Source organism: Pristiophorus japonicus, chromosome 9 (genome assembly GCF_044704955.1).
Source record: "Pristiophorus japonicus isolate sPriJap1 chromosome 9, sPriJap1.hap1, whole genome shotgun sequence".
NCBI lineage: Eukaryota > Metazoa > Chordata > Chondrichthyes > Pristiophoridae > Pristiophorus > Pristiophorus japonicus.
In genome coordinates, this window is record NC_091985.1 from 96773282 (window position 1) to 96845370 (window position 72089).

Consider the following 72089-nt stretch of genomic DNA (forward strand, 5'->3'; position numbering starts at 1 on the left):
AGTTGTGGTTCAGTTGTTTGCCTTGGTGTCTGTTTTTCTTTGGGTGTGGTTGCTGGTATCTCGCCTGGGCTGTCTGTTTCGATTGGTGTGATTGTTGTTGACTCGCCTGGGCTATCTGTTGGGATTGCCCTTTCCTCAGGTTGTTCCCTCTGTCTGTCCACCAGCTGTGGTGCGAGTTCCACATTGTAGTCTGCTTCTGGTTCCGCAGTGTTGTTGGTAAATCTGCTTTTGACTTGGTCTACATGCCTCCGGCAGGTTTTGCCATTGTCCATTTGTACTACCAGTAGCCTGTTTCCTTCCTTGCCCGTTACTTTCCCTGCAAGCCATTTGGGACCCCTGCCATAGTTTAGTACAAACACTTTGTCCCCTATCTCATTACATCTCCCCCTCGAATTTCTGGTCATGGTACTCAGTCAGCTTACGGCGCTTTGCCTCAACGATTTCGTACATGTCTGGGAGGATTAATGAGAGCCTTGTTTTTAAAGTCCTTTTTATCAACAGTTTCGTGGGGGGGATCCCAGTCAATGAGTGCGGACGAGATCTGTGTGCCAGCAGCAGTCGCGACAGGTGACCCTGCAGCGTGGGACCTTGGATTTTAAGCATGCCTTGTTTAATGATTTGCACTGCGCTCTCTGCCTGGCCGTTGGAGGCCGGCTTGAACGGTGCCGTCTTGACGTGATTTATGCCGTGGTCAATTATAAAGTCTTGGAATTCTGCGCTGGTGAAGCACGGACCATTGTCACTGACCAATATGTCAGGGATTCCGTGTGTTGCAAGCATGGTTGCGATGTTCTCCACAATGGTGGAGGTTGTGCTCGAGTTTAAAATGGTGCAGTCGATCCACTTTGAAAATGCATCTACAACTACGAGGATCATTTTACCCATGAATGGGCCCGCATAGTCTACGTGCACCCGCGACCACAGTTTGGTAGGCCAGGGCCAGGGGCCCAGTGGAGCCTCCCTGGGGGCATTGCTGAGTTGGGCACAAATGGTGCATCTTCGGATGCAGAGCTCCAAGTCCGCGTCAATACCAGACCACCAGACGTGGGATCTGGCTATGGCCTTCATGAGAATGATCCCCGGGTGCTCGCGGTGGAGCTCCCGGACAAATGCCTCTCTGCCTCGCAGAGGCATGACTACTCGGCTGCCCCACATCAGGCAGTCTGCTTGTAGTGATAGCTCATGCATGCGCCTGTGAAAGGGTTTTCATTCCTCAGGGCAGGCATCGCGAGCCTCTGCCCAGTCACCGGTTAGGACACATCTTTTTACTAAGGATTACATGGGGTCGCTGGCCGTCCAGGCTCTGATTTGGCGAGCCGTCATGGGCGAACCTGTGGACTCAAAGGCATTGATTGCCATGACTATTGTCCTGTTGGTTAGACCCTTCCGTGGTCGCCAGGGGTAGCCTGCTGAGCCCGTCGGCACAGTTGTCTGTGCCTGGTCTGTGCCTTATGGTATAGTCGTAGGACACCAGCATGAGTGCCCACCGTTGAATTCGTGCCGAGGCGTTGCCGTTTATTGCCTTGCTCTCGGATAGGAGGGACGTGAGGGGCTTGTGGTCGGTTTCTAACGCGAACTTGGCCCCGAAAAGGTATTGGTGCATCTTTTTGACACCGTACACGCACGCGAGCGCCTCCTTCTCTACCATTCCATACCCGCGCTCCGCCCGCGAAAATGACCTGGAGGCATAAGCTATGGGTTGTAATTTGCCCGCACTATTGACATGTTGCAAAACGCACCTGACCCCATACGCTGACGCATCGCATGTGAGAACTAGCTTTTTACCTGGATCAAAGAAAGTCAAAACACTGTTCGAACACAGAAGGTTGCGTGCCTTAGTGAAGGCGCGTTCCTGGGCGTCCCCCCAAAACCAATCGCACCCCTTCCTGCGTAGCACATGGAGAGGCTCCAGCAGCGTGCTTAAGTTCTGCATAAAGTTCCCAAAGTAATTAAGCAGCCCGAGAGAGGTGCGCAGTTCAGAGACATTCCGGGGCCTCGATGCCAGGCGAATTGCTTCTGTTTTGGACTCTGTTGGGCGGATTCCATCAGCGGCAATCCTTCTGCCCAAAAATTCAACCTGGGGTGCGAGAAACAGGCACTTGGATTTCTTGACTCGTAGGCCTACCCGACCCAACTGCTTTAGTACTTCCTCCAAATTACAGAGATGGGAGTCGGCGTCCCTGCCCGTGATAAGTATGTCATCTTGAAATACAACCGTCTCCGGGATGGACTTGAGCAGACTCTCCATGTTGCGCTGGAATATGGCAGCTGCTGACCTGATGCCGAATGGGCATCGATTATACATGAAAAGGCCTCGATGTGTGTTGATGGTGGTGAGTAGCTTGGATTCCTCGGTCAATTCTTGCGTCATATACGCAGATGTGAGGTCTAATTTTGAGAAAAGTTTACCTCCAGCCAATGTGGCAAATAAGTCCTCTGCTCTGGGCAGCGGGTACTGGTCCTGTAGGCAGACTCTGTTTATGGTAGATTTGTAGTCCCCACAGATTCGTAAGGATCCAGCAGGCTTCATGACTGGGACGATGGGACTTGCCCAGTCGCTAAATTCCACAGGTGATATAATGCCTTCCCGCAGAAGCCTGTCTAGTTCGTGTTCAGTTTTTTCCCTCATCACATAGGGTATAGCTCTGGCCTTGTGATGGACCAGTCTAGCATCCTGTGTGATGTAGATTTTGACTTTGGCCCCTTTGAAAGTGCCCACACCTGGCTGAAATAGATGTTCAAATCGCTTTATAACTGTTGAGCAGGAGGTCCGTTCCTCTAATGACATGGCATGGACAGCATCCCATTTCCAGTTTAGTTTTGCCAGCTAGCTTCTCCCCAGCAGTGCTGGGGGGTCTCCGGGGACAATCCACAGGGGGAAGTCGGTTCACTGTCCCTTTGTGTGTGACAGGGACCATGGCGCTGCCGAGGACTGGTACGATTTTTTTGGTATAGGTCCTTAGTTTGGTGTCGACCCTTGTGAGTTTTGGTCTGTCTCTTTTATGCGGCCACAGTTGTTCAAATTGTTGAGCGCCCATGAGAGATTGACTCGCTCCCGTATCCAGCTCCATGTTGACAGTTATCCCGTTGAGTAGGACCCTAATCATTATAGGAGGCATCCTGTTGTAGGAGCAGCGGCCATTGATCGTGTTGACCCGCTGTACATCGGTGTCCCGGGTACTGTCCCCACCATCTTCTGGTCCGCTTTCCGACCCATCCGATTCGTATACCAGCCGAGCTGCCATTTTTTTGCACATGCGGGCCAAATGCCCTGTATATTCACAATTTCTGCAAACAGCCTGCTGAAATTGACATCCCCTTGACGAGTGCCCACCCCCACACCTCCAGCGCAGACCTGTTCCATTGTTCAAAGTGTTCCCAAAGAATGAGCTGCGTCTGCCTGATCTCTCTTAAGCTTCTCTCAGTTTGTAGCTTATTGCTCGCATTGTGGGTTGATGAGGTGTGAACGGCCATTCCTGTGGCCCTTGATGGCTTCTGCCTGCTGTCGAGAGCCTGTTCTCCCGGTTTTGGCTGTGTGGGGGTAGCAGCTTGTTTAGTGCTGTGAACGTCTTGTTCCGATATTTCATTAGTTGCTGTACCTGCATTGTAAATCAACCTCGTTTCTTCTTCCCCTACCAAGAATGTCTGTGCAACCAGTGCTGATGCCTCTAGGGTCAAGTACTTGGTCTATATGAGCTTTCAGAATATGCCTGCGTGGCCTATTCCTTCAATGAAAAAGTCTCTCAGCATTTATCTCCTCATTTCGTCGGAGAACTCACATAAGCTAGCCAACCTCCGAAGTTCCGCCACAAAGTCGGGTATGCTCTGGCCCACACAGTGTCTGTAGTTGTAGAACCTGTGTCTGGCCATGTGTAGGCTGCTCGCTGGCTTCAGGTGGTCTCTTACCAGTGTGCTCAATTCTTCAAACGACTTGCTTGCTGGTTTCTCGGGTGCCAACAGATCCTTCATTAAAGCGTATGTTTTCGAGCCACAGCTAGTCAAGAGATGGGCTCTTCTCTTGTCTGCCTTATCGTCGCCTAACCAGTCTTTGGTTACAAAGCTTTGCTGGAGCCTTTCTATAAAGTCCTCCCAATTGTCTCCCGCATTGTACTTTTCATCTGATCTGTTGTTCGCCATTCTGTGGATTCTGTAATCCCGTAACTCGTCGCCACTGTAAAGTCCTGTCCCCTCAGTACAGATTCACACGAGGCATGTAGTGAAGTCAAAGTCACTCTGGACCTGCACCTTTATTTCACAGCTCTGGAATGCTGCACTTGCCTGAGACCTGTCCTTATATATCTGTCTCTTGAAAGTGCACCCCTGGTGGTAAGGTATGCTGGTGGTTACAGGTCATATCTTATTACAGTCATGTGTAGCATGTTAGGATACAGTTATATATAATAATGTAAGATACATGACAGCAAGCTCAGAACATGGCTTGCCGGAGGGCAACCCTGGGTCCTAGTTGTGATTTGGGTGATTAAGATGTAGCCCTCAGAGGCACAGCTTACAATAGGAGACATATGGTCATATGACAACGATAGACAAGAAAACATCCATTGGTCCATATAACCTGTCCCACACAGCTGCAGTGCCTTATACATCACAATACATACAGGGCTAGACTTTCCACATCACATTGCCCCTCTATGGCCCATCTATCGCCCAAAATGGACCTCTATCGCCCATTTTGAGCAAAAGGTAGAAATTAGGCCCAAAATATCGCTGGAAAAATAGGCCCCCAAGTTTCCTCTTTGATCGCTGAGATGATCGCCCACACAAGGCCCATCCCAAGTTTCAGCACTTAGCATGCACTTCGCTGGGCCGATGCAAGGCCCAAAAGAGTTCTCAAAAATAGTTGCTTTTTCAGGGCAATGGGCACTACGGACGTCATTTCTAGCCTCTGAGGAAGGGTGGAGAATTGTTCTGAGTTATTTAGAGAGTAACATTGAAGCCAATTGTACTCAGAAATTTAGTACAGGGAATGTAAATAGATATTATCACATTATCTATGCTAAATAGATCTCATGATATATCGGAATTATTTAATGAACAATTTTTACACACTGAAGTTATGTAATGATATTCCATGGTGAAACAGAATAAACAAACAAATCTGCATGAAGAACTGGATATTGTAAAACTTATGTAAATAATAGAGAAAGTACAAAAGTTGTAGAAAGTTTTTTTTATTCACAAAAATAATTTTTTTTTAAAAACTAATGAACAACACTCTCCCTCCAACCCCCCACCCCCCGCACCAATCCACCCTTCCCTCAAAATCCCCAAAACGTTAGAAGAAGAAGAAATTGAACATTTTAAGGAACAAGTGGCCATTTAAGTAATGATAACAAGTGACCATTTCAGTGATAATAACGTGACCATTTCTGTCATGACAAGTGACCATTTCAGTTATGCTAATAAGTGACCATTTCAGTCATGACAACAAGTGACCATTTCAGTCATGCTAATAAGTGACCATTTCAGTCATGACAACAAGTGACCATTTCAGTCATGCTAACAAGTGACCATTTCAGTGATGATAACAAGTGACCATTTCAGTCATGCTAACAAGTGACCATTTCAGAAAGAATGGAAAGTGAACAGTTAAGTCATGCTAACAAGTGAACAAGTGAACATTTAACTATTGAATACAATTGGCCAATTTAGTAACAATAACAGTAACAATAACAATAACTAGAGTATAATAAATTGATAACAGCAAGTGAACATGTTAAAACAAGTGAACTATAGAGAAGGACTTCCCCCTCCCTACCTGCGGCCACGTTTCCCTCCAGATCCTGTCCCACCCCGTGTTCACACCCCACCCGTCCGTTTTGGTCTACGCAGACTGACACCAAGACGTCGTGCAGAGTGGGATGTCAAGACTTCCTGCCATGGTGGAGGTGACGGAGAGGAAGGGGAAGCCTGAGGAACTTCTTCTGAGTCCGGAGGAACTGTGCCCTCCGTACTCGCTTGCGTGCTAGGGGTCTCGCTGCGAGCAGACACGACAACTTGGGGTGCAGCGCCGTGTCCATCCAGCAACGCATGCCGTAGGGCATTGGTTGCCGCTGTCTGCTGCCAAATAGCCTCCAAGGTCTCCCTTGCAGTCAGTGACTGCTCAGAAAACCAGTTGGAGAAGTTCTGGCAGAACTCGCTCCAGGATGCTGGAAACTGGCTCCAGTTCGCAGAGAACTGGCTCCAGTTTGCAGAGAATCCCTCGAACCCCTGGATAAGGTCGTGACCAATCGCAACCGTCTCCCTGCGCAGGGAAATCAAGCTCTCTGTCTGGCCCTCCAAGGCAGGCGATTGCTCGCCACTCTGACCGGACCTCCGTGGGGTCAGCGTTTGCAATATGACGTGCCTTGGTGTCGCCACCTGCACACCGCTTGGTCCCGGTGCTTCTTCCATCTCAACGAGATGACCGCAGGTTGTTCCCACCCCAAAAAAAAAATCTCTTCTTCTTCCATCTCCGTCTCCACCTCCTCCTGCTGAAGCACAGCAGCAGGAGTCTGCAGTGGCTCCTCTTCTTCTGCAGCCGCCTGCAATGTTGGAGACGGTTCAGTGGTAGTGGACTGCACTGACTCGATGACCACTTGACCTTTAATTTGATAAACAATGATTAACTATTCAAATCATTGCATTACAATTTTTCTCGAACTCAAAACATTGCAATGCTTTCCATTACCCCATATGCACAGGTGATCACAAAGTTTAACATGACCTAACATGACCTCATTCGAACATATATAGTACATCACCATTATATATCAGATTATATTATAATTGCATAACATTACATTGTAATTGCATAACATCAAATTACATTTTAATTGCATAACATTGCATGCGTAACTACGATATTTTCAGTATTTACTAATGATTCACACATTGAACAATGCACATTTCACATTACTCACGTGTCTCAAGGGTGGGTTCGGCTTTCTGGCCCCACCAAGGCCACTGCGAGCTCCTCGTAAGCACTTAAACTGTGCATCATGGCAGAGCCCCCGCCCGTCCTGCGTTGCTCCCGATTATTGATCGAGATCTTCTTCTGTAAATGATACGATAACATTGCATGGCATAAGCAAATGGACCAGGCAATTTAAGACATTGAAGACATTTAAGACTGACAGATTTAAATGTTCTATTACAAATTAGCATTACGTTGCATATTTCACACTACAACATTTAACTTTATGCTGGGTTGCATAAATTTATTCATCATTTAGTTATGTTTAAATGTAACCTAATAACATTGCAGATTCTAGTTATTATTTAGATCATTAAATAATACATAAATCTAAATTTCAACTTACTCTCGCAGCTGCCAGTAGGCTGTTCCAACGCTTGCTGCACTGGTCCGGTGTCCGGGCTTCATTAGATGCCGACGTGACCACGTCGGCAATCTCTGCCCAAGTCCTCCGATATGCACGGGGTGGAGGTTTCCCATGCCCACCCCTTGTCAGATCCTCCCACCTGGTGCTGACAACATTCACCAGGGCCTCATTGGCCTCCTCCCTGAAAGGCTTGGCCCTACTCCTTTCAAATGATGCCTCCATTATCGATTAATATGAGATTATTCAGAACACAAAATGCTTTCTCCTCTCTCTCTCCCCGACCCACACAGAGCTTCTGAGCATGTGTGATGACCCCTGACCTCCGAAAACGTGGGAAGGAGCATCAACCTAAAAAAAAATCAACCTGCACATGCGCAATAATGTGTTGCTAGGGAAGCTTTTTTTTTCATTCACTTCCATTTTTTTTGGGCGATCGTGAGATCGCCGAGAAATCACATCGCCCATTTAACATTGCTGGGGTAAGACCGAGTGGAAAATCGCAAAAAAAAAATGGGCCTTGAGCCAGCGATCAGCATAGAAACATAGAACATAGAAGCATAGAAAAATAGGTGCAAGAGTAGGCCATTCGGCCCTTCAAGCCTGCACCGCCATTCAATAAGATCATGGCTGATCATTCACCTCAGTACCCCTTTCCTGCTTTCTCTCCACACCCCTTGGTCCCCTTAACCGTAAGAGCCATATCGAGCTCCCTCTTGAATATATCCAGTGAACTGGCATCAACAACTCTCTGCGGCAGGGAATTCCACAGGTTAACTCTCTGAGTGAAGAAGTTTCTCCTCATCTCAGTCCTAAATGGCCTAGCCCTTATCCTAAGACTATGTCCCCTGGTTCTGGACTTCCCCAACATCGGGAACATTCTTCCTGCATCTAACCTGTCCAGTCCCGTCAGAATCTTATATGTTTCTATGAGATCAACTCTCACCCTTCTAAACTCCAGTGAATAAAGGCCTAGTTAATCCAGTCTCTCCTCATATGACAGCCCAGCCATCCCTGGAATCAGTCTGGTGAACCTTCGCTGCACTCCCTCAATAGCAAGAAACATCCTTCCTCAGAATAGGAGACCAAAACTGAACACAATATTCCAGGTGAGGCCTCATTAAGGCCCTATACAACTGCAGTAAGACCTCCCGGCTTCTATATTCAAATCCCCTAGCTATAAAGGCCAACATACCATTTGCCTTCTTTACCGCCTGCTGTACCTGCGTGCCCACTTTCAGTGACTGATGAACCATGACACCCAGGCCTCGTTGCTCCTCCCCTTTTCCTAGTCTGCCGCCATTCAGATAATACTCTGCCTTTATGTTTTTGCCCCCAAAATGGATAACCTCACATTTATCCACATTATATTGCATCTGCCATGCATTTGCCCACTCACCTAACCTGTCCAATTCACCCTGCAACCTCTTAGCGTCCTTCTTACAGCTCACACCGCCACCCAGTTTAGTGTCATCTGCAAACTTGGAGATATTACACTCTATTCCTTCATCCAAATCGTTAATGTATATTGTAAAGAGCTGGGGTCCCAGCACTGAGCCCTGCGGCACTCCACAAGTCACTGCCTGCCATTCTGAAAAGGACCCGTTTATCCCGACTCTCTGCTTCCTGTCTGCCAACCAGTTCCCTATCCACGTCAGTATATTACCCCCAATACCATGTGCTTTGATTTTGCACAACAATCTCTTGTGCGAGACCTTGTCAAAAGCCTTCTGAAAGTCCAAATACACCACATCCACTGGTTCTCCCTTGTCCACTCTGCTAGTTACATACTCAAAAATTCCAGAAGATTCATCAAGCATGATTTCCCTTTCATAAATCCATGCTGACTTGGTCCGATCCTGTCACCGCTTTCCAAATGCGCTGCTATTTCATCCTTCATGATTGATTCCAACATTTTCCCCTCTACTGATGTCAAGCTAACCAGTATATAATTACCCGCTTTCTCTCTCCCTCCTTTTTTAAAAAGTGGTGCTACATTAGCTACCCCCTAGCCCATGGGAACTGATCCAGAGTCGATAGACTGTTGGAAAATGATCACCAATGCATCCACTATTTCTAGGGCTACTTCCTTAAGTACTCTGGGATGCAGACTAACAGGCCCCGGGGATTTATCGGACTTTAATCCCATCAATTTCCCTAACACAATTTCCTGACTAATAAGGATTGCCTTCAGTTCCTCCTTCTCACTAGACTCTCGGTCCCCTAATACTTTCGGAAGGTTATTTGTGTCTTCTTTTGTGAAGACAGAACCGAAGTATTGGTTCAATTGGTCTGCCATTTCTTTGTTCCCCATTATAATTTCACCTGAATCCGACTGCAAGGAACCTATGTTTGTCTTTACTAATCTTTTTCGCTTCATATTTGTGGAAGCTTTTGCAGTCAGTTTTTATATTCCCTGCAAGCTTCCTCTCGTACTCTATTTTCCCCCTCTTAATTAAACCCTTAGTCCTCCTCTGTTGAATTCTAAATTTCTCCCAGTCCTCAGGTTTGTTGCTTTTTCTAGCCAATGCCTCTTCCTTGGCTTTAACACTATCCTTAATTTCCTTTGTTAGCCATGGTTGAGCCACCTTCCCAGTTTTATTTTTACTCCAGACAGGGATGTACATTTGCTGAAGTTCATCCATGGGATCTTTAAATGTTTGCCATTACTTATCCACCGTCAACCCTTTGAGTATCGTTTGCCAGTCTATTCTAGCCAATTCACACCTCATACCATCGAAGTTACCTTTCCTTAAGTTCAGGACTCTAGTTTCCGAATTAACTTTCACTATCCATCTTAATAAGGAATTCTACCATATTATGGTCACTTTTCCCCAAGGGGCCTCGCACAAGATTGCTAATTAGTCCCTTCTCATTACACATTACCCTGTCTAGGATGGCCAGCTCCCTGGTTGGTTCCTTGACATATTGGTCCATCCCCAATACACTCCAGGAAATCCTCCTCCACCGCATAGGTTAGCCCAATCAATATGTAGATTAAAGTCGCCCATGATTACTGTTGTACCTTTATTGCACACATCCCTTATTTCTTGTTTGATGCTGTCCCCCACCTCACTACTACTATTTGGTGGTCTGTACACAACATCCACTAGCGTTTTCTGTCCTTTGGAATTCCGCAGCTCCACCCATACCGATTCCACATCATCCAGGCTAATGTTCTTCCTTACAATTGTATTGATTTCATCTTTAACCAGCAACGCCACCCCGCCTCCTTTTTCTTTCTATCTATCCTTCCTAAATGCTGACTACCCTTGGATGTTGAGTTCCCAGCCTTGGTCCCCCTTGAGCCATGTCTCCGTGATGCCAATCACATCGTATCCGTTAACTGCTATCTGCGCAGTTAATTCATCCACCTTATTCCGAATACTCCTCGCATTGAGGCACAGAGCCTTCAGGCTTGTTTTTTTAACACACTTTGCCCCTTTAGAATTTTGCTGTAATGTGGCCCTTTTTCTTTTTTGCCTTCGGTTTCTCTGCCCTCCACTTTTACTATTCTCCTTTCTATATTTTGCTTCTGTCTCCCTGCATAGATTCCCATCCCCCTGCCATATTAGTTTAACTCCTCCCCAACAGCACTAGCAAACACTCCCCCTAGGACATTGGTTCTGGTCCTGCCCAGGTGCAGACCATCCGGTTTGTACTGGTCCCATCTCCCCCAGAACTGGTTCCAATGTCCCAGGAATTTGAATCCCTCCCTTCTGCACCACTCCTCAAGCCACGTATACATCTGAGTTATCGTGCGATTCCTACTCTGACTAGCACGTGGCACTGGTAGCAATCCTGAGATTACTACTTTTGAGGTTCTACTTTTTAATTTAGCTCCTAGCTCCCTAAATTCGCCTCGTAGGACCTCATCTCGTTTTTTTTACCTATGTCATTGGTACCTATATGCACCACGACAACTGGCTGTTCACCCTCCCTTTTCAGAATGTCCTGCACCCGCTCCGAGACATCCTTGATCCTTGCACCATACCATCCTGGAGTCTCGGTTGCAGCCGCAGAAACGCCTATCTATTCCCCTTACAATTGAATCCCTTATCACTATCGCTCTCCCACTCTTTTTCCTGCCCTCCTGTGCAGCAGAGCAAGTCACGGTGCCATGAGCTTGGCTGCTGCTGCTCCCCCCTGATGAGTCATTCCCCTCAACAGTACTCAAAGCGGTGTGTCTGTTTTGCAGGGAGATGACCGCAAAGGATCCCTGCACTACCTTCCTTGCACTGCTATTCCTGTTGGTCTTCCATTCCCTATCTGGCTGTATACCCTTTACCTGCGGCAAGACCAACTCACTAAACGTGCTATTCATGTTATTCTCAGCATCGTGCATGCTCCAGAGTGAATCCACCCACAGCACGGGTGATAGGTCCCGCATCGCTGGAACAAGGCCCATTTTTTTCGGCCTGAGCCTAAAAGTGGAACGTCTAGCCCAGCGTCTCCACCCCACCTGAAAGCCATGTAATCTCCCGGGAGAGGCAAGAAAATAGATGAAACCCAGACCAATTAGCGGGGGAAACATCAGGAAGATTCCTTCCTGACTCCTTTAAGTGATCAAAATTAGACCAGGGGACTAGTCTGGCCCTGATTAATGTTATACAGTGCCTACTTTTTATTCGTGGTGATCTCCGCCCCAGCCAGTAACGTTCTTGCTTGAAGGAATGTAGCGAATCAGTGGTCACCTCACGAGCTCCACAGACTCCGTGATATGCACCAGCAGTTGTTGGGGGTATTGGACTGCCTGCCTAGATGATTCCACAACATATCTGAAAATATGGAGGATTTCCATTCCAACATGTGGTATTCTGGCCAATGATACTGGCAGACTGTAGTCCATTAGCAGTCCGGGATCACCTGGACACTGCAGCCAGTACCTCTTCTGGAGTCTGTGTCATCACTTCTGGGAATTTTGATCAAAGCTCAGACTGATGCCATTCAGTCATGGGCTTCTCAGTATCCGCCGGCTTGAAAAAACTCGTGGAACACATTGATATGGGATTCCAAAGCGTCTCCGATTTCGTCGGGTCTGCTTTCCCTCATCACTATAAATCCTTCAGGCTCATTGAAGTAGCAGCACATCTGCTCTGAAGCCACTCACTCAACATGATGCAAGAAATTCAGCTGGGCCAGACTGCTCTGGCACCAGCCGAGATGTTGAACTTCAGGGACCTGTGCTGCTGGAGGTAGCTGACTACGACCATCTCGCAGACCCTCATCTGAGCATTAGCAGACTACCACCATCCTGGCTGAAGCCATTGGGGAAGCACTTCGTAGAAGCAATAGGCTAGGTAAGGAAACACTTAAGAAGAGGACTATGCGGTCACAGTGGGCTCAAATTATTCTGTATTGTAGATCAAAGGTCTCCTAAAAGCTCAGGACTTGTACAATATATTATTGTTCTTTCTCCCTCTACTCAATTACCGATGAACATTTATGCAATGCAACACCATAAAATACAATGGGTTAAACTTTCATCTTTAGCACTCACAGCACAGCTTTGCATGCTGGGAATGTATATAGGGAATTGGTGAATGTGCCTGATTTATGGGTCCATGAATTTTCATCCAGTCATTTTAATGATAGACAATCATAGGCCTTTGAATCAGGCACATCTGAAATCCCGATATGTGCTACCACTACGTACCATTAGCACAAAGATGAAAATGTGTCCCAATTTTTTTTTTCACAAGCTATATTTGCTTGACATTAAGTTGTGAATGATTCAGAATTACAGGCAACACTCGATTATTCGTACACGGATCCAATGGGGAATCCGCTGCATTGGCGTTTTTAAAAACTGTCCCACATGTGAATATCTCGATCGCCTCAAGTGTCAATCACACATAAATTGACTCAGGCGTGCACTCCTTTCTCACTTTGCAACTGCCACAGGCATTAAATAGCTCACACACGTGAAAATCTCGATCACTTCAACTAGCAAGCACACATAAATTGAAGCAGGTGAATCCATTGTCATGTATTTTATTACGTTCATGCTATGATACCACAAACTAAGTCTTTGTGGAGGGTTCTATCACTGTCAAATTTCAGCTCTGAGACGTGCACTTGCACTAGCGGCAAAATTGTTTACCCGGAATAGCCCAATCCCCGAGGGACCCAGATAATCGAGATTTGCCTGTACCTACAATTGAATATTAAGAAAAGCTGAAACTCCACTCTCTTTGCACTGACTCCACCCATCTCTCTGACTGCTTGCTCAGGTTGAACCAAGCTGTGCACAATCTCACCATCCTATTCAATTCTGAGCTGAGTTTCTATATCTAAATCTTATCCATTGCCAAGACCACTTAGTTGCACCTTTGCAACATCATATGCCCCTGCCCCAACCTTACCCCCACTACTGCCAAGACTTTATCTTTGTCAGCGTCACCTCCAGACTCTATTTTTTTCAATGCCCTCTATGCTGGTTGTGTGACATCCACCCTCCAAAAGCATCAAATGTTCCAAAGCTCTGTTGCATGAACCCTGAACTGCATTATTTTCTGCTTCCCTCCACCCTGCTCAGCTATCCTCTCCCTGTGTCCCGCATTTAATATCCTCATTTACAAATCATTTGAAGGCTCATACCATCCTACCTCGACTGCCATGCCATCTCCTGTGCCCTCTGGTCCTCCGATTCTGGTCTTATTTGATTTTCCTCTGACCCTCTCCACCATTGATGGCAGAGCCTTTAGCCATCTTGGTCCTACCCTTTGGAACTTCCTCCAAAAACCCTTCTAACTGTTGCTCTCACGCTATGTCATGTATCTTACATTATTATAGATTACTGTATCCTAACATGCTATACATGACTGTAATAAGATATGACCTGTAACCACCAGCATACCTTACCACCAGGGGTGCACTTGCAAGAGACAGGTATATAAGGACAGGTCTCAGGCAAGTGCAGCATTCCAGAGCTGTGAAATAAAGGTGTAGGCCCAGAGTGACCTTGACTTCACTACATGCCTCGTGTGAATCTGTACAAGGGGACAGGACTTTACAGTGGCGACGAGTTACGGGATTACAGAATCCACAGAATGGCGAACAATGGATCAGATGAAAAGTACAATGCGGGAGACAATTGGGAGGACTTTATAGAAAGGCTCCAGCAAAGCTTTGTAACCAAAGACTAGTTTGGCGATGATAAGACAGACAAGAAAAGAGCCCATCTCTTGACCAGCTGTGGCTCGAAAACATACGCTTTAATGAAGGATCTATTGGCACCCGAGAAACCAGCAAGCAAGTCGTTTGAAGAATTGAGCACACTGGTAAGAGACCACCTGAAGCCAGCGAGCAGCCTACACATGGCCAGACACAGGTTCTACAACTACAGACGCTGTGTGGGCCAGAGCATACCCGACTTCGTGGCAGAACTTTGGAGGTTGGCTACTTTATGTGAGTTCTCCAATGAACTGTGGAGAGAAATGCTGAGAGACTTTTTCATTAAAGGAATAGACCACGCAGGCATATTCCGAAAGCTCATAGAGACCAAGAATCTGACCTTAGAGGCAGCAGCACTGGTTGCACAGACATTCTTGGTAGGGGAAGAAGAAACGAGGTTGATTTACAATGCAGGTACAGCAACTAATGAAATAACGGAACAAGAAGTTCACAGCACTAAACAAGCTGCTACCCCCACTCACAGACAAAACCGGGAGAACAGGCTCTCGACAGCAGGCAGAAGCCATCAAGGGCCACAGGAATGGCCGTCCACACCTCATCAACCCACAATGCGAGCAATAAGCTACAAACTGAGAGAGGCTCAAGAGAGATCAGCCAGACGCAGCTCATTCTTTGGGAACACTTTGAACAATGGAACAGGTCTGCGCTGGAGGTGTGGGGGTGGGCACTCGTCAAGGGGATGTCAATTTCAGCAGGCTGTTTGCAGAAATTGTGAATATACAGGGCATTTGGCCCGCATGTGCAAAAGAACGGTAGCTCGGCTGGTATACGAATCGGATGGGTCGGAAAGCGGACCAGAAGATGGTGGGGACAGTACCCGGGACACTGATGTACAGCGGGTCAACACGATCAATGGCCGCTGCTCCTACTTCAGGACGCCTCCTATAATGATGAGGGTCCTACTCAACGGGATATCTGTCAACATGGAGCTGGATACGGGAGCGAGTCAATCTCTCATGGGCGCTCAACAATTTGAACAACTGTGGCCGCATAAAAGAGACAGACCAAAACTCACAAGGGTCGACACCAAACTAAGGACCTATACTAAAGAAATCGTACCAGTCCTTGGCAGCGCCATGGTCTCTGTCACACACAAAGGGACAGTGAACCGACTGCCCCTGTGGATTGTCCCCGGAGACCCCCCAGCACTACTGGGGAGAAGCTGGCTGGTAAAACTAAACTGGAAATGGGATGCTGTCCATGCCATGTCATTAGAGGAACGGACCTCCTGCTCAACAGTTATAAAGCGATTTGAACATCTCTTTCAGCCAGGTGTCGGCACTTTCAAAGGGGCCAAAGTCAAAATCGACATTACACAGGATGCTAGACCGGTCCATCACAAGGCCAGCTGTTTCCTATGTGATGAGGGAAAAGATTGAACACGAACGAGACAGGCTTCTGCGGAAAGGCATGATATCACCTGTGGCATTTAGCGACTGGGCATGTCCCATCGTCCCAGTCATGAAGCCTGATGGATCCGTACGAATCTGTGAGGACTAAAAATCTACCATAAACAGAATCTCCCTACAGGACCAGTACCCACTGCCCAGAGCGGAGGACTTATTTGCCACATTTGCTGGAGGTAAACTTTTCTCAAAATTAGACCTCACATCTGCGTATATGACGCAAGAATTGACCGAGGAATCCAAGCTACTCACCACCATCAACACACATCGAGGCCTTTTCATGTACAATCGATGCCCATTCGGTATCAGGTCGGCAGCTGCCATATTCCAGTACAACATGGAGAGTCCGCTCAAGTCCATCCCGGGGACGGTTGTATTTCAAGACGACATACTTATCACGGGCAGGGACACCAATTCCCATCTCCGTAATTTGGAGGAAGTACTAAAGCGATTGGATCGGGTAGGCCTACGAGTCAAGAAATCCAAGTGCCCGTTTCTCGCACCCCAGGTTGATTTTTTGGGCGGAAGGATTGCCGCTGATGGAATCCGCCCAACAGAGTCCAAAACAGAAGCAATTCGCCTGGCACCCAGGCCCCGGAATGTCTCAGAACTGCACGCCTTTCTCGGGCTACTCAATTACTTTGGGAACTTTATGCAGAACTTAACCACGCTGCTGGAGCCTCTCCACGTGCTACTCAGGAAGGGGTGCGATTGGTTTTGGTGGACGCCCAGGAACGCAACCTTCTGTGTTCCAACAGTGTTTTGACTTTCTTTGACCCAGGTAAAAAGCTAGTTCTCACATGCGACGAGTCAGCGTATGGGGTCGGGTGCGTTTTGCAACATGTCAATAGTGCGGGCAAATTACAACCCATAGCTTATGCCTCCAGGTCACTTTCGCAGGCAGAGCGTGGGTACGGAATGGTAGAGAAGGAGGCGCTCGCGTGCGTGTACGGTGTCAAAAATACCTTTTCGGGGCCAAGTTCGCGTTAGAAACCGACCACAAGCCCCTCACGTCCCTCCTATCTGAGAGCAAGGCAATATATGCCAAAGCCTCGGCGCGAATTCAACAGTGGGCACTCATGCTGGCGTCCTACGACTATATCATAAGGCACAGACCAGGCACAGACAACTGTGCCGACGCGCTCAGCAGGCTACCCCTGGCGACCACGGAAGTGTCTGACCAACAGGACTGTGAGATAGTCATGGCAATCAATGCCTTTGAGTCCACAGGTTCGCCCATGACGGCTTGCCAAATCAGAGCCTGGACGGCCAGCGACCCCACGTTATCCTTAGTAAAAAGATGTGTCCTAACCGGTGACTGGCCAGAGGCTCGCGATGCCTGCCCCGAGGAATTAAAACCCTTTCATAGGCGCATGCATGAGCTATCACTACAAGCAGACTGCCTGATGTGGGGCAGCCGAGTAGTCATGCCTCTGCGAGGCAGAGAATCATTTATCCGGGAGCTCCACCGCGAGCACCCGGGGATCGTTCTCATGAAGGCCATAGCCAGATCCCATGTCTGGTAGCCTGGTATTGACGCAGACTTGGAGCTCTGCGTCCGAAGGTGCACCATTTGTGCCCAACTCAGCAATGCCCCCAGGGAGGCTCCACTGAGCCCCTGGCCCTGGCCTACCAAACCATGGTCGCGAGTGCACGTAGACTATGCGGGCCCATTCATAGGCAAAATGCTCCTCGTAGTTGTAGATGCTTTTTCAAAGTGGATCGAATGTACCATTTTAAACTCAAGCACAACCTCCACCACTGTGGAGAGCCTCACAACCATGTTTGCAACGCACGGAATCCCTGACATATTGGTCAGTGACAATGGCCCGTGGTTCACCAGCGCAGAATTCCAAGACTTTATAATTGACCACGGCATAAATCATGTCAAGACTGCACCATTCAAGCCGGCCTCCAACGGCCAGGCAGAGAGAGCAGTGCAAATCATTAAACAAGGCATGCAAGGTCCCACGCTGCAGGGTCGCCTGTCGCGACTGCTGCTGGCATACAGATCTCGTCCGCACTCACTGACTGGGATCCCCCCCACGCAACTGTTGATGAAAAGGACTTTAAAAACAAGGCTCTCATTAGTCCTCCCAGACATGCACAAAATCATTGAGGCAAAGCCCTGTAAGCTGACTGAGTACCATGACAGAAATTCGAGGGGGAGATGGAATGAGATAGGGGACAAAGTGTTTGTACTAAACTGTGGCAGGGGTCCCAAATGGCTTGCAGGGACAGTAACGGGCAAGGAAGGAAACAGGCTACTGGTAGTACAAATGGACAATGGCAAAACCTGCCGGAGGCATGTCGACCAAGTCAAAAGCAGATTTACCAACAACACTGCGGAACCAGAGGCAGACTACAATGTGGAACTCACATCACACCTGGTGGACAGACAGAGGGAACAACCTGAGGAAAGGGCAATCCCAACAGACAGCCCAGGGGAGTCAACAACAATCACACCAATGGAAACAGAAAGCCCAGGCGAGATACCAGCAACCACACCCAAAGAAAAACAGACATCAAGGCAAACAACTGAACCACAACTCAGATGCTCCACGCGAGAGCGTAGACCACCTGAGAGACTGAATCTATAAAGACAATAAGACCTTGGGGGAGGGTGATGTCATGTATCTTACATTATTATATATTACTGTATCCTAACATGCTATACATGACTGTAATAAGATATGACCTGTCACCACCAGCATACCTTACCACCAGGGGTGCACTTGTAAGAGACAGGTATATAAGGACAGGTCTCAGGCAAGTGCAGCATTCCAGAGCTGTGAAATAAAGGTGCAGGTCCAGAGTGACCTTGACTTCACTACATGCCTTGTGTGAATCTGTACTGAGGGGACAGGACTTTACACTCTACCTTTTCAAAGCCTCCTTAAAACCTATCTCCTTGACTAATCCTTTGGCACTTCTCCCCATTTACTCACTGAATCAGTGACCATTATTTTCTTCATAAATTATTTTGAAAAACGGTGGTATTCTCACTCATATAGAATGACTTTCTAGTGCTTAAAACCTTGTAAATCAACTATGTGAGGTAACAATTTGTGAATAGCATGTATCTTTAATATGCACAAGCCACACCTCTGCTTGATCCATAATGTCACTCCCCTCAATACCAGCAGCTTCATATCTACATTAGAATCCTTTATGTCTCAAAGCAGTAGAATTGTAGTAGTAGAATACTATTTCCACAGCTCATGAATACTAAATGCTCACAAAATCACTGCAAAAGACATTTTCTGATATTGTGAGAATTCTCAGCGAAAACTGTAATTTATGGTCTTCAAAAAGATTGTGATGAGAGGCCATTATAAAAACCAAAGGATGGTGAACTCTGAATTAGGTGAGCCTTAACGGACAATATTTATTACTGAATGCAAAGGGAAAAAAAATTATAAATTCCCTAGCATTTTCATTCCTCGCTGTGGAAATCAGAAAATCTATTACATAATGTTAGATTTATTTTTAGTTGAAGGTGCATGACGAAAACTGAAATTAAGAAAAGTCTGAAATTAGTACATTTGATATAAACTGCAAGGTGAAATTATGCTGCATGTTTGAATTAAAATCCTATACTCCAATAAAATTGTGTCACTGTGCACGTCAAAGACATCTATGCTATTTCATTGTGCTGAAACTGTTTAATGAAAATAAATAGTTGAATTTATTTCACAACAATCTTTGTGAGTATAAACACAAAATAGATAATTTGGGGTAAAATCCAATCATAATTCACATTAAATAATCTCCATTATAAAATTAAAAGTATCTGTCAATGTGGAATGAAGCCGAGGCACTGCGTGAGCAGATTATGAAGTTATAGACCATCCCTTAAGAGAAACTGAGTTGCATGATGCAATTGACTTTGGATTTTCAATAACTTACAGTCACTTCACCTCTAGCAGTCATGTCTCTTAGGGCAAGCAACATGAAGGACCAGACCAGATCTAGTTGACAGAGGATTAGAAGATCAATATCAGTAGTATTATATTTCTCCACAAACTGTGACTCAGGACGGTTACCAAGTCAAGGTCATTTATAGATAATAAAACCTAACCCAATGTGAATAGCATTGTCCTAACTCTGTGAAATATGGTAGGCTAAACATGCCCTGGGTGAATGGTTGCTGATACTAATGCAATATCAATAATGATCTGTCTTAGCTTCCAGATTTATTTTTTCAAGGAGTACAAGGATTGTTCAAATTTATAAAGCCTCTACTTCATACTCAACAAAATATAGCTGCGGTATCTTTTTCAAAACAATTCTTTAATACATCTGGTATCTTAGAAACATTGTAGATACAGTTGTTACACAAAGGAATCACTGTGAAGCTCATATTCGTAAACAACTTCCATTTGAGTTACCTATTTTGTTCCAATAATCTTTACAAGTACTATTCATTACAATCTTATTCAAAGCAATTTATTTTGATACTGATGCTAGATCATTCTATGTAATTACTGGTAGTAATGGGGAGAACACTTCGAAAAATCCATAGGTTTCATTGTTTTATTTCAAAAATATAAACAAATTAATTTTTATTATGGTTGTATACTATAAAAAATTATATAGTTATCTTTGTGTTCAAAATATATTTCTATTGTGATTGTTTTCATAAATGTTATATTTCCTGGTCATAAATGTTTCCCTAACTGAGGGAATAAAAGTGGTGGTTGGTATCTGAGTCAAATGAAGAGTTGCATGGGATACAGAAAGTCCACTACTTGCATCAACAACTAACAATAATCTATCCATATCCATATCCATGCTAGATGATTCCTTTGTCGGAATTACTGTAAGTTCTTAGTTTCTGAAGTGGTGCATGGTTACATGATAGCACAGAATTGCTGCTGACATGAATGGCAACCATCTTTTCTATACATTCCACCACTGATCACCATACTGAACATTTGAGAATCCTCTGAAATCTCTGAAATTGTCTGCGCACATTTTGAGGCTGAACTCCAGGATATACTTGATGTATTCACCGAGGTATATGAAAGCATGAGCCTTACGCTTAACATCCATAAGACAAAGGTCCTCCACCAGCCTGTCCTCGCCGCACAGCACTGCCCCCCAGTCATCAATATTCACGGCGCGGTCCTTGACAACGTGGATCATTTCCCATACCTCGGGAGCCTCTTATCAACAAAAGCAGACATTGATGCGGAGATTCAACATCGCCTCCAGTGCGCCAGTACAGAGAATGTACAACACAGAAACAGGCCATTTGGCCCAACTAGTCCGTGCCGGTGTTTATGCTCCTCCTACCCTACTTCATCTAACCCTATCAGCATAACCTCTATTCCTTTCTCCCTCATGTATTTATCTAGCTTTCCCTTAAATGTATCTATGCTAGTCACCTCAACTACTCCTTGTGGTAGTGAGTTGCACATTCTTACCACTTCTGAATTCCTTATTGATGACTATCTTATATTTATGGTCCCTAGTTTTGGTCTCCCCCCACAAGTGGAAACATCTTCTCTACATTAACCCGCATCAAACCCATTCATAATTTTAAAGACCTCTGCGAACAGAGCAGATTGAACATTATAGGGCCAATATCTGGCTTGGCATTGTGCCATCAGGACTGCTGTTCCCTAATACCCCAATATATGGCCAGTTTAAATAATTTTCTGGTGCTCCCAGTGCTGGAAGTGCTGTGAGGGTTGGAATTTTGAGTACCAGCAACCTTTCAGACTGACAAACCTCATTGTTGTGTGATGGGCCCAGTGCAAGTATTGTGGAGCTCAGGTCTAGACACCTGATAATATGGTTATCAACCCCTATGGATTATTGTATTACAATTACGTGAACTATTCAGCACTTGTGAATAATCCATGGGGCAAATCATAGAGTGTATGATTAATATTGAACATACCTATTTGCACAGGTCTATGTTCCCCCCCCCCCTCCCCCCATCTGATATAATGCTTTGATTCTGTTACTATTCAATTTTTAGGTTTCTACTTTTATGGTCCACCACATTTTATATAGCTGTAGCATGAACATTTCATTACTTATGCTCGTTAAATGGCTGATTAGCTGCTTGAAATATATTAAATAATCATTCTTACAGGTACATTCTGATTGATCAATTTGGTGTTTGTCCTGCTAACAATGTCATATTGCATGAAATTGCTAGTTACAAAATTATACACACACTCCATTTTGTTGGGCATGCAGGTGCAAAGTGATTGAAAAGAATTGATGCAATACGCATCAATTACTCCTAGACCATGATTTTTCACCCAGTTGCAATTTGTTGCAGTTAGGGTTAGGGTTAGGGTTCAGCCCCATTTTCACCAGTGGGTTGCATTATGTTATGAGCTGAGCAGTGTATTGTTAGCATGCACCCGACTGTACTGACCCTGCATTTATTTCCAGAGTTGTCTTAATTAGCATTTTATAGGTGAGCTTCCAATATAAATAACATCTCCTTTAGAGCTTGCACATTAGAATACAGTAAATCACTTACTTGTGTAGGTCTTAAAAGGGCATCTGTTTGTGTTGGCAAAGAGGAATTATGGAATATCGTCAAGGTGTTGCCACGTCCACAAATAGTGGTTCCAATAAAACACTGCCTCAGTTTACTGATGGGGCAGCACAAACATTATTGCATTATTGTACCAGTGAAATGTCACCAGGTTTGCTGTCATGAAGATCAGTGAAGCTTTGCTCAGGTACAGATATAGAATGTGCATAGATGATGTTGATATTTCACAGGACGAGAACAAATCCAGATCCTTTGTTTAAATTTTTCGTAGCCAATCTTTCCAATTCTTTGTCAGATCACAAACGCCAGAGGTCACATTGCACACATCAAGGATCACTCTGCGCCAATGCTCTTAGCCAAAAGGCCTAGAGCCACTGCACCGTTCCTGGAAGTACTGCAATACCAGGTTCGTGCCATGGAGGTGGATGGGTCAGCACCCCCACACACCTCCGTGGAGGTGGATGGGTCAAACCACCCCACCCTCCAGATCCTTTGTTTACTCCTTTCCAATGATAGCAGGTATGCGATAAAGCAGACAGGTGCAGGCAGTCCCTATAACTGCTGAAATGGAGTAGCATGCATCTGTCTCAGACCACTGCAGACAGATTATGGGCTCAATTTTCCCGGGTTATTTGCACCGTTTTTTTGGCGTGCGCTGTTTTACTGGCATAATTATTTCATTCAAAGTTTCCCCCTGGAATCTGCACCAGCGTAACTGCTTTAGTTGCGATTTTTTTACGTTAACTTTTTTCTACAGCTGCGCCAGTTTTCAGCATTTTTCGCAATTTGCCCCAAATTTTTTATCCCAGGTCGGCGTATCTGGCCACTCCCGAAAAATCTTCTGGTGAGTTAACAGAAAGCAATGTACATTGAAAAATCGGTGCTGAAAGACGCCATTGTTTTTCATCGAAGTTTTTGGAGTGAGTCTCTAACACTTGAAATATCCATAATAAAGTTCAACTTTTTTTACCTTTCAATGGAGTACATGGAAGTTTCTTGGATTTCTGAAGTTTTAATTTTTTTTACTCACACGCCACCACCGAATGTTTTCAAGCAGGGCTGGAGGGGGGTCGTAGCATCGGCTGTCAGAATTGGCGCCGTGCCTGGACAGAGGGGCTCGGGGCTTAGCTGGAAAACAAGCCCGGGGTGGGGGTGGGGGAAAGATGGTGATCAGAAGGCTTCAGCACTGAGCCCGGGGAAGGAGGTGGCGATCGGAAGACTGCTGCACTAGGCACAAGACTGCAATCAGTTGGGGGAGGGAGGGAGAAAAGGAGAAGTCACAAAACTGCAATGAGTTGGCGGGTTGGGGAGAGAAGGGGAGAAGTCATAAGACTGCAATGAGTTGGCGGGTTGGGGAGAGAAGGGGAGAAGTCACAAGACTGCAATGAATTGGCGGGTTGGGGAGAGAAGGGGAGAAGTCACAAGACTGCAATGAGTTGGCAGGTTGGGGAGAGAAGGGGAGAAGTCACAAAACTGCAATGAGTTTGGGGGGGAGAGAAGGGGAGAAGTCACAAGACTGCAATGAGTTTGGGGGGGAGAGAAGGGGAGAAGTCATAAGACTGCAATGAGTTAGCGGGTTGGGGAGAGAAGAGGAGAAGTCACAAGACTGCAATGAGTTTGGGGGGAGAGAAGGGGAGAAGTCACAAGACTGCAATGAGTTGGCGGGTTGGGGAGAGAAGGGGAGAAGTCACAAAACTGCAATGAGTTTGGGGGGGAGAGAAGGGGAGAAGTCACAAGACTGCAATGAGTTGGCGGGTTGGGGAGAGAAGGGGAGAAGTCACAAGACTGCAATGAGTTTGGGGGGAGAGAAGGGGAGAAGTCACAAGACTGCAATGAGTTGGCGGGTTGGGGAGAGAAGGGGAGAAGTCACAAAACTGCAATGAGTTTGGGGGGTTGGGGTGTAGGGGAGAAATCACAAGACTGCAATGAGTTTGGGGGGAGAAGGAGAAGTCACAACACTGCAATGAGTTGGGGGAGGGGAGGGAGATGGAGGAGAAGTCACAAGACCTGGATGTGGTTCATCCATACAGACCTTGGAGAAAGAGAACAAAGAACCTGTCCTGCCTGCCTTCCTGCCATTTTGAGCTTCTTGTAAAAGTAAAATTTAATGATGGGGGCAATACTGACAATGCCATACCTTGTGTGAGCCTTCTGCATGATGGTGCTACGTAGGAGACAATTGATTCAATGTCATCGCATGAAGAACATCAGAGCCCGTAGGGTTCTGGGCAGGAGGCCTTGCCCACCTCAGGTATATCGAGACAGGTGTTCGTACCTGCACCTGAGTGGTGCAGACTGTGTCAGAAGGCTGCATTTCCACAAAGAAGTTGTAAATGAGATCTGTGAGTTGGTGAAAGCAGACCTGCAACCTAGAAGCATCAGGAGGGCTGCTTTGTCAGTTGAAGTGAAGGTTACAGCTGCACTTTGATTCTATGCCTCTGGATCGTTTCAAGCTACAACTGGGGATGTGTACGCCATCTCTCAACATGCAGCACATTTCTGCATTCGGCAGGTGACAGCTGCAGTATATGTACGGAGGAATGACAACATAAAGTTCCCTTTGACCGCCCAAGCAATGCATGAAAGGGCGGTAGGCTTCTCCAGGATTGCTGGCTTCCCAAAGTACAGGCTGCATTGATTGTACCCACATCACCTTGCGAGCACCTTTAGAAGATTCCAAAATGTATAGGAACACAGAAAAGGCTTCCACTCCATTAATGTACAGCTCGTGTGTGACGACATGCATCGCATCATGTCAGTCGATGCAAGATACTCTAGGAGTACCCATGATGCATTCATCCTATGCAAGAGCGTTATATCTGCCATGTTTCAGCAGCAGTCAGAAAGGCAGAGGTGGCTGCTGGGAGACAAAGAGTACTGCCTCACCACCTGGCTCATGACGCCCCTACGCGTAACGCGGACGGAAGCTGACCAGGAATACAACATGTCGCACATTGCGACGCGCAGCATCATAGAGAGGACCATTGGCATCTTGAAACAGCGTTTCTGATGCCTGGACCATTCCGAAGGCTACTTGCTATACTCCCCTGACATCGTTGGTCAATTCACTGTTATGTGCTGTATGCTGCATAACTTAGCCATCATGAGGCAGCAGCAGCTGATAGGAGAAGACCCACCTGCGGTGCGAGTGGCTGATGATAATGATGAGGAAGATGCAGATGACGACAGGAGGATGAGGACGAGGAAGCCATGCAAGTACCTGAACCTGAAGCACGACGGTAGAGAATGGCGGGCCATCATGCCCATTTAGCAATTGCTCGAGCGTTCCACCAACAGCTCATCCATGAACACTTTGCTGCCTGAAGGCTCAGCGACAACTATTCCACATGGACCATGTTTACTGTTTGGACCTGTTCCGTAATGTTGTGTTGTGTTAATGGAACAAATGATGGAAATGATTCTTGTTTACTTCAAAAGTTGTGTTAATAATGGAACAAATAATGGAAATGATTCAGATTTAATGTGAAATATATTTTATTCAAAAGTTCAACAAACAGTTCTTTGTACTTAACTTAAATAAAATTATTCTTGTATCAAACTTTAAAGTTTTCAGTTACGATCACTTACAAACTTCAAGATCACTTACAAACTTTAAGATCAATTACTAACTTTTAAAATTGTAAATTTACATAACTTATAAAAATCTTTTAATTTAACAACGACGACGACGACGACGACGAAAGGCTGATCTTTCTCTTCTCCACCTTATTCTAAGACCGCCCGCCGCGCTTGTTCTTAGTGACTCCACTACTCCTGCCCACTGGCGGTGGCGCAGTGTTTCTGGGATTGGTATCAAGCTTACTCTTTCTAAGATCTCGGGTAGTGCACACCTGATTGGGGACGTGGGGGCGGGGGGTAGATGGCAAGCGCCAATGTGAGCAATATGGAAAGCCCAGGCGGCAATGTGGAGGGCCCGGATGAGGCTCTTTAGAGGCTGGTGTGGGGATTGGAGTGGGAGTGACAGTTGATTCTGTCAATGGGCGCGGGCTCTGGGCGTGTTCCCTTATTGCAGCAGCCAATTGAAACACAAATACTATTTCCAAAATAGCTAATCAATGAAAAATCACACCCAGCTGTCAGTGCTTTCATACATAATGGTGTGCTTGCCAATCAAATCAGTTTAGTTAGGCAATAAAAACATTAACAACTTACTAGTTACAAATTATAATTTAATGTTTATCTGCAACTCCTAAACAAACTCCCTGTCCTCTGTCAGCTGCCTTCTAACTCTGCTGGCCTCTCACAACACACACAGGTTAGCTTGCGGCATGTAACAAGCTTTGTTACAGCTTCCCGAGTAAATAATAGCCTCGACATGTATTGAAAATTACAATTGAGGCAGTATTTAGAGGGAAATTGCCTAACTCTAATTATACAATTATGTCCACTTGTTCTGGATTCCCATACCAGAGAAAATAGCTTCTGTATATCTACATAATTGAATCCTTTTATTATTTTAAGCACCTCAAGTAGATCACGCATCATCCTCATTGGCTGCAGCTCTCTGACCACCTCTCCCATCTCGTCGTCTTTGTATCCTTTCAATCTGGCTTCTGCCGTATCTTCAGCACTCAGACTGTCGTAACCAAAGTTACCATTGACATCCTTTGTGACTGTGATGCACTATCCCTTCTCATTTTCCTTGAACATTTCGTGATGTCCAACATACAAGACCATTCCATCCTTATCCATCATCTCTCCTCTGTGGTCTGCTTCTGTAGCTTGGTTTAATTCAATCTGTCCCCACATAGCCAACACATTTCCCACAATGCTTTCTTCTTCGAACCCCTTACATCATTACAGTGAGTGTGCCTAAGGTTCTTTCCTTGAACCTCTTTTTTCGTCTAAATGCTGTTCCTTGGCAACATCGTTGATAGCTTTCACATGCAAGCTGATAATGGCTAGCCTTACCTCCCTGTCACCACTCTCGACCCCTCGACCACCACTATGCTGTCCAACTGCTCAGATAATAAGTTCCTGATGTGCAAGAATTTCTTTCAACTCAACAACACGAAAACCAAAGCCATCTTGATTGTTTTCTGTCAAAAACTTCACACCATGGCACCCAACTCCATGCTTTTCCCTGCTACTTGTTCCAGCTGAGCCCAATGGTACATTGTCTTGGTCTCCTGTTTGATCCTGAGGTAAGCTTCAAATCCCACATCCTAGCCACCATGATGGTCTATTTCAACAACACCAATGTCCACCCTCCCCTCAATCACACTGCTACTGAAATGCTTACCTACTCTTTTGTCACTTATAGACATGATTGCCATTGCCAGCTTCCTGAGTTCTGCTGTGTGGGAGCTTGCTGTGCACAAATTGGCTGCTGTGTTTCTTACATTACAACAGTGACTCCACTTCAAAAGTACGTCATTGGCTGTAAAGTCCTTTGGGACATTCAGTGGTTGTGAAAGGCGCTATAGAAATGCAAGTCGTTCAAGTCTTTCTTCATAAATTGCAACGCCTCCAAAATTCTCATCCTGCACTAAGTTCCACTCATCTATAACCCAAATCCTCACCAACATTCACTAGTTCTCTATCTCCTTATGCATCAATATTTTTTTCAAAATTCTTCTCGTGTCTTTGCTCTTCCCTAACTCAGCAACCTCATTCATCTCTACGTTCATATTTGTTTTCTCCACTCTGTATTTCTGTTTCTCCACTCTACCTTTGGTTGCAGAGCTTTCAGCCATTTCTGCCCAGTTTTTGAATGCTTTTTCTACACCCTTCCATCTTGCTACTTCTTTTCACTCCTTCAAAAGTCTGCTGAATATCTACCTTTTGGATCTTGCATTTAGATGTTACCTCTAACCCTTCTCCCACCTCTATGTATTTTCATCTTTGTGAAGCACTTTGGGACATTCTATTATTTTAAAGATGCTATATAAATACAAGCTGTTGTCATGCACTAACTTCCATACGTAAGAATACGAGACACAATGAGAGTAGCGTGAGGTAGTAAGCCAGATGTGCCTTCTGTATTTAAACACGTGTGACTGGCCTTTGTAAGGTAGGGTTGAGTATTGTTGAGTGAAATCCAAATTTGACTTAAAATTCAGATCTGGATGTTTGTTTTCAGACAGTTAAGTATGGTTGTTAACCTCAGATTGGGACTGCTTCACATTGTGATAAGTTACAGTTATCACACTGTGATAAGCTACAGTTATCACATCTGCATTTAGTAAGTAGGCTGCAGTTACCACCCAGCACGTGCCATTCAAAATTCTAATTAATTTGTATCATTTTTGATTGGGAGAACAATTCATTCACCCCTGTTAAATACCCAGCTAATTTATAAAATATGTTACATGACAGCAGTTGATATTTTATGCACTTGGCTACAATTTAGAGTAGTATGTTGTGCATTTAGCAGATCTGCATTGATAGGAATTAATTTTTAGTTTGGAAACCAAGCATATACTCATTTCACTGCCATGGGCAACTTAACTGGACAATCTTATTTGATAACCTTATCCAGTAGGGGTAATTTTCTGACTGCACTCCCAGCAGAGATCCTTGTTTGTCAGGACTCCATATGGGAAATTCAGGCACATGCTATACATAAAATTTCTGACTGGAAAATCCCGTGCAGTATGCACCCAAATTTTCAATATGGTCTCTTGATGGGTGAGGCTTTCTACTGAGAGTGCAAATTGGAAACTGATCTCTAATGCATAAGCAAACAATTTACAGAAGTTTGTTTTATTTCAATTAAAGACAAGTTATTTCTAATCCTTTCAAATGAGAATGTTCTAAAAAAATTACTCATGTATATGTTGAATTATCAAAAAATAAGGCAATATAAGCATTAAGGGAGGTTGACAGTATATTAAGCCATATAATTTGTATTCTTAACAGCTGTCGTTGTTAATTAAACTATGTGATGCTCTGTTAATGTAGTAAAATGCTAAATAGTATCATAGATGACTGTACGATCTTCAGTACATCGATGCTATCTAAAATTCAGAGATTTTCTGTAAAACAAAAAGGGAAAAATATTCATTTTTTATTTAGGTACGAGATCTTAGGATTTTCTCGAATAATTTTAAACTGAAACCATTAGTCTCACGTGTTTCCCCTTAAAATGGTTTTCATGGAAACAGCAGCTAAGAGCATAAATTTCAGTCCTTTTTTGAGAAGAATTAGTTTCAACATAAACGATCAATTCTTCTCTTATTAAACTGAAGTTGACCAGTGCACAGTAATGTATTCAGTATTGATCGTTTCTGTTGATCTTCTGTTGCCAGTTCACTCCATACATACAAAGATTGCCAATGCAGTGCCCCTACATGAAAGATGGATTAAAAAAAAGACAAATAAGACTGCAAATCAACTATTTTACTGGTGAATCAGCTTTTTTATTTCCAGTGTATCAATTGGGATATTCAATTACATATTTTCAAAATATTCTGTTCATTGATATTGTAAAATATTACAGCATATGAGAATAGAGTATTGTATATTTTCAACAATCTGGAGTATTTATAAGTAAAACTCACTTGTTCTCACCTTGGTGCAGAAATACTGCCATTAATCTGAGAGAGTTAATGCTAAATTCAATGCTTGATTTTGCTTACTGCTGTGACATATGTATATTATTGAGTAGATATGAGCAAATTAAGCTGACAGCACAGGATGTAATGATCCAGACAGCCAAGGTCATTGTACTCTGTCTGTGGGTTGCAAAATCAATAACCAATCAATATCTTTTTATTAAAAAAAAAGCAATTCTGATGTAATTAAAGTAAACAAAACAACCATAACAAAAAACCTTAATTGATGGGTTTTAAATGTTTCATGGTGAAAAATTGCTTTGCAAACTACTGCATAATTGCAAAGTCATATTCAAAAAGTGACTTTTGTTTAGAAGTGCTGTTAATATTAAGCTCTTGAACAAAGCACTGGCTACTATATTTCACTGTGTGTGTAGTAACTTGATGTTGTTTACAGTTTTAGTTGCACTGTAATAAGTACAAATTTTAACTCTGGGCAGGCAGCGATCAAAGCAGGCAGCAACCCAACCCAACAGCAGCAGCGTGAGACCCAGGCCTCATCTACCTAGGCCCTGTCAGTCTCCCGCCTGAAACCGACAGGAAGCGGCAGCTGTCTAGGAGGCAGGCGTGGAGCATCAGGCATAAGGAGGTTGCCACCAGATGACTGAACGAGTCGTTCACGGCACTCAGCTTAGTGGCTGAAAAGGCCTCATGGTCGGGTGAGTGGGGGGAGGAAGCCCAGGACAGGGAAGGGCTAAACCTTCCTCGTGGGGCCCAGAGGAACACTCCTACTCCTCATTGCCCCACAAGGAATTTTTTTTTTTTTAACTCAACGTTTTGGACTTTTCTGGCCCCAACTCCTCTTCCCACAAGGTTGGCCAAGGAGGGAAGGCACAATGGCTTTCCTGCGCAGGGCTCTGATTAAAATAGTAATAGGGTCCTGATGATGTCGTCGGAGCCCAATCTCCATATTTAAAGCAGGACCTCTCAGTTTCTGGCAGGTGTATCCTAAGTGCTCAGAAGAGCAGGTTAAAATTGAAACCTGTGGAAAGATAGCAGGGCCTCTTCAATTAAGTCCCACGGGTGATTTGAACTTCCTGCCCGCCCAGTTTCCTCCAAGCTGACAGGGTTAAAATCACCCCATAAAATTTGATGAACATTTCGGAAAATAGTGCCCATTCTAAAGAGTACAGTATGGATAGTTCCTAAAAATCATAGAAATTGCAGCCCAGAAGGAAATAATTTACTATCATACTGTGACTTAACTGGAGTTATTTGCCATATCCCAATTCCTTGCTATTTCTATTTATCCTTTAATATTCTACCTTTGCGGTGAAAGGATCGGGAGTTTGCATGGTTCACACTATGGCCAACGACGCGATTAAATATGTTTTTCATTTCTATGTTGATAATGCAAGACAGTATTCTATTAATACAAACTGCAAAATAAATACTTGAAAAGATCCTGTCATGTATTTAACCATCCTGCAATGACATAGTCATGTAACTGTAACTCATGTACACTGTACCTGTACCTGTACCCAACAGGGACCCCCTCCTATCCATGATAAAGAAATGTGTCCTGACTGGGGATTGGGCGCCCGCACACAGGGCGTGCCCCGAGGAAGTCAGACCGTTTCAGAGACGGATGGATGAGCTCTCCATCCAAGCCGACTGGCTGCTATGGGGCAGCCAGGTAGTCATGCTCCAGAAAGGCAGGGAAGCGTTCATCAGAGAACTCCACAGCGAGCACCCTGGCATCGTGTTCATGAAGGCCATTGCCCGGTCACATGTATGGTGGCCGGGGATTGACTCAGACCTGGAACACTGGGTTCGCAGGTGCACGACGTGTGCCCAGCTGGGCAATGCCCCCAGGGTGGTCCCACTCAGTCTGTGGCCCTGGCCCACCAGACCATGGTCATGTATTCACGTAGACTATGCGGGCCCATTCATGGAGAAAATGTTCCTGATCGTTGTCGATGCATACTCGAAGTGGATCGAGTGCATCATATTGAACTCGTGCACGACATCCATCACCGTGGAGAGTCTGCGTACGGTTTTCGTGACCCATGGCTTGCCGGATATCCTGGTCAGCGACAATGGCCCGTGTTTCACCAGCCATGAATTCCAGGCGTTTATGTCGGGCAATGGTATCAAGCACGTCCGGACAGCGCCGTTCAAGCCGGCTTCCAATAGCCAGGCGGAGCAGGCGGTCCAAGTCATAAAACAGGGCATGCTACGCGTCCAAGGACCCTCCCTTCAGTACCGCCTACCGCGCCTCCTGCTGGCCTACAGGTCCTGCCCGCACTCGCTCACGGGAGTCCCGCCAGCGGAACTCCTCATGAAACGCACGCTCAAGACGCGGCTGTCCCTCATTCACCCAGCCCTGGCAGACATTGTTGAGGGCAAGCGCCAGTCCCAAACCGAGCTCCATGATCGAAACTCAAGGGGGAGGTGTATAGAAATAGATGACCCGGTATTTGTTCTTAACCATGCTTTGGGACCCAAATGGCTTGAGGGCACCGTAATTGGCAAAGAAGGAAATAGAGTCATGGTGGTCCGACTAAACAATGGGCAGATATGCTGCAAACACATGGACCAAGTAAAGAAAAGGTCCAGCATAGACACGGAGGAACCTGAAGAAGAGCATGAGATGGCACCCACACCACTGCCAGCGGACGAGCAACAAAGACAGTCCTCACCATGCACTGTCCCTGTGGCCAGCCCGGACAGGCCGGAATCACCTCAAGTGACAGAGATGCGTGCTGAGGCTCAGCCACCAGAGCCACAACTGCGGCGCTCCACGAGAGAGCATCGACCACCCGATAGATTTAACCTTTGACACAAAAAGACTTAAGGGGGGAGGTGATGTCATGTATTTAACCATCTTGCAAAGACATAGTTATGTAACTGTAACTCATGTACACTGTACCTGTACCCTAGAAATGCACACCCTGACCACAGGGGGTGAACTTGCAGGAGACACTCCTCACCTGGGTTTCCAGGTATAAAAGGGGAGGGCCTACCCAGGGTCCACACTCCTTGGTCCTGGCAATAAAGGTGAAGGTCACAGAGTGACCCTGTCTGAGATATCCATGCCTCGAGTGAGTTTGTAGTAAGGTGCAGGGACACTACATTTTCTCCCGCCCGCCCAGTTTCCTCCAAGCTGACTGCTTTAAAATCACTCCATAAAATTTGATGAAAATTTAGGAAAATAGTGCCCATTCTAAAGAGTACAGTATGGATAGTTCCTAAAAATCATAGAAATTGCAGCCCAGAAGGAAATCATTTACTATCATACTGTGACTTAACTGGAGTTATCTGCCATATCCCAATTCCTTGCTATTTCTATTTATCCTTTAATATTCTACCTTTGCGGTGAAAGGATCGGGAGTTTGCATGGTTCACACTATGGCCAACGACGCGATTCTATTAATACAAACTGCAAAATAAATACTTGAAAAGATCCAATTCCTTTTAAAAATATGATATAACATTTACCTCATTCACCACTTATAGTAAAGCATTTCATGTTGTAATAATCATCTATGTGACAGCAAATCCTTCTAAATTCCTCCCTCTTTCTTAAATGATAATTCTAAATGTATGTCCCCTTGTTACCAATTCAGCAGTGAGTGGAAGCAATCATTCAAAATCTTTTATAATTTTTAAATCTTCTAGTAGATCTCTTTCTCAACCTCTCTGATTCAGTGGGAAATAAAACTAACTTTTCAACCCTTCAGAACTATAACCTCTAATTTCAGGTTTCATTCTAATGAATCTTCACTATAATCTTTCTATGGCTCCAATATCCTTCCTTTTGTGGGCTGCCAATAACTGTGCACAATACTCCAACTGTGGCCTAGCCACTATCATAAAAATTGGACCTAAAAAGGATAGATTAGAGTATTTTCTAAACAGTGGTAGTCCAAGAAGACTTAGGAGTCCATATACATAGTTCACTAAAAGGTCATGGACAGGTACAGAAAATAATCAAAATGGCAAATGGAATGCTGGCCTTTATATATAGAGGACTGGAATACAAGGGGTAGACGTTATACTACAGCTATGCAAAGCCCTGGTTAGACCATACCTGGAGTATTGTGTACAGTTCTGGGCACACATTGTAGGAAGGAAGTATTGGCCTTGGAGGGAGGGCAGCGTAGATTTACCAGAATGATACCTAGACTCTAAGGGTTAAATTATGAGGAGAGACTACACAAACTAGGGTTATATTCTCTCGAATTAAAAAAGTTAAGGAGTGATCTGATTGAATGTTCCAAGATATTAAGGGGAACTGATAGGGTAGATATAGATAAACTATTTCCGCTGGTTGGGGAGTCTAGAATTAGGGGACATAGCCTAAGAATTAGAGCCAGGCCTTTCAGGAGTGAAGTTAGGAAACACTTCTACACGCAAAAGGTAATAGAAGTTTGGCACTCTCTTCTACAAAAGACAGTTGATGCTAGGTCAATTGTTAATTTTAAATCTGAGATTGATAAGAGTTTTGTGAACCAAAGGTTCTGACGAAGGATCATCGACCCGAAAACAGTTAACTCTGTTTTTCTCTCCACAGATGCTGCCTGGTCAGCTGAGATTTCCAGCATTTTCTGTTTTTATTTCAGATTCCAGCATCCACAGTATTTTGCTTTTGTATTAAGCGATATGGGGCCAAGACGGGTATATGGAGTTAGGTCACAGATCAACCTTGATCTCATTGAATGGTGGAACAGACTCAAGGGCTAAGTTGCCTACTCCTGTTCCGATGTTAATAAGATCTCTGCTCCTTCATTCTGTTTAGAGTATACTTCCTTTGACTTTCTTTTCCCTAAATGTACTACAATTCTCCAGTCTGGGACTCTCATCTGGAAACATCCGTGGTTCGGCATTAGTTGGACCTGAGGGAATGGCGGATTTTTTTTTTTTAAGTTTTCATCGGCTGCAATGGCTGCCATCAGAATGTTCGGTGATCGGCTGGGAGCGGTTGTCAGTCAGTGAGTGCGTGTGCGGGTGCTGAGGGAGCCGCCCACAGGGTGCTGTGGCATGCACTCACACATACAGGAGCCCGGGCGCTGTCCACCGGTACCAGTAAACAAGACCTCCCGAGGGTGTCGGACTGGAGAGGTACAACCTGTACTTCACATTTCTCTACATTGAACTGCATCTGCTATCTGGCTGCCCACTCTGCTAACCTGTCTATACCCTCCAGCATCCTTCCTCACAACTTGCCTTTCCTTCTGATTTTGTATAATCAGCAAACTTTGATATAATTCATCTTGTGCCTATATCCAAATCATTTATATAAATTAAAAACATCACTGTCCACATGCTGTCAATCTGATAACATCCATTAACTCCATTCTTTGTTTTTTGGCGAGCACCTATTTCTCTATCCAAGTGGCTATGTTATCCTTAGTGCCATGTGCCTTGTCCTCTTAACAAGTTTCTTATGTGGCACATTATAAAATGTCTTCTGACGATGCGTATATACAACATACACCACACTCCCTTGATAGATTCTGTGATTTCCTCAAAACAAGTCAAATACGACCTGCCCTTTAAAAATCCATGTGGAATATCCCTGAATCATCCATGCATTCATTCACTCAACACTCAAGAAACTTGACACTATCCAGGACAAAGCAGCCCACTTGATTGGCACCCCATCCACCACCTTAAACTCCCTCCACCACCGGCACACCGTAGCTGCAGTGTGTACCATCTACAAGATGAACTGTGGTAACTTCGGCAGCACTTCCCAAACCTGCGATCTCTACCACCTAGAAGGTCAAGGGCAGCAAACGCATGGGAGCACTATCCCCTACCAGTTCCCTTCCAAGTTACACACCATCCTGATTTGGAAATATATTGCAGTTCCTTCATTGTCGCTGTGTCAAAATCTTGGAACTCCTAACAGCACTGGGTACCTTCACCACAAGGGCTGCAGTAGTTCAAGAAGGCAGCTTACCACCACCTTCTCGAGGACAATTAGGGATGGGCAATAAATGCTGGCCTTGCCAGCGACACCCACATACACAAATATTTTTTTTTTCTTCTTGTGTTCACTAATTTCATCCACTATTATAGCCTCTAAAAGCCTGATGTTGATTGGTGGAGGTGGGCTAATGCCTGGCAAAGTGGCAACTTTTAAGGGGCTTTTGCTCGCCATTAAAGAGGAGTGCTTTTTGGTGCCTAAAAACAACTTTGCAGCTAAGGGCAATGGTGGTTAGGAGAAATTTGAGGATGAAACTCGAGAGGTAGTGCACGAGGTACAACAGAGGAGAGAATGACACCATCCGGTCAAAACAGAGGTTAAAGCTGCTTGGATGGAGGTTGTCGAGTCTCCTTGTTAATTTTTTGAGTTCTTACGTTAGATATTTTCTTTGGGTTCAGCATCTCTGGCCACTTCCATAAGCAGACTTCATGTCCATAATGAGCCTTAGTGTGCCTTTACCTGACACGTCCGCTATAAAGATGCAACTCTGGAAATTGTGAGATGCAGGTCATAGCTTTATGACATCCCAACCAGGCAAGCCCTTTAAACTCACTCAGTCAGTAACACACTTCTGCCCATCAGCATTATGGGATTGTAATGGCCCTGTGGAGAGCCATTCGTTGCATACCCTATGCTAACACTTAATCCTTTTCTCTTTATGTAGGGTCCTGCCAAGATGATATAGCTGGCCTATCACATGTGCCTTCATGCACTCCTCAGCACACAGAGAGCAGTACAGAAACTTCCATCTCAGGAGAATCAGAGGAAGCACCTGGGAAAGCAACCAGAGCACAATGGGTAGGAACAATCACGAGGTGAAGATCCCATGGACTCATACCTTATGGGGGGCTATAAACAGAGAAATACTTAATTATAAGCAAAGCACATTGCAGTCATTTTAAGAATCTTTGGTGATTCCTGCATGGTATGTTGGAGACTGTAAAGCTGCTGCTCTAACATTTTTACAGGTATGTGAGAATGTTTTGGAAACCTGCAATCCAATGTGGAGCAAATTAAAACTCTAGGAGAAATTGATTATCGCCCCCCTTGGGGTGGGTAATTCCTGAGAGGTGGGAAACTTACTGCCAGGTGCTAAAGTTTCGCCCCTCTCAAAAAATTTGCTTTTGCATTCCCGGAAGGAGGTGGAGTGCTCCATTTCATCTTTGGAGTGCTAAGGGGGTGCACACTTCAGCAGCACTGCACACTGGGCCATGCAGCGATTCTGTGTACAAAGGGCCCTTCCCTCCCTTGAAGGGAAGGGCCATCGCTGCAGGCTATGCAAATAAAAAAGCACCAATCTAGATCCGCAAGATCAGCCCGGCACTCAAGCAGAGTGCCGGGCTGAGCAATCGTGGGCAGGACCCCACAAAGAAAACGGAGGAACACAGTGAAAACAAAGGTACATTTTTTTTACTTTCCTTGGCCACCTCGCCTTTAATTATCGCCAAAGTAGCGACCAGCCGCCCGATCCACGCCTCCTGCCGGTGTTTTCGCCTGGCGCTGCTGCAGGGGCGACAGTCAATTTCGGGGCCAGGGTGCAGAAGATCGGGATGCAACGCCGTAGAGCCGCTGCTAAACTCCCGCCCAATATGGCGGGAGCCGTTGTCAGCGCTGCGTTAAAGCGGATATTAAAGCATTTGCGCACTGTTAACGGGAGATGCAAATGCTCGAATTTTGAGTCCTGGTCCATCTGCGGGAGATCCACTAAGGATACCGGTCCAAAGCTGAGATGCAGTGTTACTAGAGAATGCTAGTGTTACTAATGTTACTAAGTTGACGTCTACCATACATCTTCACCAATAGCAAGCACGAGGAAAGCAAACATTGAAATGCCTATAAAGGATACTGGAGTAGGGAAATGAAGAAGGTGCAACAAAGTTTCAAAGGTACTGTGTAGATTTATTGTCAGAAAGGACATATTGATATGATACAGGCAGGGATCATAGCAAGACAGCGGTGACAACACAACATGTTGTTCATGTGGCTGGTATACTATTCGTGCAGGGCCACATGTACAAATTTAAATGAAAGTCCTGTTAATCAATGATTGATGCATCAGTTTCCTTGGCTGCACATCAGCCCATTTTAGCTTCCAGCTTCAACTCCTCTACCAAGGCTGCAGGCCACCCCTCCTAGGCCTCTGCCTGTAGGGTTCCCCCATTCTATATTGCACAATTATGCAAGGTTCAAAAGACACAGATTATTTTTGTCACCTGACCTGTTCACACAGTGAAATCTCTGTTTCTCCACAATTTGGTGCAGACATAAAATTAATTCTGTTTCCTTTCAGTCGCTCTTCAGGTATACCTCACTGGTGTTAGTAGCCAGAGTTCTAGGATGTAGCCTATATCCTCCAACAGCTAGTCTGCCAGCTCTTTAAAATAATGCTAGCACAGTGAACGACTTCAAAATTAAGGCATTATGACTGCTGCTGGCTTTGGAGCATTCAATTGCATTATTTTGTTCCTGTGGTCTGATAATATTTGTGTATTGATGGAATGAAAATCTTTTCATTTCATATTTGCCATGAGGTTGTTATTGGGGTTTTTGATGGCTATGTGTGTGGCATCAATGAGGCCCTGCACTTTAGGCAGGCCTGTCATATGATAAAAATGCTGTTCCCTTGATGAGGAGTTTGCCAAAATTGATTCCTCTGGTAAACAAAGTTTTTGTCATCTGCGTGGTGCATTGTTCGGTGAAATCTGACTAATTTGGCAAATATCATCATTGGTATCTTAAAAGGATCTAGTTGTATTAAAAATTCAGCAAAGACACCCTGTGCCAAATCTTATCTGCATGTTAGGGTTTAGTAGACTGCATAACTCAGAGATGGCCTTCCTTCTGAAAAGTAAGCACCAAAGGCAGATCTCCTCAGACATGCCAAAGTACATCACATAGAATTTTACAGCACAGAAACAGGCCATTTGGCCCAGCAGGTCTATGCCAGTGCTTATGCTCCACACAAGCCTCCTCCCACCTTGATCTCACTATATCAACATATCCTTCTATTCCTTTCCCCTTATGCACTTATCTAGCTTCCTCTTAAATACCTGTCTCATTAATTAACACAACTGTTACCTCATGTGCTAAACATTAGCATGGTACACATGGAAAGAATAAAACAATATTCCAGAGGAATTTCCCAGATTTTTCCCCCTAAATTGGCCTGGGTTTTTTATCTGGGGTTTTGCTTCTCCCAGGAGATCACATGGTTTTGGGTGGGGTGGAGTGTATAAGTTGTGATACACAAGGTATCGCAATTGTGTGGGACAGGTTTGATGGACCAGATGGTCTTTACCTGTCGAATTTTTCGAATGTTTGTAATACATCTATTGCTGCTACAATACTGTATCTTAAAAAGAGCCAAAAATCATACAAATAAAGTTAATACATCTGAATTTAAGTGCTTCGGTCCAAGTCCAAGTGGATACCCAATGGCTAAGGTGCAAGAGGACCTGCCTTTCTTCTCTCTGCACAAACTCATTTTGTTCCTCCAAATCTATAACAGACAGCAGAAGACCCAATGGACTACTGTCACTGCTAAGGTGGCAGCCATTGTTAGGGCAAAATACAATGCTGAAGCATTTGCAACCATCTTCAGCCAGAAGTGCTGAGTGGATGATCCATATTCGCCTCCTCCTGAAGTCCCCATAATCACAGAAGCCAGTCTTCAGCCAATTTGATTCACTCCACGTGATATCAAGAAATGGCTGAGCGCACTGGATACAGCAATGTCTATGGGCCCCGACAACATCCCGGCTGTTGTGCTGAAGACTAGCTCCAGAACTAGCTGCACTTCGAGCCAAGCTATTCCAGTACAGCTACAGCACTGGCATCTATCCGACAATGTGGAAAACTGCCCAGGTATGTCCTATCCACAAAGAAAGGATAAATCCAATCCGGCCAATTACCACCTCATCAGTCTACTCTCAATCATCAGCAAAATGATAGAAGGTGTCGTCAACAGTGCTATCAAGTGGCACTTACTCACCAATAACCTACTTACCAATGTCCAGTTCGGGTTATGCCAGGACCACTCGGCTCCAGACCTCATTACAGCCTTGGTCCAAACATGGACAAAAGAGCTGAATTCCAGAGTTGCCGTGAGAGTGACTATTCTTGACATCAACGCTGCATTTGACTAAGTGTGGCATCAAGGAGCCCTAGTAAAACTGAAGTCAATGGGAATCAGGGGGAAAATTCTCCACTGGCTGGAATCATACCTTGCACAAAGGAAGATGCTTGTGGTGGTTGGAGATCAATCACCCCAGCCCCAGGACATCGCTGCAGGAGTTCCTCAGGACAGTGTCCTAGGCCCAACCGTCTTCAGCTGCTTCATCAATGACCTTCCTTCCATAATACACTACATTACAACAGTGACTACACTCCAAAATATTGGCTGTAAAGCGCTTTGAGACATCTGGTGGTCATGAAAGGCGCTATATATAAATCCAAGTCTTTCTTCCCTCCATCATAAGGTCAGAAGTGGGGATGTTCGCTGATTACTGTAGTGTTCAGTGCCATTCGCATCTCCTCAGATAATCAAGCAGTCCATGCCCGCATGCAGCAAGACATGGACAACATTCAGGCTTGGCTAATTAATGGCAAGTAACATTTGCGCCATGTAAGTGCCAGGCAATGACTATCTCCAACAAGCAAGTGTCTAACCACCGCCAACAGCCTGGGGATCACCATTGACCAGAAACTTAACTGGACCAGCCACATAAATACTGTGGCAACAAGAGCAGGTCAGAGGCTGGGTATTCTGTGGCGAGTGTCTTACCTCCTGACTCCCCAAAGCCTTTCCGCCAACTACAAGGCACAAGTCAGGAATGTGATGGAATACTCTCCACTTGCCTGGATGAGTGCAGCTCCACCAACACTCAAGAAACTCCACACCATCCAGGACAAAGCAACCCACTTGATCGGCACCCCATCCACCACCATAAACATTTACTCCCTCCACTACTGGTGTACTGAGGCTGTCATGTGTACCATCTACAAGATGCATTGCAGCCAAGGCTTCTTCGGAAGGACCTCGCAAGCCCGCAACCTCTGCAACCTAGAAAGACAAGGGCAACAGGCACATGGGAATACCACCACTATTCAATTCCGCTCAAGTCATACACCATCCTGACTTGGACGTATATCGGCGTTTCTTCATTGTCGCTGGGTCAAAGTCCTGGAACTCCCTCCCTAACAGCACTGTGGGAATACCTTCACCACACAGACTGCAGTGGTTTAAGAAAGATAGAAACATAGAAACATAGAAAATAGGTGCAGGAGCAGGCCATTTCGCCCTTCGAGCCTGTACCGCCATTCAATAAGATCATGGCTGATCATTCCCTCAGTACCCCTTTCCTGCTTTCTCTCCATACCCCTTGATCCCCCTAGCTGTAAGGGCCATATCTAACCCCCTCTTGAATATATCCAATGATCTGGCATCAACAACTCTCTGTGGCAGGGAATTCCACAGGTTAACAACTCTCTGAGTGAAGAAGTTTCTCCTCATCTCAGTCCTAAATGGCCTCCCCCTATCCTAAGACTATGTCCCCTGGTTCTGGACTTCCCCAACATCGGGAACATTCTTCCCGCATCTAATCTGTCCAGTCCCGTCAGAATTTTATACGTTTCTATGAGATCCCCTCTCATCCTTCAAAACTCCAGTGAATAAAGGCCCAGTTGATCCAGTCTCTCCTCAGATGACAGTCCAGCCATCCCTGGAATTAGTCTGGTGAACCTTCACTGCACTTCCTCAATAGCAAGAACATCCTTCCTCAGATTAGGAGACCAAAACTGAACACAATATTCCAGGTGAGACCTCACTAAGGCCCTGTACAACTGCAGTAAGACCTCCCTGCTCCTATACTCAAATCCCCTAGCTATGAAGGCCAACATACCATTTGCCTTCTTCGCCGCCTGCTGTACCTGCATGCCAACCTTAAATGACTGATGAACCATGACACCCAGGTCTCGTTGCACCTCTCCTTTTCCTAATTTGCCACCATTCAGATAATATTCTGCCTTTGTGTTTTTGCCCCCAAAATGGATAACCTCACATTTATCCACATTATACTGCATCTGGCATGCATTTGCCCACTCACCTAACCTGTCCAAGTCGCCCTGCAGCCTCTTAGTGTCCCCCTCACAGCTCACACCGCCACCCAGTTTAGTGTCATCTGCAAACTTGGAGATATTACATTTAATTCCTTCATCCAAATCATTAATGTATATTGTAAAGAGCTGAGGTCCCAGCACTGAGCCCTGCGGCACTCCACTCGTCACTGCCTTCCATTCTGAAAAGGACCTGTTTATCCCGACTCTCTCCTTCCTGTCTGCCAACCAGTTCTCTATCCACGTCAGTGCATTATCCCCAATACCATGCGCTTTGATTTTGCACACCAATCTCTTGTGCGGGACCTTGTCAAAAGTCTTTTGAAAGTCCAAATACACCACATCCACTGGTTCTCCCTTGTTCACTCTGCTAGTTACAGCCTCAAAAAATTCCAGAAGATTTGTCAAGCATGATTTTCCTTTCATAAATCCATGCTGACTTGGACCGATCCTGTCACTGCTTTCCAAATGAGACCCACACATATCACTGGAACCCTGTCTCAGGATAGAGAGACCCACACACAGCACTGGAACCCTGTCTCAGGATTGATAGTGAGACCCACACACATGACTGGAACCCTGTCTCAGGATAGATAGTGAGACCCACACACACCATTGGGACCCTGTCTCAGGATAGAAAGACCCACACACACCATTGGGACCCTGTCTCATGATAGTGAGACCCACACACTCCACTGGGACCCTGTCTCAGGATAGATAGTGAGACCCACACACACCACTGGGACCCTGTCTCAGGATAGATAGTGAGACCCACACACACCATTGGGACCCTGTCTCAGGATAGAAAGACCCACACACACCATTGGGCCCTGTCTCATGATAGTGAGACCCACACACACCACTGGGACCTTGTATCAGGATAGATAGTGAGACCCACACACAGCACTGGGACCTTGTCTCAGGATAGATAGTGAGACCCACACACACCACTGGGACCCTGTCTCAGGATAGTGAGACCCACACACATCACTGGGACTCTGTCTCATGATAGTGAGACCCACACACTCCACTGGGACCCTGTATCAGGATAGATAGTGAGACCCACACACACCACTGGGACCCTGTCTCAGGATAGATAGTGAGACCCACACACACCATTGGGACCCTGTCTCAGGATAGAGAGACCCACACACACCACTGGGACCCTGTCTCATGATAGTGAGACCCACACACTCCACTGGGACCTTGTATCAGGATAGATAGTGAGACCCACACACAGCACTGGGATCTTGTCTCAGGATAGATAGTGAGACCCACACACACAACTGGAACCCTGTCAGGATAGCTAGTGAGACCCACACACACCACTGGGACCCTGTCTCAGGATAGATAGTGAGTCCCACACACACCACTGGTACCCTGTCTCAGGATAGATAGTGAGACCCATACACTCCACTGGGACTCTGTATCAGGATAGATAGTGAGACCCACACACACCACTGGGACCCTGTCAGGATAGCTCGTGAGACCCACACACTACTGGGACCCTGTCTCAGGATAGATAGTGAGACCCACACACACCATTGGGACCCTGTCTCAAGATAGAGAGACCCACACACACCACTGGGACTCTGTCTCATGATAGTGAGACCCACACACTCCACTGGGACCCTGTATCAGGATAGATAGTGAGACCCACACACACCATTGGGACCCTGTCTCAGGATAGATAGTGAGACCCACACACACCACTGGGACCTTGTCTCAGGATAGATAGTGAGACCCACACACACAACTGGGACCCTGTCTCAGGATAGATAGTGAGACCCACACACACCACTGGGACCTTGTCTTAGGATAGATAGTGAGACCCACACACTCCACTGGGACCCTGTATCAGGATAGATAGTGAGACCCACACACACCACTGGGACCTTGTCTCAGGATAGATAGTGAGATCCACACACACAACTGGAACCCTATCAGGATAGCTAGTGAGACCCACACACACCACTGGGACCCTGTCTCAGGATAGATAGTGAGTCCCACACACACCACTGGGACCCTGTCTCAGGATAGATAGTGAGACCCACACACACCACTGGGACCTTGTCTCAGGATAGATAGTGAGACCCACACACACAACTGGGACCCTGTCTCAGGATAGATAGTGAGACCCACACACACCACTGGGACCTTGTCTCAGGATAGATAGTGAGACCCACACACACCACTGGGACCTTGTCTCAGGATAGATAGTGAGACCCACACACTCCACTGGGACCCTGTATCAGGATAGATAGTGAGACCCACACACACCACTGGGACCTTGTCTCAGGATAGATAGTGAGACCCACACACACAACTGGGACCCTGTCTCAGGATAGATAGTGAGACCCACACACACCACTGGGACCTTGTCTCAGGATAGATAGTGAGACCCACACACACCATTGGGACCCTGTCTCAGGATAGATAGTGAGACCCACACACACCACTGGGACCCTATCAGGATAGCTAGTGAGACCCACACACACCACTGGGACCCTGTCTCAGGATAGATAGTGAGACCCACACACACCACTGGGACCTTGTCTCAGGATAGATAGTGAGACCCACACACACCACTGGGACCTTGTCTCAGGATAGATAGTGAGATCCACACACACAACTGGAACCCTATCAGGATAGCTAGTGAGACCCACACACACCACTGGGACCCTGTCTCAGGATAGATAGTGAGTCCCACACACACCACTGGTACCCTGTCTCAGGATAGCTGGTGAGACCCACACACACCACTGGGACCCTGTCTCAGGATAGATAGTGAGTCCCACACACACCACTGGGACCCTGTCTCAGGATAGTGAAACCTACACACACCACTAGGACCCTGTCTCAGGATAGAGAGACCCACATACACAACTGGGACCCTGTCTCAGGATAAGGCAACTCACCACCACCTTCTCAAGGGCAATAAATGCTGGCCTTGCCAGCAACACCCACATCCCATGAACAAATAAAAAATGTAAGTATTATGGGAAAACTATCTCTGCAGAGGGACTCTTATATTGGCAAAAGCCTGCAGCAGAAAGATAATGCACAAACTGCAGCATGAAAGACCAAAAAAAAAATTCAAATTTGAAATTACATCTTTTGAGAAGTTCTTATTGACAGTGTACAGAGTGTCTGTTTCATATCGACATTCAGTGCTACAGGACTAACTAAATAAGAGTGATGGAAATTTGCGGAGGTGGGGAGGGGGTTCTGGTTTGTAGGTAATGAGGCCTACATATGCTGTTATTTCAATCTTTATAAAAAGAAATCCGTAATGTTTTGATTGTGAAATTTGGCACCTATTGACTCAGGCATATTTTCCTTATTTCACAATGGGTGTGTGTGTGGAATGCGTATATGCACTTTCTGTGCATACAATCAGAGTCAACCCTTTATGGTATAGTTGTGTCTGTTAAGAATGTGAGCTGAATCTGAAATGGTTGTCTGAGCAGGTACCAGTTAGGTTGATTTGGCATCTGATCAAGTTCAGATACACTTTAGATGCACTATGGATCAAGGTTATTGGTGGAATACAGAGAAATAAAAGCTGGGAAATTGGTCTTGCACCAAACACCAGTGCAAAGTGGGCAGAGTATCTGGAATGTGCACTTCAAGACCAAGGCCTAAGACTGGCTTTAATTTGGACCTCGACCCTCATCTGCATAATACCGGAAAGCTGCAAAGTCAATCAAGCATCCCAATGCAACTCACTTGTCGGGGCCTTCTCAAAATCGTCCCACTCGGATGCCAAGCAGGTAAGTTCTAGGAGAAGGGGAGGTGACTGGTGGAGGGTGAGTGCGGACTGATTATGGCTCGCAGTATTGATGTGGAGCCAGGAAGAGCATTCCTGATCCTTGTGGCTCCATATTAAGGTAAGTAAAATAACAACAAAACTTATCTATTCTTTGATGGCCTTCACCCGTTAGCGGTTACTGGTTAGGCTGTGGTACACTTAGAAAAGCACCAGTTTTAGGTGGTTGCAAAGAGCTCTCAAAGCCGTCAGCTGCAAAATTGGTGGGATCATCTACGAGATATCGTGCCTGGAAATTGATCCCCCAATTTGAATTTTTGCGTCTAAAAGTTGGGCACAACGGGGACCAATTTCTCCACCAAAAAGTTCCTCTGCATATAACGGATAGAATTTGTATTTTGCAAAATATAAGCCTGAAATGCGGTCCTGATTACAGTGAACTGGTAGTGTTCAGTGTCATTTTGCCTTTGAAACTGACCGCAGGATTTAGCACAGGTGAAGCCTAACACGGAAATCCTGAAGTTGTAATCTGTCATTCACTGCTCCTCCATAGGCTGCATTGTGGAGCCGCGCCCCCTCCCCCATCCCCCCACCCCACCCTGCCCGCCCGCCCCAGGGGGTAAAATTAGAGTCGTTTGCGCCTCCTGTTAGTGCCCCAAAATGACTTTTAGTCTGGGTGCGGCGCCACTACCGATTCCTGCGAAATTCTGCATGAGTTTAACGACGCGCTAACCGGTAGCGTCCCGCTCCTACTGATAGCGCATCTAGCGATGACATCATCACCATATGCAGCAACCCGTTTTTGTCCCGGGGCGAAAATTTGGTAGCGCCCCTCGACAGCTTAGCTGGTGTAGGCCGCTTGCAGGGCGAAAGTTAAATGGTGGGGGTGGCGCTGGAAGTGTTAAAAATGGCTGACTTACCGGTCATGGCCTTCTTCACTTCAGATCATGGGGTGCATGCCGCGATCTTGCAGCCTGGCACTCCATTTGTGTGCCGGGCTGCTGCCATGGCACCCCATTCCCTGGTAGTCTAGTGATGGCCCCTTCTCCCTCCTGCAGGGTCGGCAGCTTGGTCTTCCCCTTCACTGGAAGGGGTGGGCCCTGTCTTTCCACCAGCGCCACGCGTCCCTCTGTGCAGTACTGGAAAATTTGCATTGCTTAGCGCCTCGGTCCCGCCCCTGAGAGGAAGTGGAGCGAGAGATTTTGTGCTCCACTTCTTGGGGGCGGTAAGTTCATTGGGCGGGACATCTGCACCTGCCGCAGGAACTCCCGCCTCGCTGTTACAACCCTCAATCTGGACGGTATGCAAATATTTGTTTTGCTCTATAAGAACTATGAACTCGGAGCTAGAGTAGTCCATTCGGCCCCTTGAGCCTGCTCCACTATTCAACAAGATTATGACTGATCTTCTATCTCAACTCCACTTTCCCGCACTATCAACATATCCCTTAATTCCCTTAGTTCCCAAAAATCTATCGACCTATGTATTGAATATACTCAACGACTGAGCATTCATAGCTCCCTGGGTAGAGAATTCCAAAGATTCAAAACCCTTTGAATAAAGAAATTTCTCCTCATCTCAGTCTTAAATGGCCAACGCCTTATTATGAGACTGACCGCATGTTCTAGATTCCCCAGCCAGGGGAAACATCCTCCCTGCATCTACCCTGTCAAGCCCCTTAAGAATTTTGTATATTTCAATTACATCACCTCTCATTCTTCTAAACTCGAGAGAATATAGACCTGGTCTACTTAATCTCTCCTTCTATGAAAATCCCCTCATAGGAATCAGTCTAGTGAACCTTCGATGCACTCCATTTAAGGGAAGTATGTCTTTCCTTAGATAAGGAGACCAGACCTGTACACAATACTCCAGGTGTGGTCTCACCAGGGCCCTCTATAAGAGGATGCCCTCGTATAGTTTACCTACTATAGATGTCAGGTATAATTGAAGTAAGACCTCTTTACTCTTAGACTCTAATCCCTTTGTAACAAAAGCTGACATACCATTTTTACAAAGTTAGAATCAAAGGAGTTCACCTACTTCCTAGTTCTTGGTCGGTGAAAATTCTGCATTTTGATTGGCTGCTTATACAGCTTGTTAACATCACAGCAGCTCACGTCAGGGATTCCCCATTAACTTGTGCTGATTTCCAACTGATCATCGGAAAAGCCGAACTTCTCACCACAGAGATCACGAGATCTTTGTGGGAAGCTTACTTCAGGGCCAGCAGCGAACGCCTTTGTTTCACCACTGACTGCAAATTACAGGCCATAATTTCCATGGGCTCTCCTGATCTCCTGCCATAACTTTGATGGGAGGTCATCAGAACCCCTGGTGAAATGGTGGAAATGGTCATTTTTCGTCATTTACATCTTTCTCTGAGGTTCCAATGATCTCTTGCCAGAGAACCCCAGCCAAAATCCCAGGTGCATGTTTTCAACATGCAGAGGCTCTTTAAAAAGCAGCTGACTATTGAATATTTCTAAAATTACTTTAATTCTTTGATCATAATTAGATGCAGTTAGTGGTTTGCATTTGTTTCTCTAGAGTTTAATAATAACAGAAGTGGGAATTTAGTCTCTCCCTATTTGTGCATCTGCCACTTGAAACTCAGTCTTTAAATTTCATACTTAGATTTTTGGCCATCCAATCTCGGGGTAATTTTACATAAGAACATAAGAATTAGAAACAGGAGAAGGCCATCTAGCCCCTTGAGCCTGCTCCGCCATTCAAAAAGATCATGGCTGATCTGGCCGTGGACTCAGCTCCACTTACCCGCCCGCTCCCCATAACCTTTAATTCCCTTATTGGTTAAAAATCTATCTATCTGTGATTTGAATACATTCAATGAGCTAGCCTCAACTGCTTCCTTGGGCAGAGAATTCCACAGATTCACAACCCTCTGGGAGAAGAAATTCCTTCTCAACTCGGTTTTAAATTGGCTCCCCCGTATTTTGAGGTTGTGCCCCCTAGTTCTAGTCTCCCCGACCAGTGGAAACAACCTCGCTGCCTCTATCTTGTCGATCTCTTTCATTATTTTAAATGTTTCTATAAGATCACCCCTCATTCTTCTGAACTCCAACGAGTAAAGACCCAGTCTAGTCAATCTATCATCATACGGTAACCCCCTCATCTCCGGAATCAGCCTAGTGAATCATCTCTGTACCCCCTCCAAGACTAATATATCCTTCCTTAAGTAAGGTGACCAATACTGCACGCAGTACTCCAGATGCGGCCTCACCAATACCCTGTACAGTTGCAGCAGGACCTCTCTGCTTTTGTACTCCATCCCTCTCGCAATGAAGGCCAACATTCCATTCGCCTTCCTGATTACCTGCTGCATCTGCAAACTAACTTTTTGGGATTCATGCACAGGGACCCCCAGGTCCCTTTGCACCGCAGCATGTTGTAATTTCTCCCCATTCAAATAATATTCCTTTTCACTGTTTTTTTTTCCAAGGTGGATGACCTCACATTTTCCGACATTGTATTCCATCTGCCAAACCTTAATCCATTTGCTTAACCTATCTAAATCTCTTTGCAGCCTCTCTGTGTCCTCTACACAACCCGCTTTCCCACTAATCTTTGCGTCATCTGCAAATTTTGTTACACTACACTCTGTCCCCTCTTCCAGGTCATCTATGTATATTGTAAACAGTTGTGGTCCCAGCACCGATCCCTGTGGCTCACCACTAACCACCGATTTCTAACCCGAAAAGGACCCATTTAGAAACATAGAAAATAGGTGTAGGAGTAGGCCATTCGGCCCTTCGAGCCTGCAAGGCCATTCAATGAGTTCATGGCTGAACATGCAACTTCAGTACCCCATTCCTGCTTTCTCGCCATACCCCTTGATCCCCCTAGTAGTAAGGACTACATCTAACTCCTTTTTGAATATATTTAGTGAATTGGCCTCAACAACTTTCTGTGGTAGAGAATTCCACAGGTTCACCACTCTCTGGGTGAAGAAGTTTCTCCTCATCTCGGTCCTAAATGGCTTACCCCTTATCATTTGACTGTGACCCCTGGTTCTGGACTTCCCCAACATTGGGAACATTCTTCCTGCATCTAACCTGTCTAAACCCATCAGAATTTTAAACATTTCTATGAGGTCCCCTCTTATTCTTCTGAACTCCAATGAATAAAAGCCCAGTTGATCCAGTCTTTCTTGATATGTCAGTCCCGCCAACCCATGAATCAGTCTGGTGAACCTTCGCTGCACTCCCTCAATAGCAAGAATGTCCTTCCTCAAGTTAGGAGACCAAAACTGTACACAATACTCCAGGTGTGGCCTCACTAAGGCCCTGTACAACTGTAGTAACACCTCCCTGCCCCTATACTCAAATCCCCTTGCTATGAAGGCCAACATGCCATTTGCTTTCTTAACCGCCCGCTGTACCTGCATGCCAACCTTCAATGACTGATGTACCATGACACCCAGGTCTCGTTGCACCTCCCCTTTTCCTAATCTGTCACCATTCAGATAATAGTCTGTCTCTCTTTTTACCACCAAAGTGGATAACCTCACATTTATCCACATTATATTTCATCAGCCATGCATTTGCCCACTCACCTAACCTATCCAAGTCACTCTGCAGCCTCATAGCATCCTCCTCGCAGCTCACACTGCCACCCAACTTAGTGTCATCCGCAAATTTGGAGATACTACATTTAATCCCCTCGTCTAAATCATTAATGTACAATGTAAACAGCTGGAGCCCCAGCACAGAACCTTGTGGTACCCCACTAGTCACTGCCTGCCATTCTGAAAAGTACCCATTTACTCCTACTCTTTGCTTCCTGCCTGCCAACCAGTTCTCAATCCATGTCAGCACACTACCCCCAATCCCATGTGCTTTAACTTTGCACATTAATATCTTGTGAGGGACCTTGTCGAAAACCTTCTGAAAGTCCAAATACACCACATCAACTGGTTCTCCCTTGTCCACCCTACTGGAAACATCCTCAAAAAATTCCAGAAGATTTGTCAAGCATGATTTTCCTTTCACAAATCCATGCTGACTTGGACCTATCATGTCACCTCTTTCCAAATGCGCTGTTCTGACATCCTTAATAATTGATTCCATCATTTTGCCCACTATTGAGGTCAGGCTGACCGGTCTATAATTCCCTGTTTTCTCTCTCCCTCCTTTTTTAAAAAGTGGGGTTACATTGGCTACCCTGCACTCCATAGGAACTGATCCAGAGTCTATGGAATGTTGGAAAATGATTGTCAATGCATCCGCTATTTCCAAGGTCACCTCCTTAAGTACTCTGGGATGCAGTCCATCAGGCCCTGGGATTTATCGGCCAATCCCGACTCTCTGCTTTCTATTAGCCAGCCAATTCTCGATCCATGCTAATACATTTCCTCTGACTCCGCGTACCTTTATCTTCTGCAGTAACCTTTTGTGTGGCACCTTATCGAATGCCTTTTGGAAATCTAAATACACCACATCCATCGGTACACCTCAATCCACCATGCTCGTTATATCCTCAAAGAATTCCAGTAAATTAGTTAAACATGATTTCCCCTTCATGAATCCATGTTGCGTCTGCTTGATTGCACTATTCCTATCTAGATGTCCCGCTATTTCTTCCTTAATGATACCTTCAAGCATTTTCCCCACTACAGTTGTTAAACTAACCGGCCTATAGTTACCTGCCTTTTCTCAGCCCCCTTTTTTAATTTTGAGGCTCTGCTCCTGGCACAGATTCTAACCAGCAGTGAGTGCAGGTCAGAAAATTGGAGCAACAGTGTTATGGTTCTGTCTCTACTCCCATAATCGCCACTAGTGAGGCTCTGTACCGGGAGTGGATACTTGTAGAATGATTCCCCAATATCTACGTTTGTCTGAAAACAAGTGTGTGTCATTTTGATTGGTTCATTAAAGCTGTAGGACAAAGATTTATTCAGTTCACAATCTGTAATAAAGTCATAAATGTATTCTTTAAACTTTGACTTATGATTTCACTACAAATAGTGAACAGAGGAAATCTTCCTCCATGTTCAAACTCAAATCATATTCAAGTACAAATTTCAGATCGAAATATATTTAGAAAATTGCTATTTTGCTCCTTTCTTACTTGGTGCTGTTGTAACAGCTATTTCGTTCACATATGTTTGGCTAGAAGCATTTTATCTATCAGCCCAATGGATTGCATACTGCAGGACTCCATTGTTTATACGAGTGTGTGAGTATATAGATATGAAATACATGCACTATGTTAGTTTCATGATACTCTAATTCTTTAAATGCTCAAATACATCACATACTTTATCACTAAAGTATAATTTATGGCTAAACATAAAAAAGACATTACCATCTGTGTTGTGTTTGCTGTAGTATAATAATGGACGTGCTTATTTGTACTGCCAAAATGGCCACCATGCTCCACCCTTTGTCTATGATTGGTCCCCTTGGAGGATAAGCCACACCTTGAAGTTTCACAGGAATGTGTAATTGGAACCGCCCATCCCAAGGCCTCAGTGACTTTGCAAATTATAACTCGATCCACTTTGACTTCCTGAAGCGACAGAGGACAGAGCTCCCCAGAAGACAGCAAGGGCCAGCCAAAGTGCCTTACCCCAGTCCAAGTACATCCCTCCCCCAGCCGAAATGCCCTCCCCCCTCCCCATCCCACCATAGATGGGGCAGACGTGGTATACGGATTGTTAACAGGTTTATTGGGTATGAAGTGAATAGTGACTGTCACGACTTCTGAATATCATCCACTCCATTGATGTCCCTTGTAGGGGGTTGGAAGGATGTGATCCATCTTCCCTGAGTTCCCTCTCTTCCCTCCGATTCCCACCCCCAACCTGTGTCTCTTCTCCCCCCATCCCCACATCCATGCCTCTCTCTCTCTCTCTCTCCCCCAGTCTCTCTCTCTCTCCCTCAGCCTCTTTCTCTCTCCCACCCCCAGTCTCTTTCTCTCCCCCATCAGCCTCTCTCTCTCTCCCCAGGTTCTCTCTCCCCCAGCCTTTCGCTCTTGCCCCCAGCCTCTCGCTCTCTCCCCCAGCCTCTCGCTCGCTCCCCCAGCCTCTCTCTCTCTCCCCCAGTCTCTCTCTCTCACCCCCCCAACCTCTCGCTCTCTCTCCCAGCCTCTTGCTCTCTCCCCCAGCCTCTCTCTCTCTCCCCAGCTTCTCGCTCTCTTACCCAGTTTCTCTCTCTCTCCCTCAGCCTCTATCTCTCTCTACCCCAGCCTCTCTCTCTCCCCCATCAGCCGCTCTCTCTCCCCAGCCTCTCTCTCCACCAGCCTCTTGCTCTCTCCCCCAGCCTCTCGCTCTCTCCCCCAGCCTCTCGCTCTCTCCCCCAGCCTCTCGCTCTCTCCCCCAGTCTCTTTCTCTCTCCCCCAGCCTCTCGCTCTCTCTCCCAGCCTCTTGCTCTCTCCCCCAGCCTCTCTCTTTCTCCCCCAGCCTCTCGCTCTCTCACCCAGTTTCTCTCTCTCTCCCTCAGCCTCTCTCTCTCCCTCTCAGCCCCAGACTCGCTGCTCTCGGCCCCAGACCCACCACTCTCGGCCCCAGGCCGGCCGGGGGTGGGGGAGAGAGTCGGAGCCTCAGGTCCTGCTTCTCGGCATCACGTGGAGGAAATGATTTGGGCCGGGAGGGAGGGAGGAGCTTGAAAGGGGCGGGGCTTGTCGCATGTCTGTCAAAAAAGTGCAGTGCAAATAGTTACATCGTATAATCCACAGTGTGATCCACAGTGCCCAAGAGAGGTTATTAGTTTGTTTCATGAAAATAATACGTAAACATCACAGACTAACACGCAACAGAAATTTAAACTTGAAATTCTTTTTACCAATGAAAAATATCACAATGCTGGCCTCTCCGATTAAGAACCTGCATACAGTTTGTATTGTACTACAGTTAGTATTTTATATTTTTAATAGTTCGCATTTATTGAATCCCACGATTCTTCATTATATTTGTGGAGCTTTGGTTTATGGTGCGTTATAATGTCATTTGAGATAAATAGTAAGGGGCAAAATGGTTTTTTTCATACATTATTTTTATAATTCTACATGGTTTTTCCTGTAAATGAAAGAGCTGTAGTATATATTGGAAAACATGTTACATCAGAATTTGATTCCATGAAAGTCTTAGATTGAGTTCACAGAATGATACATTAGGGATATTTTTCTCCCATTTTTTTCTCTGATCTTCCCCTTTTACCTCTCCTGTTCTTAAGGCAGTTCATGTTACATGGGTCCATGTTTCGGTTCGAGTTGCTCCTTTTTTTTTGAGCAACTACTTTAGTATGGAGTATTTTAGAAATCACAATTCTCGGCATTTAGTTTGTTCCAGTTCTAGTTAGTTAGAATAGTTTCGTTTTAGTACAGTTTTTTTTTTAAAAGGGGGCGTTACCAGCCACTTCCGTCTGTTTAGCAAGTTTAAGAAGTGAAAAGTTACTCCAAACTAACTTAGAATGGAGTAAGTGTCGATTTTTGTACGCTCAGAAAAACCTTGCCTACACTTTATAAATTAGGCGCAGGTAGCGAGAGATGGAGGGGGAAGGGAAGTTAGAGGGAAGTTAGGGGATTATACAAAGCATTAAACACTTCACTTTTAACCATAAAGATGCATAGAAACCATCATAATTTTTAACTAACAATAAATGAACATTAAATCAAATAATAAAAATTAGAAGTCCTACCCTGCCGACTGGAGCACGCACCGGAATTGGCGTATTTTGTACCTAGCCGCATATTAATTTAGGTGTTTAATAATTTGGTGCTTCCAGATTGCAAGATTCTACTTTTAGAATTCCAACCAGTCCGGAATAAAAGCAGGGCGTTTCTCCCCCAGTCTAAGGCACGCTCCCCGCGGATGCGCAGGTCGGTCTTGAAGTGTCATCTCCGTACTTTGTTGAAATCTGTGGTTGTCAGAGAATGTTCAAAGACATGAATCCCGAGTCCAGCTCAGAGTCGTCAATATCGGGTAGGTCCCATATCTGAGCTTTCAGTCACGAGTCCATATCAGCCACTTTCCTGGAGTGTTTTCGCACAGACAGAACATAGTCTTGTTAAATGGGGCAAGCTGCGTCTGTCAACAGGAGTTGTGTGCGAGTTTTCTGCCCTGTTACTGATCTTTGGTCACTGTTAAAGCATCCGTGGCCGGAGCGCCCATCTTCTGAACGGAGCACAGACTGACTCCGAACATAGGCTTGTGTAACTCCCGACCACAGCAAGTGAGTGGGCTCTCCCTCCAACTTACTTCCCATCGGGTGATTTGTCAGTCAGTCTGTCAATGAAACCAACGATTTCCCTCCCAGACATCTCAGGCAGACGTTGCTTTCTGGGCTAATCGGTGTGGGTGTTTCTAGGAAGCCCGAGTCCCGATAACTATTTAAGCACATCTTCAATGCCCGGGAAGCCCATTCAGCCAGTGCTAGGGGCGGCGTGCTTCGGGCCCCTCCCACACAGCCTGCAGAGATTCGGGCTGCGAGGAGCTACTGCACATGTGCATTTGCAGAGGTCCCAGCACTGTTTTCAGCGCCGGGACCTTGCTCCGCCCCCCACCCCTTGTGCTGCGCTACGCCGAGGCCGAGGAGCTTGGAGAATTAGAAGGTAACTTTTATTCTAGAAAGTCGGCGCACCACATGGAGGTTTTTACAGGAGGCGGAAACTTGGGCCCAATATAGCTGGTTGCAACTGTTCTGCAACTATGATAGTCTGAACTGTCTGTCCATAAATTATTCGAACATGGAAGTCATTACAGCTGAGCCTAAACCTGTCCTTACCTGGCATCTACATACATAAAATTCCAGCAGGTGTTGTTGAATGCCATTCTGGAGCAGGAAACCCTCACCAGTATTTCCTTTACCCAGCCTGGAGTTGGAGATTTGATTATTCCACACACATAAGCAATCAAACCTGCCGGTATCCCAATGGTACATTTACTTACTGAGCTATTGGAAAGGGGGCGGTGGTTAGAATCACAGTATCATAGAAATTTACAGCACGGAAGGAGACCATTTTGGTCCATTGTGTCTGCGCCGGCCGACAAGAGCTACCCAGCCGAATCCCACTTTCTAGCTCATGGTCCATAGCCTTGTAGGATACGGCACTTCAAGTGCACATCCAAGTACTTTTTAAATATGCTGAAGGTTTCTGCCTCTACCACCCTTTCAGACAGTGAGTTCCAGACCCCCACCACCCTCTGGGTGAAAAAAAATCCCCTCAAATCTCCTCTAAACCTCCTACCAATTACTTTAAATCTATGCCCCCTGGTTGTTGACCCCAATGCTAAGGGAAATAGATCCTGCCTCTCCACTCTATCTAGGCCCGACATAATTTTATACACCTCAATAAAGTCTTTACTCAGCCTCCTCTGTCCCAAAGAAAACAAACCCAACCTATCCAATCTTTCCTCATAGCCAAAATTTTCCAGTCCAGGCAACATCCTCATAAATCTCCTCTGTACCCTCTCTATTGCAATCACATCTTTCCTGTAATGTGGTGACCAGAACTGCTGCAGTACTCGAGCTGTGGCCAAACTAGTGTTTTATACAGTTCAAGCATACCTTCCCTGCTCTTGTTTTCTATGCCTCGGCTAATAAAGGCAAGTATTCCATATGCCTTCTTAACCACCTTATCTATCTGGCCTGCTAACTTCAGGGATCTGTGGACCTGCACTCCAAGGTCTCCTTGTTCCTCTACACTTCTCAGTGCCCTACCATTTAATGTGTATTCCCCTGCCTTGTTAGACCTCCCCAAATACATTACCCCACACTTCTCCAGATTGAATTCCATTTGCCACTGTTCTGCCCACCTGACCAGTTCATTGATATCTTCCTGTAGTCCGCAGCTTTCTTCTTCATTATCAACCACACAGACAATTTTTATATCAACTGCAAACTTCTTAATCATTCGCCCTACATTCAAGTCTAAATCATTGATATATACCACAAAAAGCAAGGGACCTAGTATTGAACCCTGCCGAACCCCACTGGAAACAGCCTTCCAGTCACAAAAACACTCATCAACCATTACCTTTGCTTTCTGCCTCTGAGCCAATTTTGGATCCAACTTGCCACTTGGGTTATTACTTTCGTGACCAGCCTGCCATGTGGGACCTTATTAAAAGCCTTGCTAAAATCAATATACACTACATCAAATTCACTACCCTCATCGACCCTCCTTGTTACCTCCTCAAAAAATTCAATTAAGTTAGTCAGACATGACCTTCCCTTAACAAATCCATGCTGACTGTCCTTGTTTAATCCGTGTCTTTCTAAATGAAGATTTATCCTGTCCCTCAGAATTTTTTCCAATAATTTTCCCATCACCGAGTTTAGGCTGACTGGCCTATAATTCGTCGATCTAGCCCCTTCTCCCTTTTTAAATAAAAGTACAATGTTAGCAGTCCTCCAGCACCACACCTGTAGCCAGAGGGGAATGCAAATTGATGGTCAGAGCTCTGCTATTTCCTCTTTTGCTTCTCTTAACAGTCTAGAATACATTTCATCCGAGCCTGGTGATTTATCCATTTTCAAAGCTACTAAATCCCTTAGCACTTCCTCTCTCACTGTTTATTTCATCTAATATTTCACACTCCTCCTCCCTGATTGCAATGTCTGCAGCGCCTCTCTCTTTTGTGAAAGTATGATGCAAAGTATTCATTAAGAACCAGATCCACATCTTCTGCCTCCACCTTTATGGTCTGAAATAGGTCCTACTTTTTCTTTAATTATCCTCTTACTCTTTGGGTTTTCCTTGATTTTACTTGCCAACATTTTTTCATGCTCTCTCTTTGCTTTCCTAATTTCCTTTTTAATTTCACCCCTGCAGTTTCTATACTCTTCTAGGATTTGTGCAGTATTGAGCTCTCGGTATCTGTCATAAGTCTCCCTTTTTTTTATCCTACCCTGTATGCCCCTTGACATCCAGGGGGCTCCACTTTTGTTAGTCCCACTCTTTTTCTTTCAGGGAACATACTTGCTCTGAACCCTTAGGATCTCCTCCTTGAATGCCTCCCACTGCTCTGACATTGATTTACCTTCCAGTCGCTGTTTCCAGTCCACTTTGGCAAAATCACATCTCAGCTTAGTAAAATTGGCTTTCACCCAATTGAGAACTTTTATTCCTGGTCTATCTTTGTCCTTTTCCATAACTACCCTAAATCTAACTGAATTATGATCATTAGCACCAACATGCTCTCCCACTGATATCCCTTCCACCTGCCCAGCTTCATTCTCTAAACCTAAGTCCAGAGTGGCCTCTCCCTTTTTGGGCTTGTTACATACTGGCTAAAAAAGTTCTCCTGAATGCATTTTAGGAATTCTGCACCCTCTATACCTTTCAAACTAATTCTATCCCAGTTAATATTAGGGTAATTGAAATCGCCTACTATTACTGCCCTGTTGTTTTTGCACTTCTCAAAACTTTGCCTACATATTTGCTCTTCTATCTCCCTCTGACTTTTTGGGGATCTATAGTACACTCCCAGCAGTGTGATCGCCTCTTTTATGTTCTTCAAATTCAACCCATATGGCCTCATTTGATCATCCCTCCTCACAGCTGTAATTGTTTCTTTAATCAATACTGCAACCCCCTCCTTTTTTAGCCTCCTCTCTATTCCATCTGAAAAACCGGTAACCAGGAATGGAATGTGCTGGTTGTGTTGTACTCCCCACAAACTCATTAGGGTGAGACTGAGCAAACTCATTTTAGTCAGGACCCTTTAACACAGCAGAATGAGGAGACTCTCATTCCATCAGTGAAGGCTGCATTCAAACCAAGCTTACAGAAATAAAGGACAGCATACTATGGCGCTGACTCCCTGTAGATTTTTTTAAGCTTAAAATTTATATATGGTATATATTTGTAGCAGCATATCATTAACACAGTGACTCGGAGAATGTTTTGCAATTACATTTCTTTGACATTCATTAGTGAATAAAGAAATAATAATGTTAGAATTTCATCTGCAATTTAATACATGTAGAAACAAAATTTAATACTGAGGAATGAGTATAATCAAATTTACACTTATTAGTAAGTACATCAAGATCACCCTAAGCAGGTTATTGTATTTGCATTTCTTTTAAAACAACGCTCCTCTGAGTTAATTAATTCTGCAACCAGCTGAGCATCAAGCAACTTGAAAAATCAATCCTTATTCTAAGTAAAGCAAGTTGTAGTTAGTTGAACCCTGCAGTCTTTTGGTTTAGTGTAATTCCTTCTTGTAACCTCAGTATTGATAAATGCTAATAAACAGACCTATCCAGAACACAGTGTGAGCGACCAGGAGTGTGTGTAAAAGTTTAACCTTGGTGCAGTGCAATGAGTATTAATTTAGTATTATAGAGCTAGAAAAACTACATAGGATTCATTCCGAATATTATGTGCATCTGCAGGATATGATTGCAGATTCTTTAAGTACCGATTCATTGAACTGTAACCATCTGAATCTAATTTTTTTTGAAAATCAAAATTGTTACGTGTATAGAAGTGTAGAGTTTTAATCAGTGACTATAATCTTTTACTAGCTGTGATGTTAAATCATTAATTGAAAAGAATTGAATTAAAATAGTTCTTTGTTGATTACATTACAATGAAGTGTTTTCTCAGAATACACTCTTGCTTGTATCATTGTTTTGCAGTCGCTTATAATTGAAAAACAACTTGTATAAAGGTCCTAGGTGTTATATTTTACAAGGATTTTCTGACAAGGCTCTGTTGTGTGTATTCACCTTAAATATATGGACCTCGATTTTAGGAATAATAAACCATGGTAACTAGGATACATAAATCATAATAAATTAGTGATCTTTAATTCTCTGTGATTTAGCATCTCCCACAAACCATTGCAGTCGACCAAGCTGCACAATGTTCTGAGAAACCAAGTGATGGGATAACAAGCGGTGGGCAACCCACCTTAGTAATGTTTTTGATGTAAAAGTGCATTGACATCAGGTGTCACTGATCCATATTGCACCCCACGTTCATGTAACTTATAAAAGCCCTATGCACATATGCTGAAGTGGCAATTAATTTTCTCCACTAAGAATTTTTTTTTTCATTTCTGCATTGCATTCTCCATTAGCTTTTTTTTGTTCTTTTATTGTGAAGTGTAAAAATGTATTTGAATGTACAGATCAATGTCACTTGTTTAAAATCCTCACATATCACTGACTCTTTCTCGGAGCTCGTACTCATAACAACTCCATTTAATACTAATCCACCTCAATGATACTTACCATGTTCAGCCAGGCCCGAAAGGTTTTGAACTTTCCTAAAGTGCAGTAAAGCATTTATGGATGGGCATGATTGATGTCTATGATGCCTTTCATCAAAACATGATATGACTACTCGCTAGATTAGCCTTGGCTTTTCACCCCGTATGTATAAGGAACGCTGTATTGCAAGATTATTATAGGAGAAGTGCAGAAAAATTTTTTTTGCCAGTAGCACACCAGTTCAATTATCCAATGCACAGATTACACCTCTTCTAGTGTGATCTAGAGGAAACTGTGGACTACCTTTTTCATACAAAGTTGGAATTTATGGGAAGAGGTGAGGAGTTAAGAATATTAGAAATTACAAATAAGGAATAATAGATAGACTGAGAGCAGAACAAGAGAACAAGGCATCTCATCCAAGTGGGCTACACACTGGCGTACTTCAGGAAGTGTTTAATGGAATTTGTTACCCTTGATAAGGCTTTTTAAAGAATTCTTTGGAGTCTGAAATATTGCCTGAGAATTAGAGAAGGGCAAGCAAATTGCTAACAAAAAAAAGGGAATAAAGGTAATCCGAGGAAACTACAGGCCAGTAACCTGACATCTATAGTCGGTAAACAATAAGAGGGCACCCCTGTATATCGGGCCCTAGTGAGATCACACCTGGAGTATTGTGTACAGTTTTAGTCTCTTTACCTGAGGAAGGATATAGTTGCCATAGAGGGAGTGCAACAGAAGTTCACCAGACTGATTGCTGGGATGGGGGGGGGATTGTCCAATGAGGAGAGATTGAGTAGAGTCGGCCTATATGCATGGCAGATGAAGTATAATGTGGATAAATGTGAAGTTATCCACTTTGGTAGTAAAAACAGAGAGACAGACTATTATCTGAATGGTGACAGATTAGGAAAAGGGGAGGTGCAACGAGACCTGGGTGTCATGGTACATCAGTCATTGAAGGTTGGCATGCAGGTACAGCAGGAGGTTAAGAAAGCAAATGGCATGTTGGCCTTCATAGCGAGGGGATTTGAGTACAGGGGCAGGGAGGTGTTGCTACAGTTGTACAGGGCTTTGGTGAGGCCACACCTGGAGTATTGTGTACAGTTTTGGTCTCCTAACTTGAGGAAGGACATTCTTGCTATTGAGGGAGTTCAGTGAAGGTTCACCAGACTGATTCCCGGAATGGCGGGACTGACATATCAAGAAAGACTGGATCAACTGTATTCACTGGAGTTCAGAAGAATGAGAGGGGATCTCATAGAAACGTTTAAAATTCTGATGGGTTCAGACAGGTTAGATGCAGGAAGAATGTTCCCAATGTTGGGGAAGTCCAGAACCAGGGGTCACAGTCTAAGGATAAGGGGACCGAGATGAGGAGAAACTTCTTCACCCAGAGAGTGGTGAACCTGTGGAATTCTCGACCACAGAAAGTTGTTGAGGCCAATTCACTAAATATATTCAAAAAGGAGTTTGATGAAGTCCTTACTACTAGGGGGATCAAGGGGTATGGTGAGAAAGCAGGAAGGGGGTACTGAAGTTGCATGTTCAGCCATGAACTCATTGAATGACGGTGCAGGCTAGAAGGGCCGAATGGCCTACTCCTGCACCTATTTTCTATGTTTCTATATTCTCTAGAGTTTAGGTGATTTCATTGAAACATACACAATTTTTACAGGGCGAGGCAGGGTAGATGCCGTGCAGATGTTTCCCCTGGCTGAGGAATCTAGGACCAGGGGTCACACTCTCAGATTAAGGGGTCAGCCATTTAGGACTGAGTTGAGGAGAAATTTCTTCACTCAAAGGGTGGTGAATCTTTGGAATTCTCTACCCCAGAGGGCGGTGGAAGCTCAGTCGTTGAGTATATTCAAGATGGAGATCGATAGATTTTTGGTTATTAAGGGAATCAAGGGATATGGGGATAGTGCAGGCAAGGGAGTTGAGGTGGATGAATAGCCATTATCCCATTGAATGGCGGAGCAAGCTCGAGGGCCTGAATGACCTACTCCTGCTCTTATTTCTTATATTCTTATGTTCTTATTCTGAAGGAAGGAAGAAGGAATTACGACGAGAAAAATAGGCTAGTAAAAGGGAGTCAACATGGATTTATAAGAAGGTGATCACATCTGACAAATCTATATGAAAAATATATTTAAAAAATCTATTGGACTTCTTTGAGGAGATAATGGACCTAACAGATGAGAACTCAATAGATATAAAATATTTAAATCTTAGCAAAGTTTTGGATACAGGAAAAAGCCATGAAATAAGGGGGAAGTTACTGAAGTGATTAGCAGTGTGCCTTGGGGGTCATTACTCAGACCATTATTGTTCACATAGTAGAGGAAGGATTTGGAAGTGGGGGCACAAATAATACTGTCTATATTTTACCGAAGATGCAAAACTAAGGAAGGCAGCAAAAAATGGAACAAATTAATGAAATGCAGAGGGTTCTGCATAGATTGAAGAATTGGGTTGATAAGTAGCAGATGCCATTTAAAGTGGACAAATGCAAGAAGATAATATGAAAGGAATTAAGTGGGAATGTAAAATGAATGGTAGTAGGCTAAATGACAGAAACCAGGAGAGGAATCCAGGGATATTGGTGAATAGCTCGTTAAAAATGGTACTGCAGTAGAAGTCAAGGAATTACATGGGATTTTGGGGTGTACATCCAGCAAAATAGAACATAAGTCTCAAGGGTTAATAATAAGTTGTATAGAACTCTGATTTGGCCCTAGCTGGAGTATTGTTACAATTCCAGTCACTGTATTACAATGGGAACGTCAGGCTTTGGAGAGGATACAGTGGAGGGCAAATAAACTGATATCAGGGATTAGTTGCCTGAGCTATGAAGAGAAACTAAAGAAGTTGTGAATGTTTACCTTGGAGGAAAGATGGCTATGGAGAATTTCTAACGTTTTAAGGATGTAGATAGACTGAACCTCAAAGAATTATTTGCCATAACCTTAAATTTCATAGTCAAAGGACTTGCGCTCAGAAGAAGAAAATTTAACAGATAATTTAGATTTAACCACTTCACACAGAGGGAATGTGTGGAACGGATTGTCCAAGAAGGAGCTGGTTAGTTTTTTGGAGATAAAACTGATGACGAATATATGGTATATTTTTTAACTTTAAGACTGGTCAAATAGTCTCTTCTGCTCCTTTTCCTAAATTCCTCAAGAAAGAAAAGTCAAGTAACATTGCTTCAAGTCATTCAAGCGGTATTTCCAATACTCATCATCCCTTTTCGAGCCTTAAGTCTGTACCTTCTGGTTACAGAGTTTGTGGTTCTGTCACAATCCACTAGCCTTCAGTTTATACCTCTTACAATCTTTAAAACCTTAATTAGATCACTCCTGAGTCTTTTGTCCAGTGTAAACATTCCCAGCTGCCCTAGTCTCTCCTAATAGCAGATGCCTAACCCTGGTATCAATTTTATTGCTCTCAAGTCATTTCGGTGTTGTGTCCAGGAGACTGCCTGGTTGCAGTTGATTTTCGGGATGCTTATTTCCACATCACATTTGGCCTTGTAAACCACAGATATTTCAGGTTCAATTTTAAAGATGACTACCAAGTATTCCCCTTTGGTCTTTCTTCAGCCCCAGAGTCTTTACAAAATGCCGAACCATTGTCACAGGGCATTTCAAGTTATTGTAACAACACTCCCCTCTACTACATTGGAGTACCGGCCTAGTTTATGGGCTCAAGTCAATAGAGTGGGACTTGAACCCACAATCTTCTGACACAAATATGCAGCTTTTCCCCAGGTCATGCTCCCAAACACCTATCCATTGGCTGGAATCAGAGCAGAGTCTTCCTTATTAACTCCTTACTTGCCTAATGCTTCACCAGGAACATCTTGACTGGTGTCAAAAGCCTTTCTGATCTGCATTATGTTAATGTGGACAGTTACTGTTGGTGCTAAAATTATGCTGATCAGAAAATTTAGGATGCATGGGCTGCAAAGCGCAAATAATATGGATTCGAAACATTTGCTGAAAATAATTACTATGTTTGTTTTAAATTGCTGGACATTCCAGGCTTCATTGTTATGAAACCTTTCCTTTTAAAATAATTCATTTCCCATGGCTACATTTCTAGTCTTAAGAATGTATATGATTTATTACATAATTTTGTTCTGAATTTTTAATTGAAAATGTATCTAATGGAATTCTATATTATTATGGTCAGATTTGGTTGTATATCAATAAAAATACGATATGAATAACCTATTCAGGAGTATGTAATAATATGATTAGAAAACTTATACCAGTGTTCTTAATTTAAAAGCTTCTGAGCAATTAACCCTCTGAGTGATTACTAAATGTATGTGACAGCTGTCAAAATACCCATGTGTATTCTATCACATAACAGCTACAAAAATAACCAGGTAATTTCTAATACTGTACAGTACTGAGCGTTATGAATTGGACAAATATGTGGAACCATAGAACATTTTAATACCTTCTTTTCTTTGATATTGCATAGTTTATACTTGTATCTCTATTGAACACAATGGGCCCAAATTTCACCAGGAGTTGCTCCGTTTTTTTTTTGGAGCAACTTGATTTTTCTGGAGTATCTTTTTAGTTGCAGTTCTGGCCATTTAATTTGCGTCAGTGTAAATTAGTTAGTTCGGTTTTTTTTTAAGTTTCGTGTTGGGGCGTTCCCAGCAACTTATGCCTGTTTTGGCCATTTAAGTGAGTTTGGCCAGCAAATAGTTGCTCCAAGCATATGTTGCCACTTCTGTCCGCACAGAAAAACCTTACTTAGAGTTAATGGCCCCAAGTTTCCACATGATTTGCGCCTGATTTTTAGGAGCAACTGGTGGAGAACGGACTATCTTAGAAATTGCAATTCTCCACATTTTTTTTTCTGCAGTTCTAGTCAGGTAGAACAGTTTCACTTTGGAACAGAATTTTTTCTTCAAAAGGGGGCGTGTCCGGCCACTGACACCTGATTTCAAAGTTTCCACAGTGAAAACGTACTCCAAACTAACTTAGAATGGAGCAAGTGAAGATTTTTGTAGAACTGAAAAAACCTTGTCTACACATTAAAAAATCAGGCGCAGGTTACAAATTAGGCGTCCAGAACGAGGTGGGGGGGGAGGGGGGGGAAGGGAAGTCATTAAATTCTATAATAAATCCTTATTTATAATTATACAAATATTATACAAATAAATCCAACCTGAATAAAAATTTATAAGCAAAGAAAAGATTAAATAAACCATCTTCCTACCTGTGTGAAAGTGCTTCAGCCAGGAAGAATGCTGCAGGAAGCCTCACAAGTTGAGGCAGCTGTTCCCGACTGCAGCGGGAGGGGGGGAGGGAGTGAGGGCCCGACCGACCGACCGCAGCACGGGGGGAGGAATCCGTTCCTGACGGCGGGCGGGGGGGAGGGAGGGAGGGAGTGAGGGCCCGACCGACCGACCGCAGTGGGGGGAGGCCCCCCTGCCGTGGGTCGGGCCCGTCGGGAAACGGCTGCCTCAACTTCTGAGGCTTCCTGCAGCCTTCTCACTGCTGCAAGAAGCCTCAGTGCTGATGTGCTGATGGCAATGTGCTTTTATTAAAAAATGTTCAAAAATTAAACAGCTCCAAAGAACTACAAAAATGGCCGAGTGCCAATGTTTCCTTCACACTGCGCATGCGCGAACGCTCCAACGCGCACGCGCAGAGTTGCCGGCAGGAAAAAAACTAATTTAAATGGTACCCGCCCCCTCCCACTTACAAAATCGGCGCGAGTGGTAGGCTCCGCCCCCCTGGGTGCCGTGCCAAGCTGCCATGGAGCTGCAGGGTGCTCCAGAATCGCGCTTTTTTTTTCCGGCGCCGTTTTCGGCGCGAAAAACGGGCGCCCAGCTCGAAGGGGTGCCCGTTTTGTAGCGTGTGGAAACTTGGGGCCAATGAATCAGCGCAAGTAACTACATTTAAAGTACCACAAAGCACCAAAGCACAAAAAGTAATAAGCTTCAATAAAAAATCAAGAACTGAAGTAAATAATTAAATTAACAAATAAAGAACTGAAGTAAATCCCACCTTCAACTAAACTCAGCAGCGGCTGGCTGTGTGGGAGTCCCTTCGGCCTAGGATAGGTGTGGGAGAACGTGGCTGCTGCCCCACCGACTTTCAACCCTTTTCGGATCGGAATTTTTTCCCTTTTTGCTTATTTTTCGGGTTTTTGGTCGGGCTTTAAAAACAGCAGCCTGAAACCTGGCAGAGGCATGGGGATTCGGCTCCTTCATGTGAGGGACTGCAGATGACACCATTTAGCCCCGAAAGGAGTTTGGAGATCGGCCGACACGCCCGAGTTCAGCCCTGGGGTCGTAGGTCATAGGCAGAAAGGTATTTTGTCGGCGCCGGCCGGCATCTCTAGCACAACATGCACACCGCTGTCCTCAAGATCAACCCGGGCAGGCTAGTACAGGCGGACGGATGGGGGGTGGGTGCACAAGTGCACTGGAGCCTGGGCTCAGCTCACACCATTCTGGAGTCCCGATTCAGAGAGAGAGAGAGAGAGAGTGTGCCAGAGGGACAGGCGACATTGGAGCGAGAGAGAGAGAGAGAGAGATAGAAAGGCCAGAAGCAGTGGTTGGGCAGCGCGGAGTGTCGGAGGATAAAAGCAGGCAGCAGTGACGGCGGCGAGATGTATGGGGACTGACTTGGGAGCATGCTCAGTGGTCGGCAAGTGTGCTAGAGCCAGGCGGGCCACGTGTGGAAGGACACCGATGTCCAGCGCAACACATGAAACTGCAGAGACTTTGGCAAATCGCCACCCAACCAAACTAACGCAAAGCCAGCCCAGCATGGCAAGCTACACAACAAACCACTAGACTGCAGCCAAAGACGACCAACCTCTCCGCCTCTCTCTCGCCCCGATCAAAACTCAGTCGCACCAACCTGTTTCTTGAAGTCCTCAGTGACCAGCCTGTGCGGCAGTCCATTTGGCCTGGGATAGGGGCGGGATGCATTCTGCAGGCATCATCATCACAATCATGGGAAGGAGCTACTACGCATGCGTGACCGCTCTACTGTGCATGCGCGCAACTGCCGGCACTGTTTTCGGCGCAGGGCTGTAGCTTCACCTCTACCCCACTTCACGAGGAGCGCCGCACCAGGACCCGGGACACACAACAGAGCGGCCAGAATTGTGAGTACGTTTTTCGGCGCCGTTTCCAGTGCACAAAGTCGGCGCATCTCGGGATAGTGCGCCGAAAAAAGGGGTTGGGGAAATTTGGGCCCAATGAAACTTTGCAATTAAATTTAACATTTTAATTTGTTTTTCTTGGCCTGTAATTTGTGGTCAGCGGCGATGCGATTAATCGCATTGACCTCAAAGAAAGCTGCCCACGATCTCCGTGGCGAGAACTTTAGTTTCCTTGACATGTAATTGATTGCAGCGCTGTCAATAGGGGATTCCCAGTGCAGAGCAGCAGTGACGTCATCAATCTGTCCAAGAAGCCAATCAAGTTCAAGCCAGCGAATCAGGATATGAAAAGCACTGATTATTCGCAATTTAAAAAAATGTTACAGAGAGCAAAATAAAGATTAGGACATACACATGGGGTTAAGGTAGAAGCTGAGATATAATAAACAAACATTACATTTAAAAACATTTTTTAAAAATCTAATTATTTTTATCATAATGGAGAAAGTTCTCATTCCACAAATACATAAAATTGTTTTTTCAGGACCAGAACTGTTGTTTAGCAGTCATATGCTGTTAAAACCCGAGTACACCTATTCCAACAAGGCTTAACATTTAATGGGGTACTTAACAGCAATATAAGCATGGAAAAGCGTAAGTTTTCATCAGTTTCAATGATTTTACTGATGGCCAGTTATCAGGGTGGCGGGGTGGGGCTCCACAGCGATGCCAGTGTCGGAGCAGCGAGTGACTGACCGCAACCTCTGGATCTCCACGTTTCGATGCACATGTGCTAACTCCTGATGATAGGGTCAGTTTCAGAGGTGTAATGAGAGCGAATGCTGACAGTTTAGAAACATAGAAACATAGAAAATAGGTGCAGGAGTCGGCCATTCAGCCCTTCTAGCCTGCACCGCCATTTAATGAGTTCATGGCTGAACATGCAACTTCAGTACCCACTTCCTGCTTTCTCGCCATACCCCTTGATCCCCCGAGTAGTAAGGACTTCATCTAACTCCCTTTTGAATATATTTAGTGAATTGGCCTCAACTACTTTCTGTGGTAGAGAATTCCACAGGTTCACCACTCTCTGGGTGAAGAAGTTTCTCCTCATCTCGGTCCTAAATGGCTTACCCCTTATCCTTAGACTGTGACCCCTGGTTCTGGACTTCCCCAACATTGGGAACATTCTCCCTGCATCTAACCTGTCTAAACCCGTCAGAATTTTAAACGTTTCTATGAGGTCCCCTCTCATTCTTCTGAACTCCAGTGAATACAAGCCCAGTTGATCCAGTCTTTCTTGATAGGTCAGTCCTACCATCCCGGGAATCAGTCTGGTGAATCTTCGCTGCACTCCCTCAATAGCAAGAATGTCCTTCCTCAAGTTAGGAGACCAAAACTGTACACAATACTCCAGGTGTGGCCTCACCAAGGCCCTGTACAACTGTAGCAACACCTCCCTGCCCCTGTACTCAAATCCCCTCGCTATGAAGGCCAACATGCCATTTGCTTTCTTAACCGCCTGCTGTACCTGCATGCCAACCTTCAATGACTGATGTACCATGACACCCAGGTCTCGTTGCACCTTCCCTTTTCCTAATCTGTCACCATTCAGATAATAGTCTGTCTCTCTGTTTTTACCACCAAAGTGGATAACCTCACATTTATCCACATTATACTTCATCAGCCATGCATTTGCCCACTCACCTAACCTATCCAAGTCACTCTGCAGCCTCATAGCATCCTCCTCGCAGCTCACACTGCCACCCAACTTAGTGTCATCCGCAAATTTGGAGATACTACATTTAATCCCCTCGTCTAAATCATTAATGTACAGTGTAAACAGCTGGGGCCCCAGCACAGAACCTTGCGGTACCCCACTAGTCACTGCCTGCCATTCTGAAAAGTACCCATTTACTCCTACTCTTTGCTTCCTGTCTGACAACCAGTTCTCAATCCACGTCAGCACACTACCCCCAATCCCATGTGCTTTAACTTTGCACATTAATCTCTTGTGTGGGGCCTTGTCGAAAGCCTTTTGAAAGTCCAAATATACCACATCAACTGGTTCTCCTTTGTCCACTTCACTGGAAACATCCTCAAAAAATTCCAGAAGATTTGTCAAGCATGATTTCCCTTTCACAAATCCATGCTGACTTGGACCTATCATGTCACCATTTTCCAAATGCGCTGCTATGACATCCTTAATAATTGATTCCATCATTTTACCCACTACTGAGGTCAGGCTGACTGGTCTATAATTCCCTGTTTTCTCTCTCCCTCCTTTTTTAAAAAGTGGGGTTACATTGGCTACCCTCCACTCGATAGGAACTGATCCAGAGTCAATGGAATGTTGGAAAATGACTATCAATGCATCCGCTATTTCCAAGGCCACCTCCTTAAGTACTCTGGGATGCAGTCCATCAGGCCCTGGGGATTTATCAGCCTTCAATCCCATCAATTTCTCCAACACAATTTCCCGACTAATAAAGATTTCCCTCAGTTCCTCCTCCTTACTAGACCCTCTGACCCCTTTTATATCCGGAAGGTTATTTGTGTCCTCCTTAGTGAATACTGAACCAAAGTACTTGTTCAATTGGTCTGCCATTTCTTTGTTCCCCGTTATGACTTCCCCTGATTCTGACTGCAGGGGACTTACGTTTGTCTTTACTAACCTTTTTCTCTTTACATATCTGTAGAAACTTTTGCAATCCGCTTTAATGTTCCCTGCAAGCTTCTTCTCGTACTCCATTTTCCCTGCCCTAATCAAACCCTTTGTCCTCCTCTGCTGAGTTCTAAATTTCTCCCAGTCCCCAGGATCGCTGTTGTTTCTGGCCAATTTGTATGCCACTTCCTTGGCTTTAATACTATCCCTGATTTCCCTAGATAGCCACGGTTGAGCCACCTTCCCTTTTTTATTTTTATGCCAGACAGGAATGTACAATTGTTGTAATTCATCCATGCGGTCTCTAAATGTCTGCCATTGCCCATCCACAGTCAACCCCTTAAGTATCATTCGCCAATCCATCCCAGCCAATTCACGCCTCATACCTTCAAAGTTACCCTTCTTTTAAGTTCTGGACCATGGTCTCTGAATTATCCTAATGCAGAATTCCACCATATTATGGTCACTCTTCCCCAAGGGGCCTCGCACAATGAGATTGCTAATTAGTCCTCTCTCATTACACAACACCCAGTCTAAGATGGCCTCCCCCCTAGTTGGTTCCTCGACATATTGGTCTAGAAAACCATCCCTTATGCACTCCAGGAAATCCTCCTCCACCGTATTGCTTCCAGTTTGGCTAGCCCAACCTATGTGCATATTAAAGTCACCCATTATAACTGCTGCACCTTTATTGCATGCACCCCTAATTTCATGTTTGATGCCCTCCCCAACATCACTACTACTGTTTGGAGGTCTGTACACAACTCCCACTAATGTTTTTTGCCCTTTGGTGTTCTGCAGCTCTACCCATATAGATTCCACATCATCCAAGCTAATGTCTTTCCTAACTCTTGCATTAATCTCCTCTTTAACCAGCAATGCTATCCCACCTCCTTTTCCTTTTATTCTATCCTTCCTGAATGTTGAATACCCCTGGATGTTGAGTTCCCAGCCCTGATCATCCTGGAGCCATGTCTCCGTAATCCCAATCACATCATATTTGTTAACATCTATTTGCACAGTTAATTCATCCACCTTATTGCGGATACTTCTTGCATTAAGACACAAAGCCTTTAGGCTTGTTTTTTTAACACCCTTTGTCCTTTTTGCTGTACAGTGGCCCTTTTTGTTCTTTGCCTTGGGTTTCTCTGCCCTCCACTTTTCCTCATCTCCTTTCTGTCTTTTGCTTTTGCCTCCTTTTTGTCTCCCTCTGTCTCCCTGCATTGGTTCCCATCCCCCTGCCATATTAGTTTAACTCCTCCCCAACAGCACTAGCAAACACTCCCCCTCGGACATTGGTTCTGGTCCTGCCCAGGTGCAGACCGTCCGGTTTGTACTGGTCCCACCTCCCCCAGAACCGGTTCCAATGCCCCAGGAATTTGAATCCCTCCCTGCTGCACCACTGCTCAAGTCACGTATTCATCTGCGCTATCCTGCGATTCCTACTCTGACTAGCACGTGGCACTGGTAGCAATCCCGAGATTACTACTTTTGAGGTCCTACTTTTTAATTTAGCTCCTAGCTTCTTAAATTCGTTTCGTAGGACCTCATCCCTTTTTTTTACCGATGTCGTTGGTACCAATGTGCACCACGACAACTGGCTGTTCTCCCTCCCTTTTCAGAATGTCCTGCACCCGCTCCGAGACATCCTTGACCCTTGCACCAGGGAGGCAACATACCATCCTGGAGTCTCGGTTGCGGCCGCAGAAATGCTTATCTATTCCCCTCACCATTGAATCCCCTATCACTATCGCGCTCCCACTCTTTTTCCTGCCCTCCTGTGCAGCAGAGCCAGCCACGGTGCCATGAACTTGGCTGCTGCTGCCCTCCCCTGATGAGTCATCCCCCCCCAACAGTACTCAAAGCGGTGTATCTGTTTTGCAGGGGGATGACCACAGGGGACCCCTGCACTACCTTCCTTGCACTGCTCTTCCTGCTGGTCTTCCATTCCCTATCTGGCTGTGGACCCTTCTCCTGCAGTAAGACCAACTCACTACACGTGATACTCACGTCATTCTCAGCATCGTGGATGCTCCAGGGTGAATCCACCCTCAGCTCCAATTCCGCAACGCAGACCGTCAGGAGCTCGAGGCAGACACACTTCTCACACACGTAGTCATTACCCACCGCAACATCCGGACCATTATAATTCCTGCCTTGTTTCCACCTCGCAATATTAACAGAAGTAAGTGAGGAAATTTGAGATGGGTTAATCATAATTTTCTAAATTTTCT